This window comes from Sitophilus oryzae, unplaced genomic scaffold (assembly GCF_002938485.1).
Source record: "Sitophilus oryzae breed Bouriz unplaced genomic scaffold, Soryzae_2.0 scaffold_1188_pilon_pilon, whole genome shotgun sequence".
Taxonomy (NCBI): Eukaryota; Metazoa; Arthropoda; class Insecta; order Coleoptera; family Curculionidae; genus Sitophilus; species Sitophilus oryzae.
The window spans coordinates 858,645-912,803 of record NW_022145824.1 but is presented as its reverse complement, the minus strand read 5'-3'; the positions used below and the strand labels follow the sequence as shown (position 1 = coordinate 912,803).

The 54,159-nt window shown below is 32.0% G+C and overlaps 1 protein-coding gene across 2 annotated transcripts; it reads left to right on the top strand.

The window, feature by feature from the left end:
• The first annotated feature begins 23,750 nt into the window (after positions 1-23,750).
• Positions 23,751-51,115, top strand: LOC115891620 (T-box transcription factor T-A). 2 transcript variants are annotated; one of them, XM_030912131.1, is made up of 6 exons: positions 23,751-23,992; positions 32,342-32,512; positions 45,690-45,943; positions 48,136-48,411; positions 48,733-48,891; positions 50,252-51,115. In XM_030912131.1, the coding sequence occupies exons 1-6, from the start codon at positions 23,985-23,987 to the stop codon at positions 50,776-50,778; spliced, it is 1,395 nt and encodes a 464-aa protein (XP_030767991.1). In that variant the 5' UTR covers positions 23,751-23,984; the 3' UTR covers positions 50,779-51,115. The 2 variants fall into 2 exon arrangements, with proteins under 2 accessions (XP_030767991.1, XP_030767992.1); XM_030912132.1 differs by lacking the exon at positions 23,751-23,992 and adding an exon at positions 32,193-32,281.
• The last annotated feature ends 3,044 nt before the right edge of the window (positions 51,116-54,159 follow it).

Genomic DNA, 54,159 nt, shown 5'->3' with positions numbered 1-54,159 from the left:
CTCAATGTCCTAAAAAGCTATGTTGGGCAGACGGATAGATATTTAAAACAAAGATGAGAACATGGAACATAAAAAAATGATCAAAAAAGTAACTTTCTTCCCTCTTTGAAAATCTAATCCCTACCCGCTAAGTTAGAACACCAAAAAATAGAAGGAAGGCCATAACTTCGATTTGACCAATTACCCACTATTCTTTACCAAACAACAATTTCTCCTAATTATAAGATAAAGAGATTATTTGCAGAAGATGATAGAAATCAAAAAAAAAAAAAAAAAAAATTGCGTTAATAAAAGAACAGACGTAAAAAACCTGAGTGAAGTTATAGTGTCATATTTAATATTCTTTCAAAAAATTAAAAATAATATAACACAATATTTTTTTTTTTTTTTTTTTTAATATTATTCTTTATATTGTTTCTTTTTCAACTGTTTCTTTATCTCCAGGGTATAAAAAAATTTTATATTAAGATTATTCAACTAAATTAGTGGCTTTCTCTGTATAACGGCAACGTAGGTACATTTGCACTGCTTGTCTGTGAAAGGAAAAGATTTTTCGTCAGAATATATTTCTCTATACAATAATTTGTTATATGTTTTTTTCTTTTTATTGGTAAGTGTGTTATGTGTTTAAAAAGGAAAAAGAAAAAAGAATAAAAAAAAAGAGATTATATACACACTCCCTCTATTAACCATTCCGGGGCTATTAATGGATATGACTAGGAAAGTCCAGATTTAAATTGTAACAGTAACATACTAAACACTATATTTATTTTTAATTGTTAACATTAGGGGAGTTTTACCAATATGGTAATAATGTGTGGAATTCCACTGATTACCAATGTAAGTTTTAGGTTTGGTTTTGTTAAATTTTGAAAAAAAAAAAAATTATTTGATTGTTAATTTTGCTCTCTAAACTTTATCCCTGAGGATGCAAATAAATTTTGCGAAACGTCGACAAATTAAAAACAAAGGACGACTTTCGTTTGATTTTCTTCGATCCTAATCCAATTTATAAAAAAAGAACACATTATTTATCTTTAATTTCCTTCTTCGTTTGTGTAAAAATACCTAGCCAGTTTTACATAAAACGTTAAATGCCGAACGTTTATTTACTACTTTTTCGGACTAGTAAAATGGACTCTTAAGCACCATATAATCTTATACTACAAAAAAGATACAGCACTAAACTTGCAGAGTTCAGCGATTATTAGTCTGTTGAAGCTGATTGTAGAGCCTGGACCAAGTAAGATGCACGGAAAGTCTATACCAAAAATTAATTAAAATTGGATAAATGTATGTGGGCATTTTTTGTCATTCAGTTTGAAAAATGCATACTAAATAACCATAATATACAGTACACGTCATATGTTAAATTAAGGAAATATAGTTACTTTTAGTTAAAAATAGTAAAAAATCCAAATCCCCCGTGTTTCCGTTCCGAGAATGGTCATCTCGCCAAACCACTGTTCGGCCGATGTGCTAACGAAAAATGGCAAAACACCAAATGTATTCCTTTAAGAGCTGCTCTGAACCTAAGCGTAATAATAAATAAGAAAACAGTGTAGTGAGAAAAGTTTGAATGCCTACTCTATTTTAGACTCGAAACGTCACATCGTCACGGGCTGTATGTAACTATCAGTATGTCCCTACATAGCACACCTCGCCAACATACCTCCAAACACACTAACGACTACACACCAATCACTCAGACGGGTACCACCAAGAGACCGACGACGTCTCATTAATGGATCCGATTGGTGTTTGGTTATTGAAAGCCGTCGAATGGCCGGCGTTAGTCACGGTTTAAGACTATATTTAATAAGACGCTTGTTTTATTTAAATGAGGTTCATGTGGGGCATATGGTCTAAGCATGATTTAAAAAAATACGTCCAAAACCTTGTTTTCGGAAATACCCGAAAATAACACAATTAAAAGTTTATTATAAACCAGAGTAGTTTATATTTTAAACATTTTTTTTTTAAAAAGAAGATTTTTTGTTATTTATTTTTTTTATAAAATATTTGGTTTTAAAACAATGTTTAAACTGAAGCGTGGTAATTCAAAAGCGTCTAAGTGCCCAAAGTTATTTTTGAAGTTTAATTAACGTGTTATAATAAATCAAAAAAAAAAAACAATATTATTGCGGGTGAAAAGTACTTTATTAAAAGTTATTAAGTGTTTGAAGCATAAAACATTTTTTAAAAACTAAAAAAAAAAAAAAAAAAAAAAAAAAAAGTTTTGTTTACAAAAAATTACCCCAAATCAGAAAACAAAGGGAAGAAAGGAAACAGTTTTAAGTTCAAAAAATAATATTTTTTTTTTTTTAGGTTTATTGAAGAGTACTAAAACCTACATTCAAAAAAAACTGAAACACGACGTAAAGTTCTACTTATTTTGATTCTGTATTCATTCAAAGTTTTCCCCATAAAAAATATTTAGCAATATCTTCAAAATTTTTAATTTTTTCAAAGCAGAATTACGATTCTTGCTTTTCTAGGAGAGCGGATAATTTCCTGAAATATCCTGTTTACTTTTTCCCTGCTTGAAAACATTACCCTCAGTCCATGCTTCCGCTCACTGAAAAATTTCCTTAATTTTCACCATCTTTGGATTTTCTTTATTAACCATAATCCAGGAAACCTGAGATATTTTTAAACTTCCGTTGTGTTTCAGCATTTCGTCGGCAAGTTTCTGAATGTCTTTAAAGTCCTCAGATTGCATCGTAAAAGCTTTAAAAGGATTCTTTGTAACATGCATTCCTTATTCATATTCTTTTATACTATCAGCGTGTGAATAGCTTTTGTTTACTCTTTTTTCCGCTCTCCTCCGATTTTTGAGCGAAGTCACGATTACAAGGGAGGTATCACTGACCAGAAACTAAGAATTTTTGTTGAACTTGCTTATATACTCCAATAGCCACCAAATATATAAACAAGAGCATTATTTTTATTTTTATTATTGACAATGCAATTGTCCACTCCATTATGATAACTGTTTTCTTTTTTTTTGAAAATCCACCCTCAATAATGCTTTTAGGAGATGTGTAACGAATTGGCCCTTAGACGGATTTTCCCTATAATTGCCTACTCAACTTGAACGTCGCGCCATCTTTTAGCCGAGTATTTAACGTTAAAATAGCAGTATGGCACTTAGACTGTTTTGTACGTTATTGGGCCCTTGGCATATAGATACAAAAATTAATGAAATTCTTAAATTTCATCAATTTGGCACTTAGACGCTTTTGGAATTCCACGCTCAAACTCTGTTTGTACTCTTGTTTTAGATGATATATAAGGGAAGGAAAAACCTATAAAGGAAAACGCGAACAAAAACAAAGATAAAATCTTTAAAAACTTATCATGGAAATTTCTAGATAATCTAAAACTCAGTTTTACAAGAAGAAAATTTAGATTAATAGTAATTTTATATTCTATACTTATTTCCATGTGACTAATGACATAAGCTGATTAATCACGATCCTGCTCAAACCACTCAACGTAAGAAAGCTCAATTTTTGAAATAATATTTTGAACAAATAATTTTTGGGCATACAGGTTGACTCTAGGGTTGTAGAGGTTCGATAAGAAGGGATTTTTTCGAATGCCAGTTCAAGAGGGGTAAACCACCCCTCAAATATTTACAATATTTTTTTATTTAAAAAAACGGTCAAGTTTTCCGAGAAAAAACGCTTAAAACGTATATTTTATTTTGTTTTTTACATATTTCAAGATTTTTTAGAAATGTATACAGGGTGATTTTCGAAAAAGCTGGTCATTAATTAATCACGATCCTGCTTAAAGCGCTTGACTTAAAAAAGCTGATTTTTGGAAAACAGATGACTTTTAGTGTGTAGAGGTTCGATAAAGAAGGGATTTTTCGAAACTCGGAATTCTAAAGGGACTGAAACCATCCATCAAATATTAAAATATTTTTTATTTTAAAAACCGGTGCGTTTTTCGGAAAAACTCTTAACACGTTATATTTTATTATTGTTTTACATTTACAGAATTTTTTTTTATTTAATGTATTACAGGGTGTATTACATTTATAAAAAATGGTATACCATGTTTGGTGGGTAGATGATAACTTTTACTAGTGATCAGATAAATACAGAATTGCTTGTGTGTTCAAACTTATTTATTTTGAAAACATTTAACATTAATTACAGAGAAATAACATTCTTAAACTCAAAATCTGTCTACTTGACTCATGCAGCAATTGACAATACCTTTATTTTATTACATAAAAATACCTTAATAGATTTTTTTTAATAAAAAATAAGAAAAAACTTTTTTTTTTTTTTTCAATTATTTTTTTCATACCCCCTGGTTTTTGCTGTAAAAATTGTTCTGATTCTTTTCAAAGCATTGAGAATTATAATAGTATGGGGATTCAAATATCTAAAAGCTTGCCTTGCATTTTCCAACTCTTCGGCATTGTTGTAATTGCCACGATATTTTTTCAAAATACCAAATACAGAAAATAGAGAAACGAACAAATTCCGGGTGTCTGGGTGACCATCGTATTCTTGCTCCCAATCCATTGATTTGGGATATATTTCGTTTCAAAAAAATAAATATTTTTTAGCGATTGGGAGCGGAAGCACCATCTTCTCCTGAAAGTTATATTTCACGTAAATTAACTAAAGGAATATCCTCTAAACGTTTGGCACGCAAATATTTAGTGAAAGAGCAAGGTTGAAGCAGAATCCCCAATAAAAAATAAAAAAAAAAAAAAAAAAAAAAAAAAAAATTCAACAAATTTATATGTATATATTATAGAGTCTAAGCTTAAGCAACGTTTTCGAGAAAGTAATTTTTAAGACGTCTGGCTCATTGATATATTCTTTTATTATGCTCTCTGTAACAGCATGCCTTCACTACTGCGCATCGGAAGAAGATCCTATATTTTTTATTTAATTTAATCCTATAATTCTAGTATTTAAAATAATTCTGGTAATTAAAAAAAAAACAAATATTTAATACTTTACCTATCAGAATATAACGAAAATTAAAATAAAAAAAGTCTTGCCCTGACCCGGATTCGATCTCTGAATCATCGGTTCGTGGTCGGAAACTCTACGCACTGCGCTATGGACATGTTCGATTTATATTCATACAAGAATTTTAAAAGAAATAATAAAAATATAGGATCTTCTTTCAATGCGCAATATGGAACGCAACGTTTACCGGCGGCCAGACTGTTCTAGAGAGCATAGTTAAAGATATATCCAAAGAGCCAGACATATTAAAATACTTGTTTTTCCGACGTTGCTAGCTCTCTGTACTATTATATGTAGGAAAATAGCCTAAAAATTTGTGATTTTGAATAGATAGATTGATTCAAAGATCAAGTTGTCAAATTTGATGTTTGAAATTTTATGATTCAGTTGTTGTCAAAATTGAACAAAAAACCGATAAAAATATTCTTTATGTTTCGTTTTTCTGTGTTTTTTTTAATTATTATTTGATACTTTAATCTATTCTGTTATAGTTGGGGTTTTGAACTTTTCGTGTTACCGAACTAACAAAATAAAACACTAATTTCACCATAATTACACCTAAAACATTATACATTCAACACTCCCGACCGCGTTGGAAGCTATTATTATATTAGCATTCATATCAGCAGATGATTTAAAAACCTTTTAATAAACTAAAAATGGTTTTAATCCATCTGCGGATAATGACGTTAACATAGTTACCGAAAACGCGCGTCCTGTATAAAAGCCAAAGTGTTTTTGGTATATTATTAGTTGATTTCTTCTTATGCCATATTTAGAAATTTAGAAATCAGCTTTTTAATTTTGATAAATCGATTAGAGAAAATATTATGATCATGATTCTTAAAAGAGAAAGTGAAAATTGAAAATATCACTACATTTTTAGGCTTTATTTTTTTCGGTTTTGATTGTATTTGTAAAAATCAGGTTCATACCTTTTCGAATTTAGAAGATTCCATAAACAGAGAGGAGTAGGACTGAGGGGACAAATGTTTTTTAATTTTTATGCACTTAATTTATTATTCTATCTGCAAGATAATAAGATAGTAAATTGAGTTAGTTAAATGAGTATGCAGATTTAAAATAAGTAGTTATAAGTCGTCTTTCCTAGAATATTTAGGAGGGGGCTTAATTCACCGCTACCTTACAGAATCTATTGTGTGTGTCCCTTATTTGGAGTTAATAGCGGGTTTTGAACACGTCAAAACAGGTTCTCAGGGCTTTGACAAAAGCCAGTTACAAGAGGAAAAGCCAGTATTCCAGCCCTCAAATCTTTGACATTTGACATTGGCCGTACCAAAGTTTTATGGCACGAGACGCGTTGTCGTCGGGCCACACGGCGCCACTGGCCCGTGATAAAGTGTTCTAGTTGTGTTCCCATTTTTAGCCCACAGGAATCTGCATTCGCCGTTGTTTCTCAGCTTCAATCTACTGAGGTGTTTGCTGAGAAGACATAGAAGAAGAGAGGTGTCCTGTTAGAAACCCCGTGACAATCCGAAGATTGCTCTTACTTAAATCAAGGAAAATCTTTGATTTTTCTCGGTCGTAAATTATGAGGAACTTTTTCGAGTGTTTGTAGGATTCCCATTCCTTAAACCTTAGACCGTTGTAGGATTCCCATTCCAGGTCACGGATGGAGTCCTCCAGGTTCTTCACTTTCGCTTTAAGCTGGTTTCCGCTTGGAAAGCAGAACGGTTCTGGTCCAGTTAGTGGAGCGTTCGCTCTTTTTCTGGCTTGATCGTTTGCTTTTTCATTGCCTTCTATCCCTTGGTGAGCGGGCACCTAGAGTAGGAGGACTTACGTCTTTGCCTAATTTGTTCAGATTCTCTAGACATTCTTTGACCAACTTCGAATTGATGGTTACTGAGTTGATCGCTTTTAATGCTGCTTGACTATCGGATAAGATGGCTCCTGTTTTCGATAGTTCCTATATCTAAGATAAATTGTACGCATCTTTCTATAGCGTAGATTTCAACCTGAAGGATGCTGGGGTAGGTGCCGATTGGTTCAGAGTATTTAGTTTTCGGCCCAATTCCTAAGTATCAGTATACCACGTTACGATATGGTCTTTTACATGCTGAGCAAACGTTTCTTTCTTCCAAGCCTTTTTATTGCTCAATACTACAGGGAGCTGTTTCTCAAAGTTGTGAATTCTTGGTATGCCATCCACTGGGAGTTGGAGGAGTGGAATTTTCTTTTTGAGGGTGTTTCAATCCTCCCAATAATTATTACCTTAGTGACTATTTTAATATTTTTTTTCTTGCTAACTTGACATTTTCTTGTTAATTCTAGTAACTATGGTCAGCTGTAGTCACTAGGTTAATGACTTGCTACTGAAAAAATTGTGATATATGTTGCATTACTATTCAAAATTATCTTTATACTATTTCTTAATAAAACTTTAGTAAAATTTTACTTGCATGGTTATATGCGATTGATTTTAGAACTAAATAAAAAATGCTAATGTTAATAGTATTAGATGTTCACTGAAATCGGTCTTCACTCACCTATTGATGGACACATTGCGAAATAAACAATATGTACCATTTATAATAGTACTTAAGACCTTAATAAAACTCTAAAAAATTTTACTTACAATATCGTATATTGTCTAGTTCTATCTATCTTCGGATTAGAACGGTAAGGAAAATTTATAATTTTTACTTTTTTTAACGGACCATCCTGTATATTTTAAGTTTTTCGAAAAATATTTTCTTTCAATTTCAAACATATACAGGGTTCGGCAATAGCGCGTCGGGCATCTGTGGTTCCTAGAATAAAAAAAACTTGGGAATTTTGTCTGCAAACCTAAAGTATGTACTACTATGTAATTTCTGGAAAATATTTTATATTTTCTTTCAATTTCAAACATATATATATATAGGGTTCGGCAATAGTGCGTCGGGCATCTGTGGTCCTAAAATAAAAAAAAAACTTGTGAATTTTGTGTGCAAAACCTAAAGTATGTACTAGTATGTATTTCAGAAAAATATTTTAACTACTAGAGTGTCGCGCGTCGCCCAAATAACTGTGACTGAATCGGGATGATTTTTTTAATTAATAAAATACCCTGTATAATATTTCATTTTTGGATTCCTTTCAGATCGCTTTCCATAATTCTAAGATATAAGTAAATATATTTCGATAGTTTATTGATAAATAAATAAAAAATATATACAGGGTGAGTTTCCTAGGATGTTCTTTATGGGTATCTCGGAAAGTACTGGTGATAGAGAGTCAGTTAAATGGGGAAGGAATTGCAGTTTTGTGGGGTCATAAATATGCACCTTTCAGATTTTCAAAAAAGTTCATGGCTTACTAGATATTTCGAAAAAAACAAATTTTGTCTATTTTAAAAATTGTCCCTAATTCCATTATAATTTATTTTAGACAAAAAGTTTTCAAATAAAAGTTGTAGATAATCACATTCCTAATGAGGTTGTGCTCTCCGATTTTTTCTAAAGCCTGTCATTTTTGACATATGACACACACACAAACATATGTTTTTTTAAATGGAAACCATAGTTGGCCATAACGTCATAAATAGCGTCATTTTTTAAGCTTTTCAGCGATATAAGTTATAATATGTTTCTTTCACAAAATTACTGAGTTATAGCCAATTCTTATCTTTCTTGACTAATTTCACTTAGTTAGCCACGGAAACAAGTTCAATCGTTGTTGCTCTCACAAATGTGAAATTGTCACATCCAATCTTTGTAAATTAAAATAAACAAAAATTGTAAATACGAGTTTTTCAAATGAATAAAAGCGTGTAGGATTATTGGTTCAACTTTTCTTGGCCATACAGTTTCGAGGATACGTTGACCGGTGAACGTTACTTACGTTTTTTAGAGAACGGTTTTCAAGACATGTTAGAAAACTTAAATTTAGATACTCTCGCATTAATAGAGTGGTTCCAACATGACTTTCATTATGACACACCAAACCCCTCTCCCACATTGTAAGAAATGTTAAAAATTATTTCATTATCATAATTATGTAGACTCAGGGATAGAAAGAGGTGAACCAATTGCATGGGTCTCCTCGGCGTCCTCGGTCACCTGACCTATCCATTTTAGATTTTTTTATACGGTATGGTTAACAACAAGGTTTACTAAAGGACTTATGAACTTATGAGAGGCACTCGAAGAGGCGAAACAGGAGAAGTTTAATTGAGTCGACCGGTCGTTCTGTGACAATAGCTAGAAATTCAGTTTTAAAAAGATGCATTTATGTACTCAAAACAATTGCGGATTTTTTGAACATTTCCTAAATTAACTTAAAGTGTATGTATTGATTATTTTTTTAACTTTTAGTTTGTGTAATGTAAATTGTAAAGAGCCGTTTAATAAAATATTTTGTCTTTTTATAAGTTATAAATCATAACAAAATTAGAACACCATTGGAAACCGTTCTCTAAAAAACGTAAGTAACTTTCACTGGTCAACGTATCTTGTATGGTTAAGAAAAGTTGAACCAATAATCCTACTCGCTTTTCTTCATTTAAAAAAAATTATTTACAATTTTTGTATATTTTAATTTACAAAGATTGGATGTGACAATTGACACATGGCTAACTATGTGAAATTAGTCAAGAAAGATAAGAATTGGCTATAACTCAGTAATTTTGTAAAAGAAACATATTATAGCTTATATCACTGAAAAGCTTAAAAAATGGCGCTTTTTATGAAGTCATGGCCAACTATGGTTTCCATTTAAAAAAAACATATGTTTGTGTCATATGTCAAAAATGACAGGCTTTAGAAAAAATCGGAGAAAACAGTCTCATTAGGAATGTGATTATCTACAACTTTTATCTGAACACTTTTTGTCTAAAATAGATTATAATGGAATTAGGGACAATTTTTAAAATAGCCAAAATTTGTTTTTTTCGAAATATCTAGTAAGCCATGAACTTTTTCAAAAATCTGAAAGGCGCAAATTTATAACCTCACAAAACTGCAATTCTTTCCCCATTTAACCGACTCTCTATCTCCAGCAGTTTCCGAGATGCCCATAGAGAACATCGTAGGAAACTCACCCTGTATATTTTCAGCCTTTCTTAAAAAAAAAATAAAAAATAAATATTAAAAATACAAAACTGTTCTGAAATTAAAACTATATTAGGTATTTACCTAGATGGTCTTACTTAAATGGTCTTACTTAGATGGTCTTTACTTACTTTGCTGAAAATATCGTAATCTTAAATCATACCGGATGTTCACAACTCTATGCGAAACTTTCTAAAATATAATATAATTTTTCTGTTTTTTGTTTAATGGAACACCCTCATTATTATTTTTTATTAGATGAAGAATTAAAAAATTAACAATTTTTGTATTTAGAGTATTTCAAAAGTTTTAACGGTTTTGCAGATATTTGCGGTTTTATATTTCATATGGCCATTTTCCACAGTAAATTTTTATCAAAGCCACACAATGATTTTTCTCTTGTATATTTTACCGTTGAATGTGCCTTATGAAATAATACCGCGAGTATCTGCGAAACTGCGAAATTTTGAAATACTCTAAATACAAGTAATTCTTTTTGGAAATATTCAAAGTAGAATAACTCGGTTATTTTAAACTTTGAAAAGCGGTAATGAGAAAATATGATTCTTTTATCGTGATCTACCAGCCCTAAAAATATTTGCACTTATTTAAGACTTACGCTGTATAAATCTGAGCCCTTCTCTTTGTTTACTTTTATAAGAGTATGTTTCGACATTTCATATAACAATCCCACTTATCAATAAAAAAAATGAGTAATACCTTAATAAAAAATAAATCTTCCCTCATAACTGAATTATTGATCACTGTATCTCTACAGTTTATATGAAGTATAATTACCTATCAATATATACAAGCAAAATTGTACATGCAAATTACTACCTACGCTATTCAGATTATAATATTATGAAATGTTTGATACGTCAGCCCTATGGTACTAGTCCGTACCATGGAAGTGACGTTTTCGAAATGGACATAATTGTGGACAAAATAGTGTTTAATTATTTATACTAATCATAGATATAAGTATATTTAACCAAGTGTTAATTATGTTTCAGTGAATCAATTCACACCTCTGTATAATATGATTAGCTCCAAACTTTTTTTTAATTATTCCTTTCATACGTCAGTTTATGATAAACAATATTAGATTATTTTTGAAACATCATTTTGTACATACGTGATCATTTTGATATTATTAAATACTTTGATGAGTTTTCAATGAACAATTTGGTTCATTCATTCAATTACTTCGATTTATTTTGAATCAATTTGGTCGCCTGTATTCTCTAGAAAAAAATATGATTGATCTTGGATGTATTAAAGTAAGTAGAAAATATATTATTAAGAGTGAAATTTGACTAACTGCTACTCCGGTCAATTTAAACATTTCAATCTACCAAAATTCCGACAAAGCTGAATTTTGGTGGAGACCTTGGATTTACGACCATTATAAAGGTGCGTTTAGAGGACATTGATTCCCCATCTGCTAAAAAAGTTATTCAAATACCGTATATACCGTTTGAAAAAACTTACCCTAGTTTTGAGGTAAGTTTTTTTCAAAAAAATAGCTCAGATCATAATTATTGCAGATTATAAAATTATATACAATACTGATGGTCCTTACACTTCTTTTCCTAATAATTACCACTTCTGAGATATAGCGATTCAAAATGTCGATCGAGTTATGTTCTATACAATATGCAGGCATACGTCACAGATATACATAAAGGGAAATTAAAACAACTTTCGGTGCACGTCATGAATGACACCATGCGTCGTCTTATTGAGTTTGCTGGTGGTTGTATTATGTGGTCGTGATGTGCAACCAATGTTATTTTAATTTTCCTTTAAGTAAGAATGCTTATGTGTCTTATGTATGTATAAACTACACTATGTAGCTAAATTTTGGGAATATACACTTAAAAGATACTCAGCCAGACTCATTGATTCTACAAAAAATATCAAGAACAACGTCGTCGAACTACAAAAACATCTTCCTGTTCCGACATCATCTTTGATCAATTTATGACAGATCCAGCAATAGACGTTCCAGTAACCCAACAAACTCAGCAATTTCTTGGTAACGTTCATAATAAATCTCGTTTTATTTCAGTATTAAGTGAAAATCTGATCACTGAAAATATTTCAGTGTAACAAGCTGATAATGACGCTGATGTCCTCATAGTTGAAACAAGGTTGAAACAGCAATAGAACAATAAAATTCAATGCAGCAAATATAACTATTGTGGTTGACGAGATTTTGATTTGCTAATACTACTCACTGCACGGACTTCAATTAATAAAATTATCTATCTTTGAAACCTGGAAAAGCTTAACCACGAACTAAAATACAGGGTGTTCCTTATTGACATGCTAATATTTAAGGGGGTGATTCTTGATCTTATTATAAGAGAAAAACTTCATATAAAGTAAGTTCTAAACATCTTAATTTCTGATGCGGTTTGGTTTGGTTGCGAAATCATTTCTGTATCGGCTGGAAGGAAATTAAGAAAATAAAACATTTTTTTTTGTATATCAAAATATGCATTTTGATGCATGGAAGACGTGTATCAGATATAACATTAGAGGTATTTTGAAAAAAAAATGTAGAAAATTTTACCACCCTGTATATTGTTCAAAAAGTATATCTACTTATCCCGAGACTTATCCCAAATCGTAAAACCATAATATTTTATTTTTACATGCGATAACTGGCTGTGATACTACATCAGCAATTTTCAGAAGAGGTAAAGCAGCAGTATTAAAATTATTTGAAAAAAAAAAAGATTTGATAAATACTAATAAATACTATAATAATAATAATGTGGTTGATATCGCTAAAGTATTTAAAGAAATGCGAAAAGTATATAACACCTGAATTTTGCATGTGCAAACATACGGACTAGAATCAACCAGTCTAACAAAATCACTTGCAAATAAACTCTTTACAACTCAAAGGGCTATGGGATGTATGTTAGGGGCTACGAGACAAAATTCGTAATGAAAACATCAGGAGGCGAACAAGAGTTACCGATATAATTCAGGAAGTGGCTAAAATGAATATAGGATAACGATGGTCATTAGGAATAAATGAATACTGGATAAAGACAGATAGACGCATAGAATAACAGTGTGGAGGCCAAGACAAACTAAAAGAAGTGTGGGACGTCCACAGAAAGGATGAATCCAGGAGTGGATGAATCCGGGTTGAGGAAGAAGATTGAAAGAAATTAATTCTTTTCCTTAATCGATAATCACTGCAGGAATTCACTTTCTCCTTGCTGTTTACGGAGTTCCCAAAAAAGTCAATTGCATGGACAAGTACAGATATTTATTTTTTAAAAATACACGGAACAATAAACAAATACAGCTATCTTGTCTTCCACCGACATCGGCCTCAGCTTAGCAACACTTGTATCGAGTCTACTATCAGGTTCAAATATGGCTAGGCACTAGGTAATTAATTGAACCCAGAAGACTAGGGTTGGAAATTAACTAATAAAATACTTTGGAACTCATTCAAACTTTACTGATACCTGTTCCGGGAAAACTCCTTAATACTATTGGGTGATACCAAATGTGAATGCAGAAAAGTAGGATTATCTTTGTTCACCAGCGCGTACTCGAATGTTGATGTAAATAAATACTGCTCACGACGCGACGCCGACGATTCATGTACATTTTTTACTTTTTTTTAAAGCTAATTTATACCTGCTACTCATTCCACCTTTAATATCATTAAAGTCACCTTTAGAAACATAAAATTCAAAATATCTTTATTAAGGCAAAAACTGGTTGGAGATTACGAGCTGTGTGAGGTCTCCTTCGTCATCTTCGATTCCTTCAAAAAAAGCTTATTTGATTGTCCGCCCGACAGGAAACAAACAGAAAATGGCGCGTCGTAAAATATTCAAATAGTGCCCTTTTGCGCAATATCTGGGCGCCCTAAACCCTAATAAAGCCCTAAAACGCACCCCTGTCTTTTGTCGGCGCCGCCCGCCATTCAAACAGATAAAAACTCTTTTCCGATGTGGCTGTAAACCGCATTTTGGGCAAACACGATCGCTTGTTTTAATCGTAAATTTGAGAGTTCGATGGGCTCTTTGTTTTTGGTACCTGTTCGAAAGCAACAAAATTTTAAGGGTTATTTGCATTTTAAATTGTAAAATGAAAAAAAAAGGTCTGAACCAAACTCTGTTGTATGGTTGTACGGAAGAAAAGAATTTAAAAGTAGTAATAAATATTGGAATAACGAAAAAAAAAATAATTTTAAAAGTTTAGATTGAAGTTTAGAAAGAAACAATTGAAAATACTAATGTCAATGTTTCTTTATATAGGACAAAAAATGTACTGTAAATGAACGTAAATCTTTCTCTACAAAAAGTTGTGAGATCTCGTGTAAAATCAAGTCAGTTTATCTTATTTAATTTCTGTTGAAGCACCTATTCAACAATTTTGTTATAAATTGTTAGTATCAATATTAGATATCTTTATTTCTGTAACTAGCGTATACCAGCGACTTCGTTCGCGTCGAATTAGTCATTTGTAATGGTGATGATAAACCAAAGCAAGAATTGCCATTAACATACAAACTGGATAAAATTTTCTCACATTTATATCAGCATGAGAAAAAACAATATGGCGATATTATTATATAACTTAGTAATATTTGAGGGGTAGTTTCATCTCGTTGGAATTTGACTTTCGAAAAATCCGATTGCCAAAAATAAGCTTTTTACGTCAAGCAGTTTAAGCAAAATCGTGGTTAAGACATTACCCAACTTTTTGGAACACCCTGTATGATTTTTTAAAAAAATTCAAAATATGTAAAAAAACCAAATAAATTATGCTTATCCAAGCGTTTTCTCGAAAGACTAACCGTTTTTTAAATAACAAATATTGTAATATTTGAGGGGCGTTTTCACCCTCTTGGAATTTGAGATTCGAGAAACACCTCCTTATCGAACCTCTACACCCCACAGTCAATCCATTTGCCAAATAATCAGCTTTAAACGTCAAGCAGTTTAAGCAGAATCGTGATTACTCAATGGTCATATTATGAAACACCCTGTATAGAGTTATAAAAAATCTTAAAATATGTAAAACAACAAAATAAAATATACGTGTTTATGAGTTTTTCCGAAAAACTCACCGGTTTTTAAATAAAAAATATTTTAATATTTGAGGGATAGTTTCACCCCCTTGGAATTCGAGTTTCGAAAAATCCCTTCTTATCGAACCTCTACACCCTAAAGTCAATCTGTTTTCCAAAAATCAGCTTTTTACGTCAAGCGCTTTAAGGAGGATCGTGATTAATCAATGATCAGATTTTTCGAAACACCCTGTATACATTTTTAAAAAATCTTAAAATATGTAAAAAAGCAAAATAAAATATACGTGTTTAAGCGTTTTTTAAATAAAAAATGTTGTAATATTTGAGGGGTGGTTTTACCCTCTTGGAACTGGAATTTCGAAAAATCCCTTCTTATCGAACCTCTACACCCTAGAATCAACCTGTATGCCAAAATTGAGCGTCTTACGTTGAGCGGTTTGAGGCGGGATCGTGATTAATCAGTATGTCAGTCACTTAAAGATTTTATATATTAGTATAGATAATTATGGAAAGACTTAGCACGGTATGATTTTGTACTAATCAAAATGTACTAAAAGCATAAAGCATACGCTACTTAAGCATAAGCTAGTGCAAGTTGTGCTTAAGTGCTTTGTTTAGATTTACTTAGTTATCGAAATGGTAGGTTAGCTAGTTTTCTAACTATTTGTCGACTAGATAGTCAGTTGCCGGTAGCGGCTAGACGCCTAGCTTTTAATCAAAAAGACAACATAGGAAATACCATACAAATTTTGAATTGTCCAAATATTGGCTCTCCTGTTGATTTTACAGCAAAGTCATAAATAGTTTTTAAAGGTATGATGAATACACATACCAAGTTTGTATCTAAATATATACCTGTCATCATTGATGTGTCAAAAGTTGAACAGAAACTGTCTTATCGTCATTTTTCGAAGAAAATTTTATGAATAATTTAAAAAAATGAAAAGTTCTCAAATTTATCTTTTCAGTCAAATAACTATCTACTGAACATGTTTATTTTTTGTCAATAATGACATGTATTGACTATTTCCATTCTAAATATCTTGAGAACGGTTGCTCGTGACAGTTAAAACACATGTAGTTGGCGCCACCTACAAGTAGGAGTCATATTGACATCAAAATAAAATTTCTCATGTAAAAAGACTCCCAGACACCAATTTTCATTTAAATAATGACGTTACTTCAGAAATTATTTGGAAAAAATCGAAATATAAATTAAACTTCTACACTCTGTATTTCCGAAACTCAGCATTTTAGGACATACATTTATACGAACTTTTTTACTTATTTTTATCTGCAGAACATGCTGCGGAAGTTTCCGGAATACACTTCGAACCACCCTGTGTAGAAAATATAATTTGACATAATTTACAAAATCATAGGTTGACAAATTAAGGTGTATTGGCATTCACCTAGTTTTGCATTGTTCAGTTACCTGTTCAGTTTTAATTTAAAAATAGAGGCAGTTTTTCTTAAATTAGTTAAAATCGGCTTGTTCAAAATTGTTCTAATTTGGCATGTGTATTCAGCATAAACAAACCTTTAAAAACCCTAATTACGACTTTGTTATAAAATCAACAAGGAAGCCAATATTTGAACAGTTCAAAATTTGCATGAGATTTCTTGTTTCCAACGCCGATGAACCAACCGGTTTTATCATTTTTATTTTTTACAATAGCTCGCAGAATGATATCGTTTTGGACCGAACTAAAACACACAAAAGCAAAGAAAAATCTTTGTCCGTTGAGTAATCTAATTTTAATTTTATTTAACATGTGATGATACGTGATTGTCGAGATGTCGGGTGATGTACACGTCTGTGGGCGATGCTCCAATAATTTTATAGTTAGTTCGAAATATATTGCTGTGTGCCAAATGAGATTTGACCATACTTGCCTTAATATTAAAGATAAACTTTGTAGACTAATTCCCAAAAATAATAATGTGTATTGGTTATGTGATACTTGCAAGACTAATTTTTTCGAAAGCGTGTCATCGAAGCTTAGCTCTGGGAGTGCAGCAGTAGAAAATATTGTATTGAAAAAAAAAATGAATGTCTAGGACGCCAGAAGAATCTTTTAAATAAATTGGTTGAAGAAATGGAATGCTCAAACGCATTACTCTAAGAAAAAAATTGCAGTTCTGATAAGGGAATTGTAGAAAAAACGAACTCGATAAACCTGCCCGATGATAAATCCAATAAACCCTTGTACAGCAAAATGCTGAAAAAAACCTAAACGTAAATGTTTTGCTTATCAAAGCAAATAGTAACTGTTCCGATGGAGATGCCGTTAAAACTATGATGCATTCTGTTGATTTGGCGCAGCAGGAATATGTGTTGATGTAACGAAGAAAATTAGAAATGGAGCTGCAGTTTATTGCAAGGATAGTGACAGCTTGAATAAACTCAAAAATGTATTTGTTCATAAATTGCTGATAACATGGCATGATAACAACAGGCATTTCTAACTTACACGTTAAAACTCACTGTTATAAAACTGTACTGACATTTTGCGTGCATCGAAGTTTTATATTTAGTACACGTTAACAGGCACCTAGACACAGCGATAACCATTACACTACGACACGATTGCTAGGATATTAATATACAAAAGATCTACGAGAAATCTAGAAAGAGAATGATCACAATTATTTTTTCATTAATTATGTAAAATCATATATATCAAAAATGGAAACTGCTAATGATTTACGTAAACCTGACATGTGAATTTTCTGTAACAGATCAGAAAAAACTAATTAGTGAATTATTACACATTCAAAATACGTATATTGTTTACTATTACTTTTTTGCTAAAACAGGAAATTAACCAGTAGGTGAAAAATGCGAATGAATTATTATTGGTTTTACTATTCATTAGAGTCTTTGAATATGAATAAAAAGATTAAGGTAGGAGTATAATGCTCTCCATGTATTCATGCATGGTGGGCGGACGTGGGGCCCTAAAGTTGACAGTTCTGATTGACGTTTCATTTGACACATTGGTAACCGCAGAACAATTTCCGATGCACGTGATCAACTTTGAGTGCCAAGCGATGGCGACAGCGCTACCAGATTGTGATAGATTTATGTGATGAATCTTCATGTAAAATTGAGAAACAATATATTAATTATATCATTTTTTAAATATTTTATTTTTAATTTAATAATTAATATTTTAGTAATTAATTGATTTATTTGTTTTATAGCTTATTTTACTTCTTGTTTATTGGTAAAAACTAGTCCATTATGAAGATTATTATAAGCGTTATTATGGGTTATTTATTGATGTATAACTTACAACACCACAAGTGGTAATAACAAGTAAGAGGGTGCCATTAATGCACAAACTAATAATCACAGAATTTACTAAAAACTAACGTAAAAATAACTTTGAAAGTAGTGTAATGTGCTTACCAATCAAACTTACTTCTCTGATTGCAATCAAGGGTAATAAAGCACCTTTATTGTCACATTCTCGTTCAAAATAGTTTATCAGGGAAGCTACAAGCTCTTTGCTTTGCGGAATATGTATTTTTAACACACAATTTCAAGAAATGCAATACAGAAACTCGAGAATTTAGTTCTTAAAAGAACCGTTTGTGCTTAAAAGTACGATTTTGTACTAAGACTATGAAAATAGGCAAAAAACGAAAATTACACACAAATTTCAACAACAACACGATATTATACAAAATAATGACTGACATTGTGATATTTGTCAAATAATAAACGACAACGCTGGTGAACACGGCCGCACTGTGACCAACATAGTGATAATAAAATTCGGTTTAAACTAATTTTTGCAGCTTTAATCTAAATAAAATATTTGTTACAATCATTTGCCCTATAAAGTAAAATAAAGAGCTTCTCGGTATCTTAAATTATACAACAAATTTAAACATTTTTGCCAAAATTTCATTTAGTCAGGTTTATAGGCTTTAGTGTCAGTTTCATTATGATTGATGACGTGCATCGGAAAATGTTTTGCAATTACAGATTTGTTTGTCTTTACTGAGCTTATTTTGTATTATTTTTTCTACAACTGATAGTTGTCTACGGGTAGTAAATCTAGAAGAATTTTTTTTCTGTCAAAACTTATATTAACAGTAACACTTTTTTATTAAGCAGATCTCAATTAAAAATCGAGGAAAATAAATGACTATGTAATACCGTGCTGGCAACTGTTACTTTTGGGTCGGCATTTACATGTGTGGAAGTAAATCGTATAGGGATCTTATTAAGTCGGAGTGAGAGAAATGCGACCGACCGACGCGACGCGCGACGGTGTGCTGTTGCGGCGTTGCCGATACGCCTTTCCCTATCAAGTAGAGTAAAATCACGATCGCAAACCGCTTATTTTTAAAAGACTTTTTTTTAAGAGATAACTAGATAAAATCATTAGACATGTTTCTGAGCATCTGAAATGGAATTATAAGGATATCGTTATGGTGTCATTTTTTTTATAACGAGAAAACGTCAGTAATCGCGATAATTTAAAAACTCAACTTTTTAACACAAGAACTTTAACACAAGGCCTCAAGAACCACTTTAGATATTGAAACTTTTTTTTTTCAAGATCGGATATTTTACAATATGTTTACATAAGAAAAATTCGATAAGGTTGTTTTTTCCATTCAAAAATTGTAAACAATCCATCCATTTACTTTTAGAGGATAGCAATTTTCAGCAATCAGTGTAATTTTTTTATTGATAAAGATTTTCACATACTGTCTGCAAAGAAAATACAGCAGAAATATTAACAAAGTTCTTGAAAAAACTACAATCTATTATTTCTAATAGATTTCGAGATATCGATTTTTGAGTTCTAATAGCGCGACCATTATTGAACACCCATTCAATTGCACTTATTTTTACCAAAAATGTAAGTGTTTCTAGCTTGCTCTTAAAAAAAATCAAGCTATAGGGAAAATTACAACGACTCGTTAATAAATAAACAAATTAAGTATCACGAGACGTAATTAAATCGTGAAGCTGAACGCATGACGTACACATTTCCCTAGAACTTTAAGTACTGACAGAGGTATTGATTGGATCGACCGGTCAACTGCGACAAATCTGCTATATCCCCTTCCACGTCTCTTAGCGATGTGCACAGTTTCTCGGTTTATTTCATACGTTTGGCAACGTGTTTACTGTCCTCTCTTTGTTCAGTACATTATAAACGCATTGTACTCTTCTTACATACGGAAATCTCGACCCAAGACTAACCTTTGCCAGCCCTTCGTATACATACGTGTAGTAAGCCAATCATTTATGAAATTTACTTAAAATTAACCAAACATATAGTATTTTTCTTGCATTTTTGCTGTTATTTACTACTTATCAAAAAAAATTTAGATACGTCAATATGACTTACCTGCTTCAGTAGCGTTTCGGATGTTTTTGTTATTAAATAATTATTATAACTTATCTATTTTTATTAGAATTATATATATTTTTATAACAATTTTAATAACTACCGACATTTATTGATAACTTAAAATAAAATGACAAATTATTGAGTTTTATCGAGTCTACCCTACATTATATTTTTACGTTTTGAATAAAATTAGAACGGCACTGATAAATCGGAATTTAAGTCGATCATTTTAGGTCCCCATCGCGCTCTATGTAATTTTTTTGATATGCTTCTTCCTTAATCTTTTTATTGAAAGATTAGATTCTATCGCTTTTAATTCTCGGGAAGAGACTTCAACAGCCAATTAGACGATAAACCTTTATACGACCAAATCATATTAATTATTAACGATTGCAGCTCTTTGACGATATCTCAACCCTTTAAAAATGTGCCACTTAACATTGATGTTAAAAATGTATATTATATTTTGTTTTAATAGTAGTTAACGAAATTAGTAGTGAAAACTAATTTAGTGGTATTTTATTTATGCTTTACTCCTAAAAATATAAAAATCTATAACATGGTTGAAGTAGATTGAAAATGCTTTAACCATAGAATAGTTATTTTAGTAAAATAGAACCTATTCAATTTTTGAGTAATTTAGCAATAGATTTTTTATATTTTTTAGAAATTTGTAACTATTGGAATTGCCGATTAACGTACCTATTAACATGTATTTATGTTTTCACCAATCGATGATATACGTATTTTTTAGTTAAGAAAAATTTTCAAAAAAAAAATTAAAAAATCTTGTAATTAAATTTTAGATACATATATAAAAATTCAAAATGTGTTTGTTTTTACTTTTAGAGACATATTTATTTATGCTAATATGTTTCTTAACTGACGGTATTTCAAATATTATTAATCTTTTTACTGCCAAATGAGCTGAAAAATTTATGGGTTTGTTTTTGGGCTATATTATATTAAATATTGTCAAAAATGGTCATTACCTTTATACAGTGGGCGCTAAAAATACAATTCATTTGTAAATTGAACATTTTTGAGTTATGATTTAAGTAATTGTAGTAGTCAAATATTTAAGTAATTCAGAACAGGTAATAAGCAAAATAAAATAATTTTATGCGATTCATTTAATGTTATAATTTCTTGGTCTCAAATGGCTTTTAAGGGCAACGGCCCAGCTGCGTCGAAACACCGGTTCCCATTAGAACACCGAAGTTAAACGAGGTAAGGCGATACTAGTGGATGGACGGGTGACCGGTTCGAAACTCTGTATCGTGCTGTTGTCCAATATAGGCAAAAGTGTAAAATCTATTGAACTGAAGCAAACTGAAACTTTTCGTATATGAATGCAGAATCCGATTGCTGGACTATACTTACACGGACTTTTAGATTTGAATTACTTAAAAAAATAGTTTTTTTTCTACTATACAGTTTGTCCCAGGGTTGTCTTTACAAGAGGAAGAATTTTTTTATTATTAACATTTTGAGAAAAATGCATTCTTCATAAAAATTTTCGCTGGTTCTAAACTGGTTAATCTCTTTTATACTTTTTCAAATTTCCATACCGTTTTAGAGAAAATTACAAAAAAATATGAAAATAAGCTTGATTTTTTTCTAAAGCTTCATTCAGAACCTCGCACTTAGTGGAATAAATTAGTAGTTTCAATTAGCGTAGAAGTTTGTTCCTTTAATTTCAATGTATGCATTCAGAACGTCATAATTAGTGGTAGGCGTTTTCAATTAGTAGAAAAAGTTATCAAACTTTTGACTTTTCCACTAATTATACTTCAAAATTTGCGACAAATGTCATTTTAGCATTCGATTATCTTCCATCAAGATAAATTGTGGTTAGAAATCAAAAGACGATTGTTTTATGTGCTAAATATTATGCCGGGGCCAAGCCAAGACGACAAAAAGTAAACACGATTTTGAGACAAAAACAAGACAAACTTGCGACAAAAAATGAGGAATTCTGACAAGACAAATTGTCCACACCGCCAGGATAAAAGTACAAAAGTTTAGTTGTTGCGAATGAGTTTTATTAACCATGTGTGATTTCGCTGGTCTCCTACTGTTGGCAGCACACGCCATACATACTGCGCCGACAACTTGTAAAATATACGAACAAAACATAGACACTTTGCTCTTTACCGAGTCGAGACGGGACATTGAAAAGTCTCCGAATTTTGAAACAAGACAAAAATGTCGCAGAAATGTGGATTTGTCGCAATTTTGTCGTAAAACATGAATGTTCCTGTCTTGTCGTTCTTTTGTCTGCTTGGTCTCGATTAGGCTTTCTCTATGGATAAAACTGACTTACGCAAGCTGTTGCTAGGATATTCTATTAATTTTAATTGTGTTTTTTAGACATTGTGAAGGATCGTAATCTAAAAAGTATAAAGTGTAATTGAAATCACTAACTTGTCACTTTATTCCACTAATTGCGAGGTTCTGAATGAAGCTTAAGTCCTGACCTTTCTATGGTAATACAATTTCGATTTCATTCTTCGATAGAATGTTATTATTTAGAATTTTAATAAATGTCATATTTGTGTTGCTGTTCTAAAACGTTAAAAAATCACAAAATTTATTTAGTTCAATGCTACGAAAATATGATACTGTGATACTTTAACAGAAAAAAATATGACGTCAAGCAAAAAAAATAATAACCATCTAATGTATCAAAGAACCAAATCGAATTTGTATTACCATAGAAACGTCTTTTAATTTTTTGGTTTTGGAAAATTCAAGCTTATTTTCATATTTTTTCTAATTTTCTCTAAAACGGTATTTTAGAAGAAGCAAAAATTTTTATGCTTGCGTTTTTCTCATAATGTTAATAATAAAAAAGTTTTTCCTCTTGTAAAGATAATCCGGGTACATACTGTATATAAATGTTTATGTAGAATTTTCAATTCAGAATTACTTTTTTTCCTCAAATTAGTTAATATTTTCTGTGTAAACAGAAACTGTCACATATGTTTATGTAATATTTGATTTTCCAATGTGCTCTTTGAAAAATGCAACCGTCCGTCGCGTCGACCAAATATCACATACCAACTTTCTTCCAGGAAAATCGTAAACCTACACAACCCACTACGCGCGGTCCCCGAAAGAAAAAAACCCAATCTCCGGCCACCATATCGAAACAAACCCAGGTATTAGAATCGACCAATCGCGTTCGAGAGGTGGTACCGCGCCGCGATTGACTCTTCTACCACCATGGTACCATTTCGACGACCAAGTACCATGTCAATGCGGCCCGAACGTTGAGTGCGTTTAACGTAGCGGTGTGAAAAAATCGTTCGAATAGCGAACAATAAGCGAGTAATTTAAGGCTAATTTACACTAGTGTGCGTGTGAACGCGGCTTAATTTATTTTCTCGTTTTAAAACAAAAAGTGTGAAGCGTGCCTTTGTTTGATTAGGAAAGTCGATAAGAAGTAAATAAGGTTTTATTAGGATTATTCATGATAAGGTATGTGTGCTTTTTATTTTTTATTGGTTGCTGTCGATTTTACGGCTAGTTGAATGAATTAGACCAATAGAAAGTCCATTTCTGTGGTTTAGTCATTATCTTATATGTATATTACAATATACGTTTGGAGTGTTAAACATCCAGAGTTAGTAAAACAAAAAATAAACGCATTATTCTGACCGTTCAATAAAGGGGTGATATGCTGGGAAGCGCCAGAAGCAAGAAAAAAAATTTTGTGTTAAAGTATTTTTATAGCGAGGATCAAATAAATACATATTATACAAAGAGCCTCATTTTGGTTGCAACTAAAGGATTTTTTGCTTATCGACAAATATGAAACCTTTAGGGTCTGTGTAAACTAGCTACTTTTAAGTGAAACCTATATAAGAGGTCGCAAAAAATTGCCTTTACGAGCTTCAGGGCGATATTGCGATATACCTTTTATATCTTAGTTGTTTGACAATATGTCAAAAACATAATACGACTTTTTTGACAAATGGTTATTTTTTAACTATGACACTTTGAATCATCCTCATCATCATCATTTTCAGCTTTTTCAACCATTTCCAATTATGGTGTAGCCTCCCTCTCATATTTAGATACTCTCTTTGTATAGTTGGGCCCATTGTTGTCTATTGTTGGCTATGCGGGCCCAAGTTATCCCTGCTAATTTCCTAATATCATGGTCCCATCTCAAGTTCGGTCTTCTTCTAGGTCTCTTAAGTCCTCTGGGGTACCATGCTGTAATTTTTGTGGTCCATCTGTTGTCCTGTTGTTCTTCCCAGATGTCCTGTCCATTTCCATCTGAGAGATTTGACTCTGTGAATGACGTCTATTACCTGGATCTTTTGCCGTATCCACTTTATTCTTTTACGGTCTTTCTTGGTTATTCCCAGCATATTTCGTTTCATTGAGCGGTATGCGACCTGCAGTTTCCTTATGCGTACGGTGTAAATGTCCAGGTTTCGCATGCATAGGTCATGACTGGTAGTACACATTGGCCGAATCTTTTCTTCTTTAGATAAAGTGGCATTCTAGATGTGAATATGATTGAGTTTCTTCCATAAGTACTCCATGCTAACTTAATTTTTCTGTTGATTTCTGGTAGTAGAGATCTCGAGCTGTGTATTGGTTGTCTCAAATATATGTATTCTTCTACTATTTCCAGTGTGGTGTTATTTATTATAATGTCTTTTCTGCCCACTAGTTTGTTGTACATTACTGTAGTTTTTACTAAGTTCATTTTGAAACCCACTTTATTGCTGGCTGTATTTAGTTCGTTAATTTGTGCTTGTAGTTCTTCAGGGCCGTTGGCAATTAGCACTATGTCATCAGCGAATCTTAGGTGGTTGAGATATTCTCCATCTATTTTTAATTATTTGGTCCAGTCCAGATGACAGAAGATTTCTTCTAGTGTTGCTGTAAATAGATTTGGGGATATCGCGTCTTCCTGTCGTCCTCCTGCCAGTTGGGAACTCTGAGGTTGTTTTATATATACTCTTTGACACTTTGAATATTTACCAAGAAATTATATACTTTTCAAAGCATTTTAAAAGTAATATGGAATATTAATTATATATTATTTATATTATTTATTTATTATTATTTTAATAATAAACGGCATAAATCACTTTGTTCATAATCCCACATTTAAAATTTAACAGAAGACCATGAAAACCATTCTGTTGCACCATTTCAAGATGAAGTTTATTGTTATTGTTTTACTGTTATTTTTTTTTGTTGTCTCGTTTTTTGCAAAAGTATACCTATTTACGTGATTGTGGTATAATACCGTATGATTGAAAGAAACGGCGGCAAAGACGGCTGGGAATAACAATCGATAATAATTTTGGCGAAGTCAATCTCTAGACGTGATTTGCTAAAAATTTATATAAAACTTGCCAAAAATTAACACGGATAGGACATTCACAAGGATAGAACATTTCAATTTCAACAATTTTAAACTACAATAATTCTACTCAATGTAAAAATAAGTTACAACCTTTTTAAGGCCAACTGGCAGTAATGGCTAACTGGCGCCATTAAAAACAATAAAGAAGAATAGAGGCCAAGTAAATGACATCTAGGGCTTGACAGCGATCGATTCAATCGAGTCATTCGGAATGACAATCAATAGTAATTTTTGGGGAAAAAAACTGGGGAATAACTCATTTCCCAGCTGTCTTTAACGCCGTTTTTTTTTATCGTATGGAACATCATTTTTTTCCAAGTTAGGATATGTAGTAAACACTTTTTACTTTAAGAAATAAAATAGAGATGTGAAATGACTAATTAAAATGGGGGTGCGATATATGATTTTCATGTTGAGGCCGCAAATTTTTCTTTGTATTGTTGTTTAGCTTTTGATATTGTTGTATATTTAAATATCTCCATTAAACAAATATATTTTTTTTAGTCTTACTTATTTACATTTACAATTTTTCAGTTGGATTTGGTAATATTCTGTAGTAGTAAGTTTGTTCTTCGACAGCAGTCGCATCATTTACCCTATATAACTTCTTCAAAATTTACATGTACTTTATGAATTTTTTCTCACTTATAATTAGTCTTATACTTATAATTATTTTAATTTCTATATCTGGGTGTATTTATTGCCTTTCGAAACCTAATATTTTTTAAAACGTACTTTGCTGTTGCTCCAGAAACGAACCTCACTAGTACTTAAACATGAGCGTTATAGGTATACATACTGTCATGTTAAAATGCCAGTGTGTATTATGCGGACCAACGCTACAAAGTAAAAGTAATATAAGTATATATGATAGCAATATAACAGGATAGGTATTAACCGGAAGCGTTATAAGGACGTTTTATTGTATTTATTTTTTATGACACTGTTTACCAGTTATAAATTTAAAAGTCTTTTAGTATTTTCGTCAGTAGTAGATGTTTTAAAATCGTGTGTTCAGCAAGTATTCCAGGATGCATTTTTCTAGTTATTTCATTTATTTTTGATATATATAGTTTAATATATTCAATCATTTAAACCTAAGTTGAAAACATAAAATTTAAACTATATAAAATCTAATATCTCTGTGTAATTTCAATTTTTTATACCTCTTATATGTATATCTACGTCGCAGGCGTATCGAATAACTCGGCATTTTGCAAAAAGACTAGGCATGTTATAAAACGCCGGCATTTTTAACAATAGAAGAATATTTTGCAAAGAATCTATCTCTGTTAAGATTAGTGAATTGTGATGAAGATTAGTCAGATTGCACAAAACATTTTACGCCGAATTAGTAAAACTAGCCTAAATTTATACAACGACATTTCTTGAACTTCTCTTTCAAAATTAGAAAATAGTGGCACAAGAAATGATAATTCTGTAAAATGGAGTATGGTTAAGGACGATTATTATAAAGATCTAAATTCATTTTATTCTAAAAGAATAAAAGTTCCAAAAAAAGAAAGCAAAGTTCCACAAAGAGACAGCCCTGTACACAGAATCAAATTACAGAGTATAATAATTCAAGGAGATATTAATATTAAGGTTTTAATATATTTTGTATTTAAAATTATGTTACTTATAATAATTATAATTTATGAAATAGGGTTCAAGTTGTTTTTATCTAAAGAAAATAAAATTTTAACATAAATTATTGTTTATGCTTATGCTCATAGCTGAGTAATTTTTGATCATTTTTTAATCTGCCTGGCCTCGATTTGGCATTTTGTAAAACGACTGAAAACAGGCAGTATTTTTGCAGAAGTATACAGAAAATATCGTCAATATCGTCATTGTTTAATATGCCTAATTCTGATTAGGCTTTTTGCAAAAATTCCTTCTATTGTTTAAATGGCCGGCGTTTTATAATGTGACTAGTCTTTTGCAAAAAGCCGTATTATTCTATGCGCCTGCCTGCGACATATACATATCTTTTTTTCTCTTAAAATTGTAATGTAATGGATATGTTAAAAAACTAACTATTATTATTGTAAACTATTTTTTAATGTGAAAGCTCTATACAGGTTGTTAACTGGACAGTTACTTATAGAGGAACAGAATGGCAACACTGCCTATTGAGAACGCATACACTTATAGGGTTTTCTGCCGACTCGTCCCGTCGCGTCGTCTATCGACGAGCGGTCCGTGGTTGCCATATTTCAACCATAAAGCTCTTGCCGCGAGTAATAAACAAATTATCAACCTGTATAGTTTTTTTTTGTATTTTGAGTTTTATTATGTTTTATTTATTTTTGCTATGAAGCATATTTACCGAGATATTTACATTCCTATTTTTATTTTTTTTGCACTTCAAATGTTTAGTCGGTGCTTTACTTATTTTCGCTGCAGCTTTATAAACAAAATAAACGGAATGTTAGTGTTAATTGTACAAATTTAGTTTTCCTTGACACGAAAACTTAGGATATCAAGCAAACTGATATTAAATATAGGTATATTGAACAATTTAAAGTTTAATTTTATCCATAATTTATAATAGTTTGTGTAGATAGTAAAATTTTACAAATAAGGAATAAGATATATAATAATCGAGTCATTTAAGCCCAATTTACACTAACGTACGTGTGAACTATAATTTATTTTGTGGTTTGGAGATAAAAAAAGTGTGAAGTGTGTTGTTTAGATTTCGATTAACCTCTGAAACTCAATAGAACTGTTGGCAAAGAAAAATGTTTTAGTAACACCAATTAATTGTTCATTAAAATGATGATATTGGCACTGTGAAAAGCCGTAGATTAATAAGAATAGTACCTTTAAATCCATTTATTTTTATTTCGATTTATTCCAAATAATGTTTTAACTAACGTCGACATTAGATGAAAATGGGTGTCTGGGAGTTTTTTGACATGAGAAATATGATTTTGATGTCAATATGACTCCTACTTGCAGAGGACGTCACCAACATATTTTTTAACTGGTTTGAAGAGTAATAACTTTTCGTCTGTACCTACTCTTCATAACTGATCTTCGTCACGCTATCTGTATTACTCTTCATAACAGTTAAAATACACGTAATTGGTGCCCCCTAAAATAGAAGTCATATTGAAATCCAAATCAAATTCGTGACGTGTATTGACTATTTCTATTCCAAATATCTTGAGAAATCATTATTTACGTAAAATACGACAGTAATGTATATTTTTTTATTCAGTAGTTTTATACAGGCACCGACAAAAGTATTAAGAGAGAGTAGAGTCATATTTCCCTTTCCAAAAAACTCCCAGACACCAATATTCATCCAAATATCGACTATAGATCACAAGTTACTTGGAAAAACCCGAAATACAAGTGAAACTTCTACACCCCGTATCTCCGAAACGAATCATTTTAGGACATAAACTTATACGAATTTTTTTTTACTTATTTTTACCTGCAGAATACTTTGCCGAAATTTCCCGAATACAATTTGGACCACCCTGTATATTTTCAGAATTAAAATTTAAATTAACCACTTTATTTGCAGTTCAAGTAATGTAATTACCTAATTATATTTTTTTTATTTGTATTCTACACTCAAGGAACTAATCGTACCTCTATGGCTAATTATTGGAATTAGCAAAATCATAACTATTTATCACAATAATATAACAGTTTCGCAGTGATGAAACTATGAATGAAATGAATGTACTATATTTTCATTCATTACATAAAAACTCTTGATCTAGCTGGCCAAATCATATATCTTTTATAGCAAATTTCATATTGATATTTTAAAACATTTTTATCACATCGTCGAAATATTAATGTTAATAGAACCAACCAACTTGTTTTTCAGTATATCATTTCCTTTAACCTCACAAACTATTATTATCTAAAAATTACCACACAAATTAACAATAATTAAACACTAAAAGTGGCAAAATTACTCTTGTTTGCTTTACTTATAACAGTCATAAGATTGGTAAAATATAGATCCATTATCGATGTTCCTACGGATCTTCATCAAAAAGGCTAATTATTTAAAATCCGATCTGTTTTTCTATTTCTTGTAGCCTTGGGCCATTGGAACGTCATCGCTAATTATGTGTTCAAGTACGTTGGGTAAAGTGATCATAAGAGGTATATAATCATAAAATACTTTCAACCAATAGCAGGACGCTTGGGAGGTATGCATGATTATTTTTTTTAAGTTGGAATTCACCATTACGTTATAAAGGAATGCTGTCCGAATATGAGAAACATCTATGCCAATATTAATGTTATATCCGTAAAGAAACCATAACAAATTATTTTCAAAACGCAAGATAAGCAATACAGGGTATTTATAGGTATAACAGGCAGTTTCTATATTCTTGTTTTATTAGAACATGGCATACAAAAGAAACTCCTTTGAATAAGAAGACTAAGGAAGGAGCATATCAAAAATCTTAGGTACACCGCGATGGGCCTCAAATATGGCCGACTTAAATTCCGGTTTATCAGTGCCGTTCTAATTTTATTTAAAAAATGTAAAACTATGATGTAGCAGACGATGGGGTAGACTCAATAATTTGTTGTTTTTATTTTACGTTGTGAATAAATGTTGGTAGTTATTAAAATTCTTATAAAATATATAATTCTAATAAAAATCGATAAGTTATAATAAGTATTTATTAACACAAACATCCGATACGCTACTGAAGCAGGTAAGTCAAATTAACGTATCTAAATTCTTTGACATCTAATCTTTGACAAGTAATAAATAAAAGCTAAAATGCAAGAAAAATATATAATTTAGTTAATTTAAGTGAATTTCATAAATGATCGGTTTACTACACGTATGTATATTATATAGTCACTTACTAGCGAAAAGTTGTTCCATTATTTCACTCAATTTTTGCCGAGATCTACCGCACGTTATACAACCAACTATTTTAGAGTCTTTTTCGATAAATCGCGATAGTGTCACTGTTAATTTAAGTTCTGCCACAATTTCCATCTAGATTTACTACCTTTATACAACTATCAGTAGTAGAATAAATAATAAATAACATAAAATAAGCTCCGTAAAGACTGACAAATCCACAAAATTTCAAATCAAATTCAAATGTGTCAAATGAATCGTCAAACAGAACTGTCGAGAAGCCCCACCCTAGAGTGCTTTTTCCGCCCACCATGCATGAATATATGGATAGCATAATGCTCCTTCCTTAGTCTTCTTATTCAAAGAGAAGCTCGGATACATTAATACTAGAACAATGTACGACAATGAGAGTATGTATTTATACGACGAGTACTCAGAATATGTATTTATAATTATTTAACTCGTAAAAGTAATCTGATAGAAGCAGTCTACGATTACGGATGTAGAAGAGTGGGAGGGGGTTATTCACCGCGACCTTACAGATCTATTATGTCCTCCTTTCTTGAGGTCCCAGGTTTTACAGAGGGTAGTTCTTCATCTCAAATATCAGTGGTACCAAAGCTTATGGCATGAATGGTTTGTCGACTCGGCACACTCAGTGATGATTCCCCATTTTCTCCACAGAATCTGCATTCGCCGTTTTTTCTTAGCTTCAGTCTACTACATGCGCATTGAGGAGACAGTGTCCTGTTAAAATCCCCTGAGTTGTCCACCCAGTTTCCTCTTACCCTCTTCAAGCTCACTGTAAAGAAGAAAACCATTCGTGCTATGAAGTTTGTTATAGCTGATATCGGAGATAGAGAAGTAACCTCTGTGAAGCCGTCTCAGATACTGGCTTTTGTCAAAGCCCTGAGACTGTATGATGAGTTATAACTCATTATAACTCAAGAAAGGGGGACACACAATAGATCTGTAAGGTCGTTTTGATTAACCCCCTTCCGAAACATTCTACATTCTACATCACCTTTACAAATTTCGTTTCAATTTCCATTTTCCAATTTATTTTGATCGAAAATTGCCGCATTGTCGTCAATTTTAGCAGGATATAATCAAAAGTACACGATACTAAACAACGAAAAAACGGTTCCGTTTTGGCAAACGGTCTACGTCACAAGCGTCCAATTATCGCCAACAAATGCCATTGTGACGAAACCATACCAAATATTTTCCCAATCGTGGCCGGTAAATCTTCCAAATACGAAATGTACATAGAATTAAAGCGCTTAAATTATATTTTCAATTATGGCGGTCGAAACGGTTCTTCTAATGGTTCTAAGTGGTACGGCAAACGGCCCACGTCACAATGTCAACTTGTTTGGAAAAATGGTGTTAGTTTGTATCAAGCGCGCAACAGAACGGACTAAAAATACAATAACATTACTGAGACGGTCATGATCCGACCAGCTTGGCGCGTACGAAGCCTTGTTTCTTCAGACTCTTAAGTGAACATTATGATGTAATAACGGAATCGTATAGTGGCGAAGAGTGGTAATTATCGAGGACATTTTGTTTTCAGATTAACTCAAATGGCCCAGCACATTCTCTCGGCTGTGGAGACGGACATAAATTCGATTAAGGAAAAGGGCGATGTCCAGGAACGAGATATTGCCGTGTCGCTCGACGACAGAGACCTCTGGGTGCGGTTTCAGTGTTTCACCAATGAAATGATTGTGACTAAAAGTGGCAGGTATGTATGTTTTCTTTGTTAGCAAGGAAGTACGTTTTCGATCTCGCAGTCCCAATTTTATCTGCTTCCGAGTTATTTGTTATGAATAGTAAAATATAGCTTACGTATTTGAAGTTAACATCTTCTTTTTGCTATTAAAGCTAATCTAGACGGGACCTATTTTGTTAACGCGAAATCCGAACCGCGATACTCAGCCATATCATTTTCAATGGCCTAACGACTTTGCGAGTATCTAAATCGACTCTTATTCACGAGATCTCCATCTAGCCTCGAACCGGCATGAGTGAGCAGTGTTTGTCAATAGTTTTTACATTCTTGCTATGGAACAATAGCACAACAGAGTTTCCAGATGGTCACCCGTCCATCCACTCGAATCGTCTAACCCCGCTTAACTTCGGTGATCTATCAGGAACCGGTGTTTCTACGTAGCATAACTCATGACAGTTTCTTTTTCTTTTACTTTTTATGAACATAACTTATTTGAGAGTATACATAACTCTTTCGTTTTACTATTGTCTCATTAGGAAATCTTGATAATCTTGATATGGTATTGAAAATCTACTACTATGAAATTTGTTTTTATATCTTCATTATTTATCGATTGTTTCAATAGAGGTAAATATTTTACTTAAAGTTATTATTATATAAGTATACTAGCGTGTACCAGCGACTTCGTTCGCGTCGAATTAATCATTTGTAATGGCGATGATAAAGCAAAGCTTATGTCAGCATAAGAAAAAACAATATGGCTATATTATTATATAACTTGGTAATATTTGAGGGGTAGTTTCATCTCGTCGGAATTTGACTTTCGAAAAATCCGTTTACCAAAAATAAGCTTTTTACGTCAAGCAGTTTAAGCAGAATCGTGGTTAACAAATTACCCAACTTTTTGGAATATTTGAGGGGCGCTTTCACCCTCTTGGAATTTGAGATTCGAGAAACCCCTCCTTATCGAACCTCTACACCCCACAGTAATTCCGTTTACCAAAAATCAGCTTTAAACGTCAAGCAGTTTAAGCAGAATCGTGATTACTCAATGGTTATATTTTATGAAACACCCTGTATAAATTTATAAAAAATCTTAAAATATGTAAAACAAGAAAATAAAATATACGTGTTTAAGAGTTTTTCCGAAAAACTCGCCGGTTTTTAAATAAAAAATATTTTAATATTTGAGAGATAGTTTCACCCCCTTAGAATTCGAGTTTCGAAAAATCCCTTCTTGTCGAACCTCTACACTCTAAAGTTAATCTGTTTTCCAAAAATCAGCTTTTTACGTCAAGCGCTTTAAGCAGGATATCGTGATTAATCAATGGCCAGATTTTTCAAAACACCTTGTATACATTTCTAAAAAATCTTAAAATATGTAAAAAAACAAAATAAAATATACGTGTTTAAGCGTTTTTTCGGAAACTTGACCGTTTTTTAAATAAAAAATATTGTAATATTTGAGGGGTGGTTTCACCCTCTTGGAACTGGAATTTCGAAAAATCCCTTCTTATCGAACCTCTACACCCTAGAATCAACCTGTATGCCAAAATTGAGCTTTTTACGTTGAGTGGTTTGAGCAGGATCGTGATTAATCAGTATGTCAGTCACTTAAGGATTTTATATATTAGTGTAGATTACTTAAATATCATAAATTTAGTTATTGTAAGGCTTACGTATTTCCAATTTTTTTTAAATTTATGTGACATTTTGTTTAATAATTGAGCCGTTCCCTGTACAATTCAATTAACTCCACTTTTTGAAAAATCTTCAGTTTAAGTGTTACTTACTGCCATTACTCGCAGACGAGTATTTGACACGCATCAGAAGATGGTTACGCAAGGCGGTTTCATGAGCTTGTCTGTGACTGAAAAGCCCGATACGTCATGTTATTTCTCTCCGCACTTTGAGCATTCAATAATCTCATTACTTTGTTGCCTTTTTACTTTTTGGTTGTCGTCGTTAAGTGAGTTTACAATTCTTCTTCATTGCGTTCTATTGTGTGCTGCTTCCTCCCACTGATTCGGCAGCTTATCCCCTGTAAGTTTTTATGGAAAATATCCTTGTACATTTTGAGTTGTCCACAATGTCCACCTCTTTTATGTTCCTCTTACCGTCTACAAGCCAACCGTAAAGAAGATATTTTGGTAGACGGTATTCTTTCATCCTGCATATGTGACCAGCCCATTTTAAGTGGGATTTAGTAATCATGACTTCAGCGCTCTCGCAGCTAGATTTTTCAAGGACCAATACGTTTGAGACATGGTGGTACCATTTGATTCTTAATAGTTGTATAAGGTAGTTGCAACTGGTTTAATGCGTTCATGTGCCGACGGTACGAAACCCAGGTTTCGCTTCCATATAACATAATAATAATATAATATAATAATAAACGTCTTTATTGAATAATATATATGTGCGAAGTCTAGCTACATTAGCCATTCATACTCAACCCGTGGGGATTATTATTGCTCGGTACACTGCAAGTTTCGTTTTTGTACACAAGTCATGATTGTAGAAAACGCTGTCTTTTAATTTCCAGAATGCTCTTGACACACTGCTAATTCTGTGCTGAATTTCTAACCTAACCGAAATAACCTAACCTAACCTACCTATAATATTCCAATAGTTCTTCTCCGATTTGCATAGCATTGTTATGAGTTTCCGGGGGAGCGCACATGATTTTAGTTTTATCTATGTTCAAAATAAGTCCCAAAACCTCGTATGGTCAGGTATTTGTATTCAACATTTCTTGTAATCCCTGTAACGTTTTTGCAATCATGGTTTTGCATCTCATGCCCATTCGTCTTTCCTGCAATTTGCTATCCACTATAACAGAGAGCGCTGCTTAAGTGTTTAACAACTTTGTATACTCACAACTTTTTATGATCATAACATTTTTCCAAACATCAGAGGTTAAAAAAAACGGCTCAATTATAGTTTCTTATACCCTATTGTTTAAAATAAATAAGAAAATCCGTTTTATTCTTTTAATTCGTATTTAATACAGGGTGTCCCAGAAACAAATGCAAATATTTTAAGGGGTGGTAAATCTCGATAAAAGAAACATATTTTCTCTTTATCGTTTTTCAAATAAGTCCAAAATAACGGAATTATTTTACTTGGAAAATTTCAAAAAAATATATTTTTTGCTAAAATTTTGAGAACCACTGAATCTTTTCTGGATTTTCTTTCTTGTAAATTTAATCTAATACCTATGTTACCATATTACCAAGAAATTATGTTTTTTTAAATAAAAACTAAAAAAATTTCCAAAAAAATGTTAAAAAATATTGAATTTTCAATTTTTTTTTTCGCGAAAAAAACCTCATAGACGTGTTTCTGGGGTTGAACTATACTACCAGTTAAAATACTTGCACTTATTTCTGGGACACCCTGTATGCGGGTCTGAGTCTGGGACACTTAGATGCAAAAAAAACGCATCGGAGAAAATTTTGGTCAAATTTAAACTGTTATATTTTTGTTATTTTTAGCTCTATTTTTATGATTTTTTTAGCAGGCTGTATATAATTATATCAACTTTAATTTGTAAACTCAGTTTTTTATAAATTTTAGTATTTGGCATATTATACAGGGTTAATCGAGGGGTTGTTTTTTCACCCTAATTTTGACACATCCTGTGCAATAATTTCGTGTGTAAATTTTCCTGAAATATAATTTTAGGATCAGAACCATGTCTCCTGAGCATTTTGTTTTTTGGATCATGTCAATACACGCCTTGGTTAATTTTTAAGAGCGAAATGAACTTGCCACCAACAATTTGCAATTTTTTCAATTATAATTTATTTATAAGTTTTTTTTTCAATATGACAAGGCAGCTTTGGTGATTATTGTGAACTATATACTACTATGAACTGCCCATCATGTTCGACGTTTGGGAAATGCTTGGCAGGAGGGTTAGAGGGCGCGAAGCGTTACCAGCTTCATTAAATGAATTTCGCTTGGTCTTTAAAGAAGAATAGGAAAACAACGCAATATGATATATGCAGCCTCAATGACAGTATGAACAAACGTTTAAAGGCTGTTATAGCAGCCAGGGGAGCAATACAAAGTATTAGGGTATTTTTACATTTTTTTTTCAGTTTGTATACTTCAGTATTACAGATATTTTCCTTAATATCGTTAGTTCTGTTATCGTTATTAATGCTTATTAAAACCAGGACTGTATCGTTAGTCTTTAACGTTTTCTTTAATTTAGTATAGATTTTCCAATGCAGCGTAATATGACGTTACGACAATAGTCACCAAAACCCATCTCGTCTTTTTAAAAAATTACATCAAAAGTAATGATAACTAAAAAAATTGCAAATTAATCGTGATCAGTTCATTTCGCTCTTAAAAATTAACCAAAGCATGCATTGACGTGATCGAAAAAACAAAATGCTCAGGAGACATAGTTCTTACCGTAAAATTATATTTTAGGAAAATTTACACAAGAAATTATTGCACAGGGTGTTTTAAAGTTAGGATAAAAAAACAACCCCTCGATTAACCCCCTCAATTTCTAAAGTTTACAAAAAACTGAGTTTGCGAATTAAAGTTGATATAATTATATACAGTATGCTAAAAAATTCATGCAAATAGGGCTAAAAATAACAAAAATATAACACTTTAAATTTGACCAAAAATTTCTCTGTTGCGTTTTTTTTTGGCATCTGAGTGTACAAAGAATGGAACAAACAGTATCCTTTAATATTTTAACTTAAAAATAGTGACTAAAAGCGGTGGGTACGAACAAATAAATGTGGAAAACTTTTAAACTGTCGTATAACTAATTTAATAACATTGATCCCGGCTTCGTTGTAATAACTAAAACAAAGGGGTCATTTAAAATATTTCTTTGTGTCATGTCGTCAAAAGTTGGGGATTCTTGTTTTAAGCGACCAACCAGTAACGTTTCTTTATAGACAAAAATTTAAAATAATGGGATTTAAATATATTAATGCGAAAGCTGCCATTTTAAACAATAACTTCTTAAACAACTGGATAATTTGCTTTATTAAATTTTCCGACATAAAATAGTATAGCACTCAAGAGACATTTGATCTCTTATTGCCGCTTAATTATCTTATAATCATTCAATTTTAATGTCATTTAAGTGGTTTTATTAAAGTAGATATTTTTAGGAAAATTATATCAATCAAAAATAAATATTAATAACTTAGAATACATTAAGTTAAGCTGAATAAGATATATAGGGAATCTATAATAAAAAAATACATAGACAAATGCAGTAAACAATCGCTTCTGATGAAACCTTCAAGCCAATTTTATTTGTTCAAGCCAATAAATTTCATCGGTTTGATTCCATTGTTTTAAAAGAGGACGTGAATAATCCAAAATGTCAACAAGATTTATAGTTATTAATTCTTCTTTTGGTACATATAAATGTCAGTTTGATGATTTGAAAATGAAAAGCTCTGATCGAGGGATGTCTCACTATTGGAATTACATATACATTTTCTTGGCAGTCGCTGGCAGTCATTGGCAGTCGATAATATAAATTACATGGCAGTCTTCTTTGCAATCATTGGCGGTCGCTTGGCAGTAAAGTGATATTTTGGCAGTACATGTACATTTTTTACTCAAGTGAGACATCCCTCGGCTCTGATGGTTGTGGAGGAAAGTATCACAACCTACCATTTTTCGATAACTCTTATTTAACAGGGATTGTAACACTGACGTGTACACTGGCCGATGTTTCATGTCAATCATCAATCTTTTGTTTTTTTACTACCGAAAGGGAATGCCTGATCACTTTTCTAGTTTCCGCAAGATCACTAACGGATAAATATAATTTGTCTGAATGAAATCAAACAATCTTCGATCATTTTTAAGATAATCTCTAAGTCTTGAAACTTGGTTTCAGTACAGTTATATTTAGAAAGATATATCTCCACAAATCTATAAGTATTTTAAAATCTTTTCATGGCCCTATATTCATTTCTACAAGAAACTACCGGTATGTATTTTGTTTTCTCCTCTTTGCATATTTTTTGTAAACCTATTTAACCAGCATTATAAACAAAGCAACAGTTAGAGAAAAGACAAACAGACCAGATAGATTTAACTATCGCCAGAACAGTTTAAACGGTTTATACTTGAGTGCTTTTTAGCAGCTTGTAAAATAGATAGTAATTTTGTTTTATGATGATCATATTATACAAAAGAGAAACAGCGAATCAAACTTGTTATCTTTGGGTGTAATAATGTCATAATCATTACGCCGTAATCATTGATTGAAAAAAAACGACAAATTTCCAGCGGCCTATTGGAAATTCAAGCTTACTTCACTTATGTAACCGTAAATGGAGCTGAAGGCTAAGTAGGGTTTTATATAAAATATACTATTACATAGTATAGAGAAGCATAAAAAGGCGTTCACCCCCCCCCAAGTGTCCAAGTGTCCAAGTGTGCTAACTTCTGTTCATTAAACTGAAGGAAATAGCCACCACAGATTTGGTGCTCAAGTGCGATTTGTGCGTTTTGTTTATTGTCAGATCCATTCATACATACTGCCATTACTCGCTGACGATTATTTGACACGCATCAGAAGATGGTTACGCAAGGCGTTTTCGTTCATGAGCTTTTCTGTAACTGAAAATTAATCATAAAATTTTCTATAAAAAAATATGATAAAACAGTTTGTGTTGTAGTGAAAAAAAATGGCGCCGGGAGACACGTATAGCCGCCCATACTAAAATATATTAATAAAAAGTTGGTAGGCAGTTCTTTGTTTTAAAGTAAAGGAATTTTTCCAATTTTGGTCCGCGGTTATTGCCCCCATCCCCCACCTGGGGTCGCGTCTGATGGGAGTTTGGAGTTCTCCACACGGATTTTCTCAAAAACGGACTGCGGAAACAGGGAATATCTCAAATACTGCGACTTTGACTGATTTTGATGTTATTACAAATTTTGTTGCAAATATTATTCCTAATCTTAAATTAAAAACCGCGTTTCGCTAGCCACTGTAATTTTGAAGTTATGATTTTTTAACATTTTTAACCCCCTCCCATACTCCCTTACCAAACCCCTCCCCCACCAAAAACTAATGGCCAGATTCTCGGGTGCCACAGTATTTTGTGCCAAATTTGGTTAAAATCGGTTTAGCGGTTTGAGTGATGAAGTTTGAATGACAGACACCATGAAAATATTTTGTATTTAGGTCATTTATGACCCAAATAACTCATTTTGAGTGAAATTAAAAAAAAAATACCGATCTTAATAGCCTACCATACTTGTTGGTATGGTCGGCTAAAAAATGTGTGTAAGACGAAATAAATCTTAAAACTATTTAGTGAGCATATTTAATGTTTATCATTGATTCCCGATTACGATTCGAACAACCCTGTATAATACAAAATATTTAAAAACTATATCTATACTTCTGTGGCGGGTTTATCTCTCCATAAAAGTCCTTTTCGACTGTAAGAAAATCTACAAAATGAAATAATTATTTTTTGTCAACAGAGACTAATTGTCAGCCTAACAACAAATTTGCCTAGCGGACAAAAAAATGCTTAAGGTTTCGGAAAGTATATTTCTTTCCGTCGTCGGAAGCAAAAATAATAGAAAGAACAAAGAAAAGAACTATTTAAAATATCTAAATGCAACTATTCGAGAACACGTTTTTTTTAAACAGATACGTCTACAAAAACCGTTGACGTCCTGTGAAAATGACATTACATCAAGTTAAACTTCAAAATTAACAATTATCTACTACCTGATAACAAATTTACTTAATAAGGTAAAGCCAAAAAGCTTCAAACTTTCTGTATGATTATTTTTAATTTGTTTTTAATTTTTACGTATATTATGTTTATTTATGTTATGTTATTTAAAATCAAAGAAGCGATTGCCATACATTATTACTAAATCTACAGATGCATGAGCAATACATTTATTTTTATTAGATTGTATTAAAAAAGCCCCTTTTATTTTTCTTTTAGAGGCTATCGCTTCTTTCATTATAATTTTTGCATTGTTAAAATCTATTTTGTGCCCTGTGTCCCATGAATGCTGACAAATCTTAGATTTGTGAAAGTCACCCTTTCTTAAATAATCTCTATATTCTTTAGTTCGAACATTTAAGGGACTAGAGGTTTCACATTCACATGGTATTTTGTGTATTACATTTTTTGTTTCTTGTCCAGGTGTTTGTAGGGTGTTAAAATGGATCTAAGTGTATGTTATATTGTTTTCCTATCCTTACATAATATTTTAGTACCATAAAAACTCAACAAAACAACCAACCATGATGAAAACACGTACCTATATCATAGACCAAGAATCACTACATTAACTATACTTACGTTTTTATCGCTTAAGAAACTTTTATTTCTGCAAATACAAATTCGAAGGACATGAATTCATAAAAAAACGCGTTGTTCGACCAAAGTCAATATTGATACAGACAGTACCGACCGAGAGTGTCCGACCTGAAACAAATTTGGTACCCGAAAACATTTTAAACCATAATATATTGTCCAAACAGTACCAGAGACGTGCATCTTGCCCGTAACGGGTCAACCTTTTTTTTCTCATTTAATGACTTTTCCTCGAAGCCACGACAGCGACTCATGAATAATACACGATATTTGGGAAAAATCGATCGTTGTTATACTAAAATCCATTTTCATATATGCGAAGTCAATCGATATTATAACATTATGTAAATAATGCCAAACTTTATTTATTCTATTCACAATCCCGTGAACATTCTCGTGACGATATATTGAACTTCATATTCCACGGCCATCACGGTCTTTCTGCCGAGGAGCAAGGGGAAAGACACCTTGCTGACTCTTATGAGGGCTCAGAACTCTAATGTAAGGACATCGAGTTGGCGAGTTATCAACTCGACGGAGGAGGGTCATGGTCAGGTCCTCACAGTAGGAATTGACCTCAAATCCAAGGAGGCAATAGAGAAAGAGTGATATATTCTCTATTATAGATACAAGACAACACCGGTATCAGGTCTAAGGAGAGACCAAGTTAAAGAGGTGGAGAAAATGGAGATAGATCTTCCAGCCTCCACCTCACGGGTACTTCAGCCGGAGGCAAGCTCCTCGACTGTGAAGGGCACGGTGGACCAAACTCCAACCGTGGTAGGGTGTATACCCTAGGAGGAAGAACATCGGTTGTCAGAGGAGGATAGGAAATACCCTGTCCCCCCTACAACAGGAAAATGCCATGATGGGTTATATATATATATATATATATACAGTGTGATGGAGTTATAACTCAAGGAATCTCAATAGATCTTTAAGGTCGCAGTGATTAACCCTTCCTCTCACTCATTCTACATTCTACATGTTTAATTCTCCGATTCACATGATCGTATTTTAGTTTAACGTCATATCGCATGTTAACTAAGAAATTTAAAAGAGGATTGCTTAATTTAGGATGTATTTTTTGTTTTAATATTTTTTATATTTTTTCTAATCTTAATATTGAACTCATCTTATTACTTCATCTTATTTATTTCTATTATATCCATCCAGTCTATGCTGATTGCTGCGTTAGATTTGGTTTCGTTGCTGGGGTTTGAAATTCTGATTGATTCCTCACTCGGAGGCCTTGCCATATTGTATATTGTATAGCAAACCTTTCTCTCATTCTTTCTTTGCGTTAAAGCACTTTCAGCTCTGTGCAAAGTTCCCGATGTCGCTGATATTGGCTTTTGCTGCTTCCTCTAGTCCCTCCAAAAACCGTGCCCTAAATTTTTAAAGCGTCAATTTTCCTGTGCCGGACAGTGGCACAGCAGGTGCTCTATGATCATTTCTTTCTTTCTGCATTCTCTACAGTAGTCGCCGTTGGAAATCTTCCATCTCACGAGGTTTGGTTTGGACGTGGGACAATTTCCAGTGACGACATCTACAATTATGCGTACTAAGTTCTTTTTGTGCACTAGTTGTTTTTTGCTATTTACCACTGGACATAGTCTTCGAGATGTAGCCCTCACGGTGTTGCCACGTCTCTTCCTGCTTAGCCTTGATGGTTGTTTCTATAGCTTCCTTCAGTGTGTTGATCGACACAAGTGGTGGGTTATCTGCCCCTGTAGATATATTTTTGATGTTTTTTAAATGCTTGGTCTCGTCGTTTAAAGATTGTTAGTTTTCAGGTTTTGTGCTGCTGAAAACACAGAAAACTTAAGTCTTTTTTGATTATTAATTAAATAATTTTTATTACTTAAGTCATTTGATTTTAAGTATTTTTTTCGAAAGCTGACTTAAGACTTAAAATTTAAGTAGTTTTCAAAATGATTTTGGATTTAATATTCCGAAATAGAAAAAGAATTCAGTCATTAAAAAGGTTTAAATCTTTTAAAAGAGTTAGTTAGATAAGTCAGATTTAATTAAAAAATATTTTTTATTTAATTTACTCTATAGACTTAAGTCATAAAAATGACTTAAATTACATTATGTCTATTGATTTAAGTTTATACGAAAATCACTTGAAGGAAAATAATTTAAGTCAGAGACTTAAGATTTAAATTATTTAAACGTTATGTTGAAATTGACTTAAGATCTATACAGGGTGTCCCAGAAATAAGTGCAAATATTTTAACTGGTAGTATAGTTCAATCCCAGAAACATGCCTATGAGTTTTTTTTCGCAAAAAAAATATTTCAAAATTCTAAATTTTTTGAAAAATGTTTTGGATTTTTTTTTTATTTTTTAGTTAAAAAACATAATTTCTTGATAATATGGCAACATAGGTATTAGATTAAATTTACAAGAAAGAAAATCTAGAAAAGATCCAGTGGTTCTCAAAATTTTAGCAAAAAATCATTTTTTTAGTAAAATGACTCCGTTATTTTGGACTTATTTGAAAAACGATAAAGAGAAAATATGTTTCTTTTATCGAGATCTACTACCCCTTACAATATTTGCACTTATTTCTGGGACACTCTGTATAATATTGATTTTAGAAATAATTTAAGACTCAAGGTTTAAGTCTTTTTGAAACTGAGATATTGCAGCTCTGCATATTATGAACCCCAGTATAATACAGTGTACCCCGGATTGCCTTTACAAGAATAAAAACTTTTTTATTATATACCGTTTTAGAGAAAATTTAAAAAAAAACATGAAAATATAGCTGAATTTTGTTGAAGTCCTAAAAATCAAAACTCGTTTTTATGATAATATGATTTCGTTTTTATTCTTTGATAGATGGTTATTAATAGAATTTTAATTAACGTCATATTTTTTGCCGTTTTGAAATGCTAAAGAAGCACAAAATGTATTTAGTATTGCTACGGAAAGGATGATATAATCTTCTTCTTCAAGTGTCATGTTCCTAGTGAACGTTGACGACTGCCATGTTAACAATATCTCTGTATCGCTCTCGATCTCGCGCTACATGGAGTAATTCATCCGCGCTCAAACCTGCCGAAAGCTTCTTGCATCCAACCCACTTTTTTCCTTCGATTTTTCCGTTAAGGATCAGTCGGACAAACTCATATCGAGGTCCTCTGGTTATATGGCCAACGTATTTAAGTTTTCGTCGCTTGAAAATATTCAGAAGTAGTCTCTCGTGCTCCATTCTTCGAAGAACTTCATCATGTCTGGTTCTGGTGGTCCAAGATATTTTAAACATTCTTCTGTATGTCCACATTTCGAAAGCTTCCATTTTATTTATCGCTTCTTTAATAAGCGTTCACGTCTCACATCCATACAAAAGAATCGACCACACTTAACACTTCTTGTACACTTCTCTCGTATTTGGATGTTTAGTGGACCATTTGAGAGCAGCGACGTTTGAAATGCATTTCTTGGCTTGTTCTACGTAACATCTGATTTCGTATGAAGGAACGATATGTTGGTTAAGCCAACAGCCTAAGTATTTAAACTTCGCCACTCTCTCCAACGTTTCTTCATTCAACAATAATGAGGTCTCGCCGACATGTACTTTACTCACAATCATATATTTAATTTTATTTATATTAATATATAACCCCCAGTTCCAGCCATGACACAATAGTTATCGGAAAATGTGATACTTTAACAACAGCAAAAAATAGGCAACGGCCCAGTTACGTCGAAACACCGGTTCCCATTAGAACACCGAAGTTAAGCGACGTAAGGCGATACTAGTGGATGGACGGGTGACCGGTTCGAAACTCTGTATCGTGCAAATCTATTGACACACACTGCTCATTCACGCCGGTTCGAGGAGGCCGGATGAGGTCGGATATCTCGTGAGTAAGAGTTGATTTAGTCGACTTGTCAAGTCGGTAGGCCATTGACCATGATATGGACGAGGACCGCGGTTCGGATTCCGAGTAAACAAAGTAGGCCCCGTCCAGATTAGCTCTGGCAGCAAAAAGGAGACGTTAACTGAAATCTTTACTTTACTTTACTTTTAACAGCAAATATTATCAAAAACAAAAAAAAAAAGCAAAATAAAACACTAAATCACCACAATACACCAAAACACTTTTACTATTACACTGGATGCGCGTTTCGCTAACCATGTTAGCATCATCAGTAGATGATTAAGACTCATTGAGTCATCGTTTGAGACTTAATCATCTGCAACATGGTTAGCGAAACGCGCGTCCAGTGTAATAGTAAAAGTGTTTTGGTGTATTGTGATGATTTAGTGTTTTATTTTGCTGTGTAACACCAAAGGTTCCAACCCCCAACGGTAAGCAAAAAATATGACGATAATCAAAATTAATAATAACCACCTATCAAAGAACAATCAAAGAATGAAATTCAAATGATATTACTATAGAAACGCCTTTTGATTTTTAGGACTTCAGCAAAATTCAACTATATTTTCATGTTTTTTATTTAATTTTTTCTAAAACGGCATGGAAAATTTTGAAAAGAATAATCGGGATTAACCATTTTAGAACAATGCATTTTTCTCAAAATATTAATAATAAAAATGTTTTTCTCTCCTCTTATGAAGACAATCCGGGGACGTACTGTAGAATCGCTTAGATTTGGCTAAGTACTTCCAAAACTCCAGACCTTCAATCTATCCATTCACTATTTTTGTCTAAATAGACTTGACTATATCGTTTATTTATCTGTTTAACAATTAATACTTGTATATTAAATTAATTATAGAGTACTAATTAGTGGGTAATTTAGTAAGAACGTGTTAATTTGAGAGAACACTTTCAATCATTTTCGCTCTCGATTTGCAGGAGGATGTTCCCAGTGGTCAAGGTCACGGCTACCGGCTTAGATCCTAAGGCCATGTACACCGTCCTTTTGGAATTTGTCCAGATCGACCCTCACCGGTGGAAGTACGTCAATGGAGAATGGGTGCCAGGTGGAAAGGCGGAGGTCCCGCCGTCTAATCCGATCTATGTTCATCCGGAAAGCCCGAACTTCGGTGCCCATTGGATGAAGGAGTCCATATCTTTTGCCAAAGTCAAATTAACTAATAAAACAAATGGTAAATATTTATTTTATTTGTTTGTAATATTTTATGCAGTATTTTTGGTTTTTAAATATTTTTTACTCAGTACATTACCCGTGAGTTTTTTACAATTAAAATTATTTGAGTGATTGTTAACCGTATCCAGAAAATTTCCCGAAAACAAATGGCCGAAGGAAAATTGACCGAATTTTTATTTCTGTTAATAGTAATTCGGTGATATTTATTTTCAGTCAACAATATTTTCGGGTAATTTTCACCCGGTTAATTGTTTTCGGGTAATTTTTATAGATGCATTGTCAACATTCACTGGATTTTTAGACTTTCACTGTAACATACCAGGTGCATCTCAAAAGTGACTCACCCTTATAACTTTTTATGTTTTCAAATAAAAAAAACGCGATTTGGCATGTTAGTATATGCCATAAATTAGGTTTGATTGACGTATTCAATTGTTTTTAGTCACTTCCTGTTACACCGGAAATAACTACAACTTTTGATTTTTAAATGGTACCACCGGTATGTTTTTACTATATTCGATAGAAAATGACACTCAAATGAATAGAATAACATATCATATGTCAACTTTTGACATTTTACCTTAAAAAATTGCATTTTAAATTTCAATCTGGAGTGCCATGGCTGTGTTAAAAACACTATTTTTTAATCAGGGAGCCTTCGAAGAATATATTTGATCGTCTAATGTTTTTCGTGTCTTGTCTTGGCCGGTTAAAATATGTCCAAATCGTATTTTTAATCTTATCTAAATTATTCCAAAATGGAACAAGTGTGGCTCATTAGCAAATTCGGAAAATGCATTTTTTACGAATAATTTGGTACCACGCATTTTGTATTTCGGGTCAAATTGTCGTTATGAACCGCATGTTACAATTTCAAATAAACCATATGCGAAACTGTCAATAGTTGACATATGATATGTCATTCTATTCAGAGTGTCATTTTCTATCCAACAAAGTAAAAAATACAGAGAGTGCCATTTAAAAATTAAAACTTGTAGTAATTTCCGGTACAGCAGGAAGTTATCGAAAACAATTGAATGGACGTATTCAATTGTTTCTCAAATCAATCCTAATTTATGTCGTTATTTATCTGAAAAATTTTTTTGAGACGCACCATGTATATAAAATTTATTCAGTCCTTAGGAACTTTAATGTGTTTAATTTCTATTTATTTATGTAAGGGTAGTTGTTATCGACAATACTAATTGTAAATTTACTTAATGACAGAGTGGCTATTTGATTAACGATTTAATGTTTGAATAGAGCATAAATAGAACTCACTGCCAGAACTTCTATAAAAATTTCAAAATACTGACTCTTCCTTCTTTATTCGTTTTTGAATCCGTTTGCTCAATCCGCAAGAACATATATCTGCTATTCTCGAAAGACCATCTTACAACTATCATCTTAGGAATGCGGACCACGATCTTTATCTGCCATCCCCGAGCTCAGAACTAGTTAAAGTAAGGCTCAATACTGTACAATCATCTGTCTTTGAATATCAAGTCGCTTTCATTCTTTCCCGCATTTCGCAAAGCTCTAAAATTATACTTACTGGAGAGAGCCCTATATGCGGTAAACGACTTTTTTGTTGATGTTTAATCATGAACAATTTTGAATTTTAAAAATTTGATCATCTCACACATATTTTATAATTCTTAAATGATTCTATCCATTTACAATTTTCCTATTGTAAAATTTTACGTTTCGATATGCCTTTTTTGTGTTCTGCAATGTCCATGTATTAATGTAATTTTAATGACGTATTTTTTTGGAATTGTATGATTTGTATTGTATGATATTTTTTATTATTTGTATATTTTTTGTGCTTTTGTTTGTTTTGTAAATGCTTTGTCGATAAAGCTATTTTGGCTTTTTGTACAATAAAGCGTTATTTTTTTTAATAATCGAGGAAATTGCGAAACTATACCAAAAGTTAATGTGCTAAGTTTTTTATATATTTTTATATTAGAAGTAGTAATTATATTAATTATATATAGTCCGCGTTGGAAAGGAAACCCATTGACGGGTTTTAGTCGCAAATGACTATGCAAAATTGGCGTTAGAATGGTAGTATTTTTGAGATTTTGTAATGCATATAAGAACATATTAGATATATACAAATAATATTGTAATATTGTTTGTGATACACTCTAGCGAAGAAAAAACAATAATATATTTATTTTTTAGGAAATGGTCAAATAATGCTGAACTCATTACACAAATATGAACCAAGGGTGCATCTGGTTAAAGTCGGGACGGAATCCAGACGTGTTATGACGTTTCCCTTTCCCGAGACGCAGTTTATTGCAGTAACGGCGTACCAGAATGAGGAAGTGACGTCCTTAAAAATTAAATACAATCCTTTTGCGAAAGCTTTTCTTGATGCCAAAGAGAGGCCAGAGAACAGTTTTGTTCAAAGGGGAGACTATTCGCCGACATACCAACAGCAGCCTCACGCGCAATGTAAGTTTTCGCGTAGATTGTTCACATAAATCAAAATCATATATTCAACCGTAATATTGGCATTTCTTTCAATTTAAAGGTCTAAAATTTCTGCTATTGTCAAGAGCAGAAATTTAAGATTTATCATTAAAATAATCACTCAGTATATTAAATAAATTATATTTCTATAAACAAATTATTTCCACAATGAAAATTAAACTAGAACAAGTTGACGTCAGGCTAAGATCTGAAGGCTAACTTTATATGTATTTATTTTCATTTTATTTCATCATCTTTTAAGCAGGTTGTTTTGTTTGTCAATTCATTATTTTTCTCTTTTAGATGGCTCATGGTTTATTCCTCATCAGTCAATTTACCCAGCACCAGGTCAGATGTCTCCTTGTCAGTACAGAACTGGTCCAAAGCTGATAAGACAGAAGTCTGCTCCTTATTTATTGAATCGACAGAAAAGTACGTCACCAGTATCGCCCCCACCAAATGGTAAGCATAAATATTTTAATATTTTACATAATTTTATATTTATAAACGTCTACTCTTTTATATGGAACCATTTGGCCTGTTATGATATCCTTAAAATACTTCTAAAAGTAAAATTTGGACGTAAAATGCTTGTTTTCTAACTGATTGTTTTATTTGGAATTAGATTTAATCCATTTATTACAGTTTTGAATGTTGGATCAGATATTTATATTTTTAAAATCATGTGAAACTTCAAAGAATTGGATTTGACTCTTCGGTTGATCTGATTATTGGAGGGCGGGTAATCTGAAATGAGTACAGCGTATAGGCCTGATTGGGGCTCTTATTCATCATTTTCCGGGAGTCATACATCATATAAGCTACCTTCTTTTCTGAACGTGCCTTATGATCAGGAGATCCTAAGTTTGTCTGACTGCCATTGTTTGCTAATTCATCTAGCGTTATCCAGTGTGCCCACGAGGAGGCGAACTAGCTATGCACTCCATATTATATCCCCCGTATATATAACCTCTATTTCTATTCCCTTCCTCTTGTTTTTTTTGTAGAACCTTCAAAACAAGAAATTGAAAGAACTAGTCGACTCTCATTCTTCAAAGTGTTAATGTCATCCACGATGTCTCAAACAAGGAGAAAATGATAAATGGTGATGTTGAGATAATAAAATAAGCGTCATTCGTATGTTTTGCTGGCCAATAACATGCCAATTACAGTACGTCTCGTCTATCCGTTCTGTAGGTACGAGGCATCCGTAAGGAGGGAAATGATATTCTCTCGAGGTTTCTCGTAAAAAACTAGACGACGCTTCCTATCAGTATAAATTCGACAAATTTGCAAGTAGCCAATGAAGTGAGTGGGCGGAGTATTTTGCTGTGACATACTCGTCAAGTCCACATGGTTCCATTTACGTAGCGATTTATAAAATATATTGTTGTTTTTTTAAATGTTTTTTTTGTCCGCATTCCTTTCATAGACATAGATCCAGTAGACGTTCTTTAGATGGCTGTTCAAAAGAGTGAAACTAGAGACTCAATGTTACCTACAATATTAAATACATATCGGGGCATCTTAACTTAAGAGAAACTTAGGTACCAGTCAACAGGTTGCCATAACGACATGCGAATAATACTAGAAGTGCGTTATAGTGATTTTCTGGTTTTACTCTCTTGAACCAAGCAGTCTTTATAAAAGTAAATGACACGTAGAGTTTTGAATTCTCCAGAGATCGTTCTACATTTACAATATAAAGTTGTTTTATAAATATTTTATTGAGTTACAATTCTCCTATAAACTCTAAAATATTTTATTTCCATTACAGAAATTGAGTGTGTGGTATAAATCACTTAAAAATATTTTTTTGCAGTTTATAATCCTCCAGAACACATCCAACAACAACAGATCTACAACTCATCTGGAACGTATTCGAGCTGGTCCTCGATGCCTACGATGCAAGCACAAACGCCCACAACCATCATGTCTCCACTCAACTGTTGGTCCTTGACATCTAGTCCACCACCTCCTCATCAAATCTCTTCCCAGCCTACGCCTAATCAGTCACCTAGTCACCAAATATACCAACACTCACCGCCATCTGTGGCTAGCATCACCAATTTGTCTTATCCCAGTTACTACCATCAAGACATCCCGACCTATCAGAATCCGGAATATTTGGTCAATCCGGTTTCGGAAGTAACTTACGCTCAGTTAGGTTCAGAGCGTACTCCAGTGATTTACAAAGCTGAGCATCTTCAAAGTCTGGACAATGTTTCTAACGATTATGACAACATCAAGTCAGAATGTTCGACGAGAACACAGCAAGAAGATGGGGCTAGTCCGGCACCAGGAACACCCCGTAGCGAATGGGTGCAACAAACTCATTTGCAAAATTAAAATTTGAGAACTGTGTATAATTTGTGAATGTATATTTTTTATATTTTTAAGATTGTTTTTGGTTAATGAACACGGTATAATTATGGTTGTACGATTTAATAGGTATTGCTTGCAAGCAACGAAGCAATACTTGATCGTGATTCGGTTGGGCCGGTCCTAATCTGAATTATAAGAATAAAAATTATTTATACATATATATGTAAAATAAATAATTTGAAATTGAGATTTGTAAGTTGTGTTTTTACCGCGACATGTAAAACACTATATTGTGTTGAGATCTCGGAATTATTGTCATGTTTGTGAAGTAATGTGTAATAAAGTGTAAATTTTAAATTTATCTTTTATATTGTTTTATTTGTACACGGTGAGTCAACGATAGAGTCTATCAATTATATAGTTGTCAATAATTAGATAATCTTGGATTGCCCTAATCTGTGCTATTCCAAGGAAAATGCAAGTATCATCTTTCATAGTATAGAAATACACCAAGAAATTCATGACTGCGATTTTAGTTTATTTGAGTAAAGTTAATTAATTTTAACTAATAATAACAATGGTGTAACTAATTATTAAATTACTTGTTAAAGATAAGTAATAAAAATTTTGTTTTGTCATGGCAACTATGATGTTATAGCGTAATAATTGTTTTGAAAATATGGGTTAAAATAGAAAAAATTGGAATAAATGGCAAACTATTAAAAATAGGTATATGATATTCTTAATAAAAGTTGAAGAGTTTTGTAAAATCTATCAGAAAAAATTATAATATACATGTAACCCCTAAAAGATTCAAGGCAAAATTTAAATAGTTTAGCGAAGGCGATGGGAAATACCGAAAATAATAAGGAAGCCAGCTGGAGTTTTAGGGGGTTAGGTCTGATTTGTTTTGGCAGTCAAACGGATAGCACCTTTTGTATTTTTCTAATAAAAATTGATAAAATTTCAGTGGTGAAGTTTTAATTTTGTGTATTCTTACATACAGTGTCCGGCAATAGTGCGTCGGGCATCTGTAGCTCCTATAATAAAAAAACTTGAGAATTTTGTTTAAGTGTAGATCTAAAGTATGTACCAGGATGTATTTCAGGAAAATATTTTAACTTCTATAGAGTGGATCAAAAAAGCGTGAGCGGATCTGGATGTTTTTTTTTAAATAGATCATCCTATATGTTATTGTATTTTTGGCTTCCTTTCAGATCACTTTACATAATCCTAATATATAAAAAATTTATTAAAAATACAAGAACTGTTCTGAAATCAAAACTATATTAGGTATTTATTGTAGATGGTTTGTTCTTACTTTGCTATAAATATGGTAATCGTAAATCATACACGATGTTCAAAATTCTACGCCAAACTTTCTCAAATATAACATTTTTTTCTTTTTTTTATGGAACACCCTGTATATTATTTTTTATTAGATGAAGAGTTAAAATTGAATATTTTTGGAATTTAAAGTATTTAAAATTTTCCAATAGTTTTGCAGATATACGCAGTATTATTTCATATGGCGCTTTCAATGGTAAAATACGAGAGAAAAAATATTGGGTGGCTTTGATAAAAATTTACTGTGGAAAATGCCATATGAAATATATTTTTTTATGGAACACACTGTATATTATTCCATTTTTGTCTTCCTTTCACATCACTTTACATAATCCTACGACATGAGTAAATATATTTCGATAATTTTAGAGATATTAATAAATAAATAAAAAATATAACATTTTTAAAATTTTTTTACAAATACAAGAACTCTCTTGAAATAAAAACTATATTATTTACTTTAGTTGATCTGTACCGAGTACTTACTTTGCTATAAATAAACGTATAAAATACAAACTTTCTAATATATAAAATAATTTTTATTTTTTTTAATGATACACCCTGTATATTATTTTTTATTAGATGGATAATTAAAAAATTAACATTTTTTGTATTTAAAGTATTTCAAAATGTTTAATGGGTTCGCAGATACACGCAATATTATTTCATATGGATCTTTCAACGGTAAAATAGCAGAGAAAAATCATTGGGTGACTTTAATAAAAATTTACTGTGGAAAATGCCATATCAATTATAAAATTATCGCAAATATCTGCGAAACCGTTAAAATTTTTGAAATACTCTAAATACAAAAATTATTTTAAATATCAAACTAAAACCGTTTAAACACCATTTTTATTAAATATAAAAATAAATTACAACCTTTTTTAAGATCAACTGGCAATAAGCGCTATGAAATAATAAAGAGTACGGCGAAGTTTAAAGAAGTACGATCTGTAAGAAGTACGTCCTCGTCTAAGTCTTGACCTCATATGGTATTTCCAGAAATATGCGCACTACGTATTTAATTAATATCTTAATTTAGAAGACCAACAATCCAACCCTAGCAACATAAAATAGCGGCTAAGGGCTACCTGCCCACCGCCAAAAAGCGCATTTGCTATACACAGTCAACATTTCGCAAGTAATTTTTTTATAAATCCCAAATAATAACTTCATATACCCAAAGTTGTTTTCTATTATTATATTATTGTACTCTATATACAATAATTATTATATACATATATTTCCATCTTTTGCAATCGAAGTTAAAGTAGGATGGATTCAAATCAATAAAACTAAATTTAAACTTTATTTTAGGCATCTGAGACTTAAAGATTACTACCTCTATCTTACACTAACTATGTCTATTTATTTCCTATCGATTATATTTTTATCAGTTTAATTATATCTATTGTATTATTTTGAAAAAATAAAAGTTAGATGGCTTCAAATTAAAAAATCTAAATTTCAATGGAAAATAAACATAAATTATTTTGTTACCTTCACCAAATTGTCAAGACAGTAAATAATTGAGTTGCCTGCCATCACACAGAATATATTATGATTACTTGCATATATGCTAATTAGCAGTAACTGGTTGGTCAGTGCTCTGAAAATCATTATACAGGGTGTCTCAGATTTTAATCGGGAAAATTTAATAGACGATAGAACTTGCAAAAATAAAACAAAAAGTTCATATCAACTTGTAAGATTTAAAGCTTCCTTTTCGAGATACAGGGTACCATTAGAATACCAATTATAATAGTAATTACCAATTAGAATTTATTTTTTTTTGCAAGAAGTAAGCAAGATAGACAAAAAAGTCAGGAGACAAAAAAATATTTTTAATTACTAAATCCAAAAGTAATATTAAACTTCTAAAAAAGCAGTGGCGTGCCTATTTTTTTCTTTAAAATAATTTAACAGTGATGCCCCACCGCCGCCCCTGGCCATTAAACTTAAATCTATTTACATCAAATTAACTCCAATAGTAAGTATTATAAACGGGTCAAGTTATATCAAAATCGATTAAATAGTTTTTCAAATATCTTAAAT

Coding starts and splice junctions, on each gene's coding strand:
- LOC115891620 (XM_030912131.1), top strand. Junction 48,412..48,732: donor ACAGCAGCCTCACGCGCAAT/GTAAGTTTTCGC, acceptor TTTCTCTTTTAG/ATGGCTCATGGTTTATTCCT. Junction 48,892..50,251: donor AGTATCGCCCCCACCAAATG/GTAAGCATAAAT, acceptor ATTTTTTTGCAG/TTTATAATCCTCCAGAACAC.